Source organism: Vigna umbellata, chromosome 8, assembly GCF_029865625.1.
Source record: "Vigna umbellata cultivar VRB3 chromosome 8, Vumbellata_1.0, whole genome shotgun sequence".
Lineage (NCBI taxonomy): Eukaryota > Viridiplantae > Streptophyta > Magnoliopsida > Fabales > Fabaceae > Vigna > Vigna umbellata.
Window position 1 is genome coordinate 38,211,352 of NC_142172.1, and position 71,839 is coordinate 38,283,190.

At 31.4% G+C, this 71,839-nt stretch overlaps 6 protein-coding genes and 1 pseudogene across 8 annotated transcripts; 2 read left to right on the forward strand and 5 right to left on the reverse strand.

Moving 5' to 3' along the window:
• Nucleotides 1–5,709: 5,709 nt before the first annotated feature.
• Nucleotides 5,710–6,433, reverse strand: LOC124845421 (putative histone H2B.3 pseudogene; annotated as a pseudogene).
• Nucleotides 6,434–9,188: 2,755 nt separating this feature from the next.
• On the reverse strand, nt 9,189–17,229 carry SEX4 (dual specificity protein phosphatase (DsPTP1) family protein). 2 transcript variants are annotated; one of them, XM_088096686.1, is made up of 14 exons: nt 16,923–17,229; nt 16,783–16,846; nt 16,643–16,687; nt 15,586–15,688; nt 15,014–15,090; nt 14,846–14,922; nt 14,663–14,740; nt 13,122–13,254; nt 11,879–11,938; nt 11,185–11,241; nt 10,836–10,931; nt 10,299–10,358; nt 10,045–10,152; nt 9,189–9,604 (listed from the first exon to the last, which is right to left on the reverse strand). In XM_088096686.1, the coding sequence occupies exons 1-14, from the start codon at nt 16,946–16,948 to the stop codon at nt 9,473–9,475; spliced, it is 1,116 nt and encodes a 371-aa protein (XP_087952812.1). In that variant the 5' UTR covers nt 16,949–17,229; the 3' UTR covers nt 9,189–9,472. The 2 variants fall into 2 exon arrangements, with proteins under 2 accessions (XP_087952812.1, XP_087952813.1); XM_088096687.1 differs by lacking the exons at nt 16,643–16,687; nt 16,783–16,846; nt 16,923–17,229 and having other exon boundaries at nt 15,014–15,077; nt 15,586–15,671.
• Nucleotides 17,230–19,951: 2,722 nt separating this feature from the next.
• On the reverse strand, nt 19,952–26,200 carry PHF1 (phosphate transporter traffic facilitator1). 2 transcript variants are annotated; one of them, XM_088097625.1, is made up of 11 exons: nt 26,053–26,200; nt 25,629–25,903; nt 25,125–25,225; nt 24,261–24,393; nt 24,074–24,165; nt 23,677–23,776; nt 23,514–23,586; nt 23,278–23,398; nt 21,653–21,772; nt 20,505–20,575; nt 19,952–20,406 (listed from the first exon to the last, which is right to left on the reverse strand). In XM_088097625.1, exons 2-11 carry the CDS (start codon nt 25,803–25,805, stop codon nt 20,210–20,212), a joined length of 1,185 nt encoding a protein of 394 aa, XP_087953751.1. In that variant the 5' UTR covers nt 25,806–25,903; nt 26,053–26,200; the 3' UTR covers nt 19,952–20,209. The 2 variants fall into 2 exon arrangements, with proteins under 2 accessions (XP_087953751.1, XP_087953750.1); XM_088097624.1 differs by lacking the exon at nt 26,053–26,200 and having other exon boundaries at nt 25,629–26,024.
• Nucleotides 26,201–29,949: 3,749 nt separating this feature from the next.
• Nucleotides 29,950–37,050, forward strand: LOC124839003 (Transducin/WD40 repeat-like superfamily protein). The gene is made up of 8 exons (XM_088097906.1): nt 29,950–30,145; nt 30,476–30,541; nt 30,629–30,718; nt 31,143–31,275; nt 33,018–33,136; nt 33,540–33,607; nt 34,492–34,540; nt 35,790–37,050. Exons 1-8 carry the CDS (start codon nt 30,089–30,091, stop codon nt 36,813–36,815), a joined length of 1,608 nt encoding a protein of 535 aa, XP_087954032.1. The 5' UTR covers nt 29,950–30,088; the 3' UTR covers nt 36,816–37,050.
• A 10,005-nt stretch (nt 37,051–47,055) lies between these two features.
• VTE5 (phytol kinase 1 VTE5) lies at nt 47,056–49,236 on the forward strand. The gene is made up of 6 exons (XM_047314743.2): nt 47,056–47,428; nt 47,911–47,978; nt 48,088–48,219; nt 48,329–48,444; nt 48,536–48,650; nt 48,835–49,236. Exons 1-6 carry the CDS (start codon nt 47,135–47,137, stop codon nt 49,016–49,018), a joined length of 909 nt encoding a protein of 302 aa, XP_047170699.1. The 5' UTR covers nt 47,056–47,134; the 3' UTR covers nt 49,019–49,236.
• An 838-nt stretch (nt 49,237–50,074) lies between these two features.
• Nucleotides 50,075–60,354, reverse strand: PDK1 (3'-phosphoinositide-dependent protein kinase 1). Its single transcript, XM_047314741.2, has 11 exons — nt 59,889–60,354; nt 58,653–58,833; nt 58,435–58,487; nt 54,074–54,175; nt 53,891–53,999; nt 53,727–53,805; nt 53,252–53,417; nt 51,942–52,076; nt 51,647–51,810; nt 50,817–51,039; nt 50,075–50,495 (listed from the first exon to the last, which is right to left on the reverse strand). The coding sequence occupies exons 1-11, from the start codon at nt 60,066–60,068 to the stop codon at nt 50,412–50,414; spliced, it is 1,476 nt and encodes a 491-aa protein (XP_047170697.2). The 5' UTR covers nt 60,069–60,354; the 3' UTR covers nt 50,075–50,411.
• Nucleotides 60,355–65,661: 5,307 nt separating this feature from the next.
• LOC124839004 (glycosyltransferase family protein 47) lies at nt 65,662–71,161 on the reverse strand. The gene is made up of 4 exons (XM_047314739.2): nt 70,591–71,161; nt 70,207–70,329; nt 67,845–68,012; nt 65,662–67,701 (listed from the first exon to the last, which is right to left on the reverse strand). Exons 1-4 carry the CDS (start codon nt 70,927–70,929, stop codon nt 66,016–66,018), a joined length of 2,316 nt encoding a protein of 771 aa, XP_047170695.1. The 5' UTR covers nt 70,930–71,161; the 3' UTR covers nt 65,662–66,015.
• Nucleotides 71,162–71,839: the final 678 nt, after the last annotated feature.

Sequence of the window (71,839 nt, forward strand, 5' to 3'; positions counted from 1 at the left end):
ATGGAAAGTGACGAGCCCATTGATGTGTTTGAATGAAGCGGAGATGAATGGTCCAAAACAATACAGTTGATGAAATTTTATTGGTTAGGTTTACCATACACAGATTGATGACATGGCACTATTTGTTATTCGAATGAAAATGAAAGGAACGGCCTGATTAAGAACAGTTGGTGGAATTTAATTGGTGAAGTTTTCTGTACACGGATTGATGACATGAGATCATGGTACCACAAAAATTATTAAATGGTAGATATTTTAATAAGGTGTAATCTCTATTTTCATCAAGACTCTCGCTTCCTTCCTTTTTTTTGTTTTAATTGAGTTTTTATTTTTTTAAAATAAAAACAAATAGACTATTACTGTTAAATTAGACCTAAAGAGTTACTGTATGCTTGACATGGCACAGTGGACTATATTTTTAATTAACGTGGCTAAATGATGTGGATTTGAATTATTTTAAAATTAAAAAATTGATAACCTCAAAGTTACGATCGCCACCCACCGCAGAGCTTCTTCTTTCATAGGTTAAGCTTCTCTCCTAAAGTTCCACCGGAGACTTCTCCCTCTCTTCCGATTCTACCATTCAGATAAAGAACATTCCTTAAATTTAATAGTAGAAATATAGAATGAAAATGTTCTCCTTGACTAAAACAAGTACTTATGCACCTTTTATAATTTTTGACCTGGAGGCTAAATTTTCGCTCTATATTCCTTTTTCTTACCCAACTCTTTCTATTCTAATGGAGTTAACAAGAAGAGATTATGGGGTGTGGGTCTCAAAGGTTATGCTTCAACAAACAAGGGTTTAGAATGTTATTGCGTATTACAATAGTTGGATGCAAAAATGATGAAGGCTCTCTGCCAACATAGAAAAATGGATAAAAATAGAGAGTTATTAGCTACCCTCTGATTCTTCTTTCCCATTTCTTACTTTCCTCTCCACTTTGCCTTCACACTGATCATCTCATTCTGCACTTTAATTACTCGGTTGCCATCTTGCTCTCCACTTCGTGTTCATCGTGAGGCAAATTTGTGGTGATTGATTTTGGCGATTATGGGTTGTGCGAATCTGCAGGTTTTATCTTGGGTTTTTGGTTTCGAAGGTTTCCATGGAAATGCGAAGAAGATAAAGGTGCGAGAGGCATTGTTTACGGTGACTTACATGGAGGAGTTGTGGTGGTTCGACGACGTTGAGAAACTCGTGATTAAGGTCCGCCAATTTGGGGTTGAACATCTATGCGAGTTAGGGTTTCATGATTATGGATTTTCTGGTTTTTGATTTGAGAATTTTTGCAGGTTTTGATTTTGTCTCGCAATGGTGATACTGTTGGGCGAACTTGCGATTGGGTTCCTGCAATTTGCAATTCTGTCTACCGTGACTGTCATGGAAGCGTGATTTGGTTACCGAGAAGATGAAGGATGACAATTCTGTATACTTCATTTTTTAATATTCTCAATTTAACGAGTCTATTTAATTTAATTTTACAAAAATAATGACTCAAACGTCGCCAAAAAAGAAAGGGACCTATTTGAGATTTTGGACAAAAATATGGAAACATTAAACCATTTAATAATTTCTTTCAATGTTCTTCAAATCCAAAATAAGTGCTTCTTATGATATTATAAATATACCTATGTATTAATTTTAGAATAAATAACAATAATATTTATGAGGCCGTTTCGATTAAAAATATTTTTTCACTATTAAATTATATTTCTTATCAGGAGTACAAATTTAATATATTCAAATTTTAAAAATAAAGCACGTACCACGAAAATATAAATGAGAAGTTTATAAAAAAAAACATATAAACATACTAGAATTTAATTTGATTTGAGAATATTGATGTATTTTGCTCTTCTTTTTGTTAATTTTTCAAAATTTATTAGTAGGATTAATTCATTAGGAAAGCTGTTAACTTATATTTTTACTATTTTTTTCTATTGTTTACTATATATGTGATTATGAAATTATTATCTAATCCACATATATATTTTTTATATTTAAATTATTTTAGGTTTAAAAAAAGGGTTAAATATGTTTTTGATCCCTTAACTTTTAGTGAAAATTGGAATTAGTCCCTCTTCAAAACTTTGGACTAATTTAGTCCCCAAACTTTAGAAATGTGTGAATTTAGTCCTTTTAACCAAATTTTGTTAACTTTATTTGATGTTTCAAACGCATTTCTCAGTTAACATTGAAGCAAAAATATGTCAAATGGTATAAACAACTCAAATGTTATCATGAAAGGCACTTGAAACATCAAATAAACCTAACAAAATTTAGTTCAAAGGACTAAATTCACACATTTTTAAAGTTTGGGGACTAAATTAGGCCAAAGTTTTGAAGAGGGACTAATTCCAAATTTCACTAAAAGTTAAGGGATCAAAAACATATTTAACCCTTAAAAAAATTAAAACGGAAAAATATAACAAAATACTTTTTAAGATATACACAAAAGTAATACTTTTAACTATATGATTCCTAACCATGTACTATAATTTTGTGAAATAATAGGATAGTTAAAAATAGTTATATTTTATTTCATGTTTAATGTATTTTATCTAAAAAATACTTTCCATCGGAGGTTGTCTTACATTTCAACATGTTTTGAACAATTAAGATGATACTAAAACTTATATTATCTGACGCTTTTACAAAAAGTATGACAGCTTATAAATTTTGATATCATCTTTCATTCATCACGCATTAAAAAACATATCCTAACTCTTCTAAAATAACTACCAAAATTAACAAAAGAAAATATTTTCTTTTAAAAAAAGAAAGACAATTATCTCACAATAACTCCTACAATTCTCACTTTATACTGTTACATGCTCTTGTGATAAATTATGACTATTTGATGGAAAACCACAATCAACATAATGATAGATGACTATCTTTTTAATTTATAAAAGAATTTGAGGAGGAGTCTTTGCAATTCAAAAGACTTATGACGAGGTCAAGGAGCAAACCGTTGAAAGAACAAATCTCTTATAAGCTCATGATATCCTATAAAAATTAAAATTTAAGGACTTGATGATCACAACTTGAAACATAATTATACAGTAATTTAGATAGTTTAAACTATTTGTAATTTTCTTTTAATTACAATTTTTTTTTTGTTTTCTTTATTTTTGAGTCCAATGTCTTTGAGTTTTCTTCTAAGATTTCTTAGGTGCCTTAAACATTTGTACCTATATATAAGGATATCAAATACATGTGTAGAAATTTTTGAGTTATAACATATGTATCTGCATATTTTTAAAGAGGATTCTCTTGGTTTTTTATTAGAATTTTGTTCTTATCAAAGATCGACATTTTTGTGATGAATATTCGTTTAACTTATCAATCTATCAGATTATTGTATCCCCATCTTTATCTTATTCCGCATTATTCTTTGATTTGTTTTTGTTATGTTTATTGAGGATTCAAACTCGAAAAAGATCGTATTTTTTCTTATACAAGATCGTATCACATAACTTTTGGTGTAAAAAATTATATCACATATTATCAATATTATATCACCACATCGCCACAAACAGGGTGGCAAATGGGTGAGGACATGTGGGTTAGCCCACCAGCCAGCCAAAAAAAGACACGTTCAGTTGATATTTTTGGTTCGTCAAACCATTATAGTTTAATCTTCTTAGTTTTCTAAACAGGGGAAAAGACGAAATATAACGGATATGGTTTTTTTAATTAAAAAATAAAATAAAAAGTAATTTAAAAAATTAATATTTTAATATGTAAACATGGAATAACTTTGTACCTTAAATTATTAACATTTACATATTAAATTTTAATTACTCGATATAAAAGTAATTTAAAATATAAATGTAATAGTTGTTTTAATTTTATACAATTAAAACATTAATTAATTAGTTAAAAGTTCATAAAATATTATATGATTAAAAAATAAGAAAATATAAAAAAAAGGACAAATCAACTTGTCAAGCTATTACTGGAATGATGCCTATATTTCTCCAATTTTTTTTAAATTCTAAATTTACCTTTTTTACTTTTTATTTTTTAAAACCCTAATGTCAATCATCTCTCACTTTCCCTTTCCCTTTCACTATGCAAGTTCCCACCCCTACTGTCACTTTCTCTCTTTCTCTTAATTTCCACTTTCGTTAACACAAAATTTGACAAAAAAAGCAAATTCTGTATGGTAGAGAAAATTTGATAGATATTTTTTCTTTTATTCACTTTTTATTTTGTACTCAACAAACATACTTCTATTTTCATTGCACCATTGTAAGCACGAATGTAATTTTAAGCATAAATTTTCAAGTTTGGTTATTTAAGACAAGGTAGTGGGAAAGAAATTTTTAACAGATTATATTATGTAATCATAATACTTCAAAACTCATCAAAGTTATAAATATTTTAAATTTATACCATGCAAAATTTGTTTTTTCTGTTAAATTGTGTTAGCGGAAGTGAAAATTAAAAGAAAGAAAGAAAGTGATAGTGTGGGGGTGTAGGCTTGCTGTTGAGAGTAAAAGGAAAAGTGAAAGTGCGAAAATTTTGGAATTAGAATTTTAAATATAAAAAATAAAATTGGTAAAAGTAAAAAGTAAAAAAGATAAATTAGAATTTAAAAAAAATTGAAAAGGTATAGAAAGAAGATGAGATGGTGGAGAGAATATCACTCACATTATTGAGAGATTAGCTCAGCCGAACCCAATTTTAATGGTCAAACCCATTTCAACTTGTTTTTGTTGGATCAGTGAGAGGTGATGTCACTCACACATTGATCATTGGTCATTTATTTACATAGAGCTAAAACTCATGCAAACAAATATTTACAAAATTTGATGAGTTCTTACATACATAGTCAAAATCCACTCATGTCTATACAACAACTAAAAGGATTCAGAATATACTTGTGTCTATTTAAGATTTTACGTACATATTAATTATATAACTATACTACATATATATACAAAATATCAATTTTCCAATAATTATTAACAAATTTACCATATTTACATCCATGACAAAACAAATAAGAAAATAAACCAATAAAAGAACAAACAAAATGAAATGTTAGCCCCTCTTATTTAAATGTTTAGACTAATAATTTTTCCTTTACTTTAAACTCCTCCCACAAGATATTTCCCAAAACTTCAAAAAATCACTCACATTCTTCGTTAAGAAAACTCTTCATACCTCACTCTCTGAATGGCTTTAATTTTCAAATGCTCACCAGCCTAACACATAAATTAATTACTCCCGCTAAGATTCAAACTCGATACCTCCAACCTACCAAACAAGCATTCTAACAATTTGGACTATAACTTCATTACTTCCTTAATCACAATATTTTTTCTAGGATCTCCCAATGTATCTCATTTCTAACCGAAGTTCTCATTCCTTTAAATTTCATTACAAGGACTAAAAAATTTGGTATAAGACATATTTCACTTTGGTTACTACTTAATGATTCCCCAAGGTTCATGTTCATAGGCCTTTATTCTTGGTGAAGGATGTCCCCGACAATGGCGAATGGTGTTTGGACTTTAAATTCAAAGGTTTACATCTTTCCCTGTAAGAGGATGTCATTATCCACAAATCCAATTTTTTATTAATTTACTCCAATCAACTAAAATTTATGCTTCAGTGATTAATCAACCAGTAGTAATAACTTAAATAATAAACTCAAATAGCTAATTAGATACAATCCGACAATTAGACCAAACTGGAACGAAATCCTCAATACAATGCTATAATCCCTTTAACTAATCCACAAAATACTCAGATTTTAGAATCTATTTTACCAGGATGGCACATAGCTAAGAAGTGAGAAAACATTATAATTATCAATTTGTGGCCATTTGTAACTGTAAGAAAAAAAGGACCAGGTGTAAAGTCAGTAAAAACCTAATTGTATTTCCTTGAATATTCTTGTCACACAGATACTATTCAAACCCTAATAATTGGCTACACAATCAAGAGCTGGTGAATTTTGTAACAGCCTTGGTGCCTTCGGAGACGGCGTGCTTGGCAAGCTCACCGGGAAGGACAAGACGAACAGCGGTCTGGATCTCACGGGAAGTGATGGTGGGCTTCTTGTTGTAACGGGCCAGTCTGGATGATTCTTGAGCAAGCTTCTCAAAGATATCATTGATGAAGCTGTTCATGATTCCCATTGCCTTGCTGGAGACCCCAATGTCAGGGTGAACCTGCTTGAGGACCTTGAAGATATAGATCTTGTAGGTTTCCACGCTCTTGGCCTTCCTCTTCTTCTTCTTGTCTCCGGAGGTAGCATCTTTTGGAATCTTCTTCTCAGCCTTCGTTTTCTCTGCTGGAGCCTTCTCTGCAGGCTTTTTCTCTGCGGGTTTCTTCTCGCCCTTGGCCATGGATTTCTTAGAGAAGGGTTGATGAAATTCAGTTCAATAGGACACAAGACAGAGAATGTGAAATATGAATGATATGGCTTGTAGAAAGGAGCGGTTTATATAGGAATAGTGGATGGAAGCTGATTGGTTGGATTTACATTGCACGGATCCATGACGTGGCAGAATGAGTTTTCGTTTTGGAGGGAGATTTTTGAATCCCGGGTTTTGTGTTTTCCGTATGTGGGTGGCCTGCGTGTTTGAGAAGGTAATTTCAATTTGGGCCAAAGTGGATGAGTTTTTAACTTTGGGCCGAAGTGGATGAGTTTTTAACTTTGGGCCGAAGTGAATGACTGATCCGATCTAGTTTTCCGAATTTATTTTTATTTAGATTTAGATACTAATGAAAAAATAATATTATGTCTATTGTAGTGTACGAGTTTTGGTAATTTTATCCAATTCTAATTTGTTATTTAGGCATGGTATGTTTGCTTACATCAACCAATTTAAAGACTAAATGTAAAGAAAAGTTATTATTAAAAAGATTGAATTCTGAAATTTTTTTCACTTTCCTTTAGGAGATAAATTTTTTTTTTCTTGAATGAATCAGAAAATAAAAGAAATTTATTTTTCATTTTATATTCTTTCTTGGTTTTTCTCTTCCTTAATTTATCAAATTAAACGTGTAAACAAAAAGATTAGATTAATGTGATAAGCGTGTACTATGAAATTCTGTAATTTTTTGAAGTTCATCACATGAATTGTTTTTTTGAAAATTAAATTGTTATCCAAGAAAATTAATATTTAGCTTATCAACTCCAATACTTAACTAATGAATATTTTTACTAACTTGTTCGAGAAGACCCCAAATTCAGTTTATATGTTCAAAGTTTAATGCATTCAATTTATACATCTTTTATAAAGTTAATTCTGTTGTATCTTCAATGTTAAAGGCTATAACTTTTAAGTGTGATGTGTCAAAGTTGTGTTAGAATTCCATAGCAAATATTTGCTTGTGATAAAAATCAAAAGGAAATAAATTGATTTACTTATTTTAAAAATCTTCATTTCTATGAATTAATTTTATAATAAAAAATGATCTTTTATAAATAACAACAATAGAGATAAAAAAGATAAAAAAATAAAAAATGACACAAATAATTTTATACTGGTTCATATTAAAACATCTAGTTGTTAATCTTTTTAAATATGAATTAACTAATCATTATAAAATAACCAAAATTTACACTCACGTGTGACATATTTAAGGTTAAAAAACACTCAAAATGTCAAGACACAATATATGAATAACACCTCCTTTAACACACAAATCATTAACAATTTTCCTAACAACAATAACAGTATTCAATCACATAAAACACACTTACTAAAAGTTCACATTAAGTGTTTAAAAGTGTTTCATAAACAGCAAGTTTTTGTATTACTCTAAATTTACGAGTGAAAAGTTATTTTGAAAACTAGATTTAGCTAAGATATATAGACTTTCTTTTGAAAATTAGGCAAAAAAAATTAAAAAATTAATTTGCATAAAACCTTTTTTAAAAAATATTTTTCTCAATGAATTAATTACCAATAGTAATAATCAATTTTCAGAAACACTTTTCTAAAAAAAATTATTTTTAATTCGATAATTAGTTATTCCATAAAAGAATTTATGAAGAATAATTTTTTTTTTAAATGTTCTATTACTTAAGTTCTCTCTTTAGACTTTTATCCTAATAATTTAAATAATATACACAAATTACACATTTTTCAGCATGTTCTTTTGAATTCAAACATTTCTTTTAAGTCTTCAACCATTTTTCGTAAGAGTGTTTCATCCTACACTTTCAAGATATCATTCTGCATCTCCAAAAATTACTTTTTTAACTTTTTAACATCTTATCCTACACCTCCAACTTTTTCAAAATTTTCATTTTCAACTTTAATAAATATTTTTTTTATTTTTTTTCTTTCTTATTCACCACCTTAATAATAATTTAATTTAATTTAAAATTTAAATATTATTTAATATAATTTTATATTTTAATAATTATTAAAGCATGATTTATATTTTAATAATAATTGTATTAAAAACTTATAAGTAAAATAATAAAAATAAAATTAATAATAATAAAAATACAAATTTATAATCATATATTTAAATATATTAAATTATGTTAAAATATTAAATTAAATTCAATAATTATTAAAGTTAAAAAAAACAAAATTTTGAAAAGATCTGTTAATCGGATATAGATATCCGATAAGTAATGTTACGGATATCGATCAACAATGTTTTTAGAAATTTATTTTTTATTTAAATTTTAATAATTATTTAATTTAATTTAATATTTTAATATAATTTAAATGTATTTAAATATTTTATTTAATATAATTTTATTTGATTTTAAATAAATAATTATTTTTAAAATTTTGTCTTTTATTTAAATTTTAATAATTATTTAATTTATTTTAGTATTTTAATATAATTTAATATATTTAAATATATTAAATATTTTATTTAATATAATTTTTTATTTATTGTTATTATTTTTATTTTATTTTTATACTTTTAATATAACTAATATTATAATATAAATCATATTTTAATATTTATTAAAATATAAATTTATATTAAATAATATTTAAATTTTAAATTTAATTATTGTTAAGGTGGTGTAAAGTGTTTTTAATAAGAAAAGTAGAAAATGAAAAGATATTTTTTAAAGTTAAAAATGAAATTTTTGAAAAAATTGAAGATGTAGGAATAAAAATGAAATGTTAGAAGGTTAAAAATGAAATTTTTGGAGGTACAGGATGGGAGGATGAGATGTTGGAAGTGTAGGATAAAACACTCTTTTCATAAATTATACATTATCAAAGTCACATTCTATTTCATGGTACATTGAAAATCACGGTGCTAATATAGCAGAGTATCTATCATTTACATAATACTATAGACTTATGATTACTATGGAACTCAATAAACTCGGCAAGCCAACTTTATTACTACAACAGAGATACAACAGAGATCTTATCGAAGGTTTATATTCAACCTTTTATTATACAACATGTATACGTTCATATACTACTTTACATATAAACAGAGACGTGCATTGATGGGTTACAGATCCTCGTCAGGACAAGCTTCAAGAAACTCCTTTATTCTCAGTCGTTCCTCCGGTGTAAGATCAGGATCATCAGAACTGAATCTCTCCCGAAGGGAAACACGACCACTGCTGCTATTATCAAGGACCTATTAGGAGAGGATAGAATATGAGAAATCAGTCCAATAGAATGTGCACAGACTAATAATTCAGAGTAAGATGGTGAAATATAATGTGATGAGCTAAAATGTGGAGAGACAAATAAAAAAAAGGGTTAAACCCTCCAAATTTTTTCACTGTTTTTCATAGCTAACATTTAACAAATTTATTAGTAAGATTGAAATGTTTTTTGAAGGTAACAATTTGAATAACAGTCAATTTTTGGAGTTACAAAAAAACATTTAACCCTAAAACAATAACATGGTTGTGAGCCATAAATGTTCTGGTACATTGCATTTTATTTTTTTATTTGAGCAGATTACGATGTACTAATTCTAGCTTTGAGCTTCTAGCAATTTCCTAGGAGTCAAAGAAGTTACCAATCGCAAAATTTATTTTCTGAGCTATTTAGTTGAAGTTTATAACTTACTTGAATGAAATTGTTGACATGACCATCTTTGTTGGGAGCAGTTACAAGCTCATCTTTATTGCATGTCCATTCCCCATCAACAATGTACTTGTACTCATAGCGTCCTTCCTGGTAAATATGACAATAAACTTGTTTCTCATCAATCTATTGTTTTAATCACAGCGGCTGAGCCGACAAGTTATTAAACGTTCAATATTAAGACCAAGCTTTGAACAGGCAAGTAATACCAGACCAGTTTTAGCAATTTCACTTACAGGCAATTCCCTCTCGAGATACCACAAACCCGATTTGTCATCAAAATTTAGGGGTACTCTCTGAAAAGAGATCAAGATTAAGTAAAGATTTTGCATGAATTCGTACAAAAAAAGCATATGTTGAAAACATAAGTCAAACTGTGATTCAGATAACTTTAAAGGTAAAAAGTCTTCGAATCTGAAATCAGACTTCGTATCGTACGTTGAGGACATCAGTTTGGCAAGAAGACATAAGTTATTTTAAAGATAACTTTGAACTTCCAGGACCAAACTACCAAACTAACAGGAACTACAAGGTACAGTACACACAGTATTAGCAAGATGATGAATTACGAATATACAACATAAAAATCCCGACAGGAAACCAGAGATCATGCATGTGAATATGTTTCACAACAAAATGATAGATGGCTGTAACCGAAGCAGTTAAGGATGATGGTGCATATAACATCTCCATGTAATTTAATGACCGTTACACGTACTATAACAGAGGAACAAATATTCTTAAATCTAAATAAAATGAGACTCAATCATCACCTGCCCCCATCCAATATCAAGTCCTGAAATTTCCACCCTAGAGCAACTGCTGTCTTCCCATGACAAAGTGACAGGTTTCTTACTAAGGCCTGTAAGCTGAGTACCACAAATAAATAATGTTCAAAGGTGATATATATATATATATTTTTTAAATAAGAGGGAAACCAATAAAAAGATATAAAAATGAGGAACAGTTTCAATTAAATTCTCATCTTGAAACATCTAATTTAATTATGTTAGCTTTTAATGAGAAAAGACTTATCAGGAAGATCACACCTATATTAATATAAAAAAAAATTCACATTCAAGATTTAAATCACAATAAATATAGAAAATTAAATTGACTCACGATGTCTGCTGTTGCACTTTTAATGGCATCTAGTTTGGGAAAACACTCCCTTTTGCTCTGCAAGAAAAAAAGAGTAAAAAAAAGGACACAAGAAAACTTGACCAAATTTCAATCTCATTTCTCTCTTTACACCAAATGTATCCAAAAACTGATTCAGAAGAATTATAAACCTCAAATATGAAACCGCTAGAATGAAAATTCTATGACATGCAGAAAACGAAAATGACATTAAATTAATTTCTTTAGGCATACACAACTAGAGAATAGGACATATATTTTGAGTAAAAGAACTCCTAGGAAAATAAAATAAATAAGAATGCTTGTAAACTAGCTGTAAGAAAATAATTCTGTTGGCAAGTAAACTGCCCAGTTCCATAATTCACAGATACCAAAATTTAGAAACTAGTGATTTAACTGTTGACGAATTGGTAATTGCTACACAATCATATCACTGTGTACAGAAATAAAAAAATGCCATGAACTAAAGAGTTACTTGTCAGTCAAGGAAATTAGTGGAACAAAATTCACTAATAAGTTTACCAAGCCTAAAATAGATTTTTGTTAAAAATCATTGAGAAGAAAATCAAAATGGAAAAATCCATTTTGTTTAATCAAAGCAATATGATGAGTACTGAAAAACATTCAGCGTATTATTTTACAAGAACCCCGCATGACTTTATTAAGCATAAGTCACCTGAAGTAGTGTATGAGCCTCTTTGAATGTATATCCCAGAGCCCAAAACATGTAGGCCGTCTGAGCAAAAAACAAATTGTTAGTAAATAATCTTACACACACAGAGAACTATAAAACAGATAAATGATACATGAAATGCCAAAATATTTGAGAAAAACAAAATCATACACGTCCACCTTTTTCATCTCCATCTTCGAGATAGACTTAAATGATTTCATGGACATATCTACCAACAAAATAAAAGAATATTGATTTTATGATTTCATTTCACTTTTTTCATAAAAACAATGGCATCTTCAATACCAATCTGCCGATGAAATTAGGAATGAATGTAACCAGATGGCATAGATCCAGGCTATATAAAGTCAATCGATTCTAATAGCCCAAAGCACAAACAATGGACAATAAAAAGGGTCGCCCGATGCTTAAGGCTCCCACTATTGTGAAATCTTGGAGTGGGGAAGGTCAGATGCACATAGCCTTAATCATGAAAAGAGTTTGTTTCTGTAACTATGACCTGTGACTGCCTAATCACAAGTCAAAATTCTTATTATTGTTTGTTTAGACAAATTTCTTTATAAACATTTTTGAAAAAAATAAGAAGGAAAAAATGAAATAAGTTTCTCTATAAGGTGAATTAGCTTATTCACAGTTAAATATAAGAAGTTAGAAAAGCACGAGAGAGTTTCTACAAATTAACTAATGGAAAAACTCATTTGATTCTGTCTTATTTCTTACTTGTAAAGAAGTTCATTTCATTTTATTTCTTAGAAATGCTATTTGAAAAACTTATCCAAATAAACCTTTATAGATTTGTTTGAAATTCCACCAAACCAACTTACACAATGAGGATTGTTCAATTTTTCTAAGCACTACTTGGACTCCAACCCACTGTATGCCAACAGTGACAACTTCACTCACCAATTTGTCAGTCCTTTGCAGGTACGCAAACACATACAACCAATTGATGGACTGCAACAAAGCGTGCTAGGCTCAACATGGGAGATTTCAACAACTTTCATCATTGAATGGTTTATAGGTGTTTCGTTGTATCAATATATTTAAGTCAAAACCTTTTGAAACCATTCTGTGAGAGATTACTGAATACATTCACCGCCCTTTGTGTATTTAACTTCTTAAACAGGAAATTAATTCTTTTAGCACAGAACTAAACAAAACACCGTTTCAGGTCAAATATTCTATCAGTAATAAACAAGTAACACAATGAAATCAAGGGACATACTGCAACGGCAGGAGCTCTTCCAAGTCCAGCAGTGCAATGAATATATGTTACACCTCCGTTGGAATTTATTGCCTTATACAATTTGCTAACTACAGCTGGAAGCCGCATCCGTAGATCAAATGCATCAAAGTCTCTGTCACATCCATGTTAGATCATCACACAAGGTGAAGAAGAACATGAGAAACAAAGGACTGTAAAATAAAGAGAAACCCTAGTACAACACAATGCACAACACATACATAAAGAAGAAATGACTACAAGTACCCATTTATACTAGATTAGAAATTATCATATGAAGGTAACATTACCAACTAGTCTTACACAAAAACACACAGAACTGAACTAACTGCTTGAGTTTTTGGCTCGCTGACAACCTAATGCCTAAATCTCTGTTAGAATATTTACCTTATTTATCATGATTATATTATGTCCAGGGTTACCTATTTATCATGATTATATTGTGTCTAGGGTTACCCTATTTATCATGATTATATTGTGTCTAGGTTACCCTATTTATCATGATTATATTGTGTCTAGGTTACCCTATTTATCATGATTATATTGTGTCTAGGTTACCCTATTTATCATGATTATATTGTGTCTAGGTTACCCTATTTATCATGATTATATTGTGTCTAGGTTACCCTATTTATCATGATTATATTGTGTCTAGGTTACCCTATTTATCATGATTATATTGTGTCTAGGTTATCTTATTTATCATGATTATATTGTGTCTAGGTTACCCTATTTATCATGATTATATTGTGTCTAGGTTACCCTATTTATCATGATTATGTTGTGTCTAAGTTACCTTAATTATCATGTACTCTTATCAATTTATTTTTATAAATAGAAGATTATGAGAGGGATCAATTAAGTTCTCTAGAATTATTTCTTTTCAATCTCAAGTATCTCCAACATCCACTTTTGGTAACAATTTAAAAGACATTTCTTAGATTTTTTTTCTAGAAGATTTTGGGGATGGGGGAAGTTATGAAAACATAAAACTAGTATATGTTTGAGCAAGGGAAAAAAGGAAATGTAGAATTTAGATTACATGTGATAGTATAATAAGTATTACTACTAACTAACTGACTGAAGACCCAGATAGAAAACCAGGATCTTATCTTATTCCCAACCAAGCTCCACAATGTCACTAGGACAGCGCATCAAAAAACTTGGCATACCATTACCATATTTGAGGTTTTCTTTCAAAGTAGATGCCTTTTACCACCATAAAAGCAAGTACAATGCGTCTTAAACCATAACTACTAAAGATATAGAACAGTACATAATTTTGAGAAAGTTACTATGTGTCACATACACATAGGGATACCTTGTGACGAAGTCATTTTTAAATGAAAACGAGAAAAGAAAATCCAGATCATACAATAATATATCTATATTTTAAAGTTTAAGCCACAATCTTCTAATTTAATATCATAGTATTCAAAGCATCCTTTTGTTTTATTCCTGTCAGTTTAAACATAATTATTTCTTTGACAGTTATGATAGAAATATTTCATCACATAACTTACCTTATCTCAGCTCGCAAGTGTTGAACATCATGTGCCTTGGCATATTCTTGTATGGCCTTAATATCAACTCCAAAATATCCAAGCAATTGTAAGGAAACACAATGTTTCATTTACTAGACTAAATATTTGGTCTTTGTCTAAAACGATGAAAGTGAATCTAATTAAACAAATTGATTAGGATACTCAAGGTCTGGATTTTGTTGTAAACAAAATATTGTTTTCACTCCAATTCTATGCAACTTCTCAACATCGTCAGGAGTCTGGCAATTTGAGTAAAAGAAAATAAAAGTCAGATGAACAGACAAGAATGGACATAATTCCATTAGGTATCCATGATTAAAACAAAAATACCTGTGGGCATGATCCCACAATTAAGTCTGGACGGATGAAGTTATAGTTCATTCCTAACTCGTGCCTATAAGTCAAAACTGAGTAGCACTTTGTTAGAAAGGGTAACCAGATGAATTATTCAAAGAACAAAATAATAGGATAGGCAATTGAGGGCTCCTATAGTTAATCCAAACTATTGTTTGAATATGACTATTACAAAACCTAAGAATGTTAGAAATAATTGCATCCCAATATGAAATATTTTGTCACAGCTTACACCAAAAAAGAAATTACAAACGACGAGGGAGCTTCAAGCAAGATACTCTAGGTTTACCCCAAATTGTATTCCATATCTTTTACTAATCTAGAACCACAAAGTAGAAAAAGACCAAAAAATGTGAGAAATGTAGATCAAATGGAATATATTCTGATTCAAAGGCGCTGAAGAAAACTTAGGAGACACCATTAAAACAAGACCTTGCTCTATATTGAAATTTAGGTTTCTGCAGGGGCCTAAATGTGCAGTCAAGTCTATATAACAAGATAAGACTACATCATTGTTGAACTAGAAGAACCAAAAAAATTAAACATACCAACACCCATGGCTTCGGTCATGTTATGAGAATATGTCTCAGACTTTTCCTCTTCCTTGCTGACATTACTTTTGTCTGCACTTGGTACAGAACCTGAAGCAGCCTGCAAAAGAAAATGTCAATCAAGTTCTCTAGAAAGTATGAAGCAGAAACGACATGAATAGCAGATACCAATAAGTTCATTTACACAGTCAAGCCTGAGGATGAATATTTCACAGGGCAGGCATATAAATAACAAACATTGTTCATCTTTTTAGAATTTAATAGTCACTGCTACAGCAATATCTCCTTGTTTTCTTTACATTTAAATTTGTTCGTTGGCTCACACCAAAAATGACAAATCTTACAACTTTCAAATGACAACACCGTCATGAATTCTGGTAGATTCCAGAATATGCCGTGAGCAATCCACAATTTCCACGCATTCACATGTTCTAATTATTCTATCCATAACCTCGTGTAATCCTCACAAAAGCTGAATCAGGTTCAAGGCAATGAATATATTGAGCAATAAAAATCCAGTAATACTATCTTATTAGATGGATCTTGACAAAATGCTTTATTATTCCAAATCTTAGCATTTGGGTGGGAACAAATTCAATACTACATAACCGACTTATAATGAGTATAACTTCCACCGTACATAGTTCAATCAGGTCATATCACTAGTCGTACAACAGAGACTCAGGATTTGTTTAGACAAACTTCTTCAAAAGACTTCCGGAAGATTAAAATTAACTAGTGCATAGGCTAAAAAGCAAGATTGGGAAAGTTATTACTTCTACAAATTATATATAAACTAATTCAAATTTTTAGAGAAAATCATGTCACCCTTTCTTGTAAAAGTTGTTTGAAATAAGTTTGTCAAAACATGATAAGATAGTTACAACTTCCCACTTATATACTTCAATAAGGTCACTTCACAAGTTGACGCAGAATTGCCAACACTAAGAGCTTTTAATAGATTGAACTTGAAAAGACTACAAAGAAAATAGTATACTAACAAAACAGTATTAAAAAGGAACTAAAGAAACGGAAAAGCAAAGAGTGTAGCTACCTTGAGCGCCATACTTCGATTACGATGAAAATTATTGACGATTCTCTGTATCCAGCGTTGAAAAGAGAGAGTGTGAGAGAGAAAGATAAGTATAATTGTAGATAGGTATCAACGAAATAAAAAGGGAAAATGGAATGTACCAGCGAAAGGGGAAGATTGTTGCGGTGGCGCGTGGCAACAGTTTCGAAGGGCAAAATAGAGAATCTGAAAAGTAAAGAATCTGATTCTTTGAATTTGGATAACAATAGAATGAATTGATAAGGAAGAAGGATAAACGAACCGAGAAAGATTGTGAAGACAGTTCATGATATTTGTCTGAGTTGAGAGGCACGCTGCTACACTGCACTGGGTTTTGTTTGGATTTGATATTGATATTCTTGTTTTTCTTCTTCTCACTCTCTTCTTTGTTGTGAGGGAAAATAGTCAAATCAAAATGAAGCAAGAAATGCCAAAATCCCTTTCCACTTTTCCTCTCCTCTCATAACTATCTTGTTGAATCACGAGCAAGAATCTTTAAAATCACGCACAAAATATCCTTCTTCCTAAAACTTCATCTTCATCAAAATTCCTAAATTTTCGTAAATTTAACCGGTGTAAGAAAAAGTGCACAGAGAAGTTATTCTTTTAACGAACACAAAATTCTTACTTTAAATAACTGTTGAGTTTCTTTAGCTGATTGGCCTTAAAATATACTACTTTTAGTATATTGAATTTTTTTTAACATATTTTAAAACGTTAAAATTTGTGTACGTATTTTAAAATACAACAGAAGAAGGCACAGTAATATTTAGTCGAAAATTCAAATGCTAAATAAATGGTTTTCTTTCTTCTCTTTGCACGTCTGTTTTTACTTTATTTTTCTTGAGATATTTTCTTAGAAACTATGTTTGTTCTAGCATGGTATAGTTATTATGTGACTGAATACAACATTAATCAATGCTTTAAAAAGAAAATGTATAAAAAACATATATACATACCCGAGTGATTTTTTTTCTTTAATGACACATATTACGCTTTTAATTTGACATATAGCATACTGTTTTTTATATTTATTTATATAACACACTTTTTAATAATTTCATAATTCGAATTTTGAAAAATCGAATTTTAAAATATTTTTACAAAAATTAAAATTTGAAACTCGTTTGTCAAAAAATGAATTCTAATTTGGAGATTTAACTTTGAAAAATTTACTTTTACTTTTTACTTTTAAACTTTTCTCACTCTTTTTCTTCTTTCTTTTCTCTTTGACCTAGTATTAGTCTCTCTTCCTTTTTTTCTTCTTCCTCTGTTAGTTCTTCTTTCCCTTTGATCTTGTGGCACTCCACCACCATAATATATAGGTACTATTACAATTTTGATTAGATTTTACATAGTTATATATATTGGTTTGGTTTTGGCCTGTGAAAAAATAGTGATGCATTGATCTGGAAAGCATGGGAGGGAAAAACAATGAGGCTTATTGAAAATCATTGAGTCATTCAATGGGTTTGGAAAACTGATGAATGTTTCAATGGTTTTCAAAACCCAGTGAACAACTTCTTTTTTTAAATTATTGAAAATCATTAAATTGTTGAATATGTTTAGAAAATCCTAGAAGGTTTCAATGGTTTTGGAAATTCGGTGAACAAATTTATTTATTTTTTAATCCGATCAATAATTGGTTTCCAAAACCATTCAAACCTAAGGGTTCTCCAAAAACCGATTTGTAACCTACGTTTATATAAGAGAAAATTGTGCTACTTATGTAAATATAAAGCACAATATGCTATCTCATAATTTTTAAATATAATGTGTTGTCAGAAAAAATATCTACTCAGAGTTCACTCTACCAGGAGGGTGCAACTTGACATGAATTCGAATAAATTCAACTTGGTCTGACTTAATTTTGAGTTTAAGTAAATTCAACTTGATCTGACTTGACTTTATCTTGATTAGTATGTCAAATTTACTCTTAATCAAATTAGGACTGACATGGATAACAAAACATGGTTAAACACAAGTCAAATTTAATATATATTACGATAGACCTATTATTACTTGATCGGATGTAGAATGCACAAACTCGACATGAACTTGTATCAACCTAAACCAGAATTAACTTAATTCGACTTTGGATTAGGTTGATTCAACTCAATTGAGATATACTAAGTAAGTTCAACCTATGTTCAAACTAATTTACTTTAGTCTAGACTCATACCAACTTAGCTAAACATGAACCAAAGTCAACTTAAACTTAGTTTAATTCAACTTAACTTAAATTGACTTAACTTAAACTTGACCAGGTGTTATTTTAATATGACATAACTCAGTTTATCATCTCTTAATTTAAAGACAAACTTGTGTAACATAAACAAAAAAAAAAGTTTTACAAATATAGAATAAAATTATCTTGAAAAAATTTAACGAAAAATAACATCAATCAAGATCAATTATAAAAAATTATTAATATTAATATATATCTTTTATTTTTAACAAATATTTAATATTTAAAAAAGTTTTTGAATTTGATGATAATCAAAATACTTTAACCAAATAAAAATTTTCATTAAATTTAAATTACTATAAAATATTTAAAAAGTGAAACAATATGAAATAAAATCAATTCCGATTCAATATATTTCAATGCCTTAAAAATGATAAAATCGTTCATCCAAACTTTGTAATATCTATATAATAACTTGAAGTCTAAACTTTCAAATTAGAATAAAAAAGAGTTCGTGGAGTAATACTGGAAAAAAAGTGCTACATTATTTATAGTTGACTTTTTTGGTCAAATCCTTTTATGTAATTGATTATGCATCCTGTAGCTGTCTGTATGGGTGTGAAAATGAAAGCACTCATTTTTAAAATAATTATTAAATACTTAGCCTACTTAACACAAATTTAATATATCTAACTATAGAATCAGGGGATATACCATCTTCATGCTCAGGTAAATGGAATGTTCATAAATATACAATTTTATAACATTCATACATACATATATATATATATATATATATATATATATATATATATATATATATATATATATATATATATATAAAGTTATACAATACATTAAAGTTAAATTAATTGATGAAATATTTAATAGTTTTAATTGTATGAAAATATGTAGACTTAATCTATTTGATAAAAAAAACAAGTAACAATCGAGTTAATGAAATTTAATTTTAAACAGAGCAAAAAAAATAAATCAAAATTTCATCCTATGCTATAAATTGAATCCCTATCTGCCCTGTGCTTTTTAAATGAAATGCCAAAAAATAAAAGTAACAGGTTATCAATTCGATCAAGAAACGAAAATAAGGACAATGGAAAAATATCCAAAGATGTGCCTCTTCAATGGATCCATCACATAGCAGCTAATACAAAACATCCTAAGTGGAAATTTCAAATTTAAGAAAGCCATTTGATTATTCCTAAAGCTTCTAATAAAATTACATATCAATAAATAGAAGTAAATGCTTGTAATATCAGTCAACTGGCCAAATATACAAGGGCTTAGATAAATGTTGATACAACAGCACAGCAATGAAGACTAATTCAAGAGTTTGAGTGTTGTCACATATCAACTGGTCCCCAAACATTTTGGTCGTCATAGGACTGGGGATCTCTTAAGACAGGTTTAAACCTAGGTCTTGCTGGTTGGTCTTTGCCCATGGGAAATTTCCAAAATGAATCAGAGTTCTCAAAGAATATGTAAAATGCAACAATTGATGCTAAAAATAGTCCCAAAAGCACCAAATAGATCTGCCACTCTGCAGGTTTGAAAGGATATTTAAAACGTCAAATTGAATAAAGTTATGGTATGCCTTTAGAAGGAAGAAGGGATGTATGCATGTGTGTAAGAGAAAACCTTTCCAATCTTTAGGTACAGTCAGCTTAGTGACCAGGGCTCCCCATTCTACCGAGGTTGTCAGCACAACCCTGAACAAGAAAAGCCCGGATGAGTATACAAGACAAAAAAGGTAGATTCATTAGGTTAATTCATTGAGTAACTTGCTATTTGCAAAGATCATGCAATCAGACTTCAAGTCTGATTGGTTCTCTAAAACCAAGGTTCAATTTCAAAAAAGTTCACATTTACTCTGGCTAATAATCTGATGGGGGGGAAATCCATTGCTGATATTAATCATAATCATAAGGGAATTGTAACCTATCCTAGATCCATTTCGGCAATAACCTGTCAGTTACACTGTGCTTTGCTAATCAGGACAGTCCAGGGAACAGCCTCATTGTTCAATATTATCTACAGTCACGATTTTTTCACCAAATCATTTGCCTTCAAATTTGGATACAGGACTAACTCAACCTTAAAAGCTAACTCATAGGGTGACGGTTGTCTGTGAAACTTAGTTTTTTCTAGTATTTTGCACACCTTTCTTCGCATGCCCGATCTTGTAATTCTACGCTTCTGTCTGATTTTCCTTGATTTCTCAAACAAACAAGAGCCAATACATTACCTAATATTTTAGAAACCACTTATCATGCATACTTGTTACACCGATCCAATGTTTCCTACTAATAAATATATAGCTTCTAAATATTGGATCCTTAGATTATAAAATCCAAAAATCTGAGAAGGAAGGAACCCAGAGGATTAAGCATATTCATACTATCGCAAATCATCTTCTTTATGTAACCATCTATCTTTTTGGCAGTTAACACATTCTCCTTAGCCTCTAGCTTTTTGTTTTGTAAGTATCACAAAGGCTATAACTTTCCTTTCTAGCATTTACACAGTTCTTAAAATACCATTTACACTAACCACTATGCTTCCATTTTTTGTTTTAAAATTTGGGAAAAGAAGATTTTAACAATTTACTCAAAGTCTACATAAATCCGTACCCAATGAATGTTCCAATATTTAAATTAAAAGCTTAATCCCAACTTTGTGACCAATATTGAAAAAGAAGGAGGATTAACCAATTTACTAAAAGCTTGGATTGGTATTTATTCATTTATGAAAGGTGCCAAATTAAACCAATAGAGGATAGAGACTACCTTTCCCCAGGACAGAACTCAAGTGATGAAATATTTGTTCCCAGGTGCAGTCTTCTGCTATAATGGTATATCTTCATTTTCTTTACTTCAACTACACATATGTCTCCATCTTTGCTGCCCCTGGACTCACAGAACTTTGATGAGTTGAAATGCATGAGGCATATACCATAAAATGTAATGTGATATACAAGTTAAGTGCAAATCATATGTCAAGTTTGCAGGCCTTCAAATTTTTTAATAAAAAATTATAGTAGTTTTTCTGGTGAATATATAATAGTAATTTTATAGGTGGTGTACCCCAGACTTTGGTTTACAAGTGCACTATATTTAAACATTTTTTATAGTCATGAAACAAGCAATCGCTCGCTCTTCTTTTAAGAGCTACCCGAAAAAAAAAAACAAAAAGAAAATGACAAAGGCAAGCCACGATTGAAAAAATAGAATGACATACATCATCTTAGGTCATATTGTTTCCTGGGAAAATGAGTTTTGAAAAAAGCTATTACGATTGTAAAAGGAAATAGGATCAATATGGCACAACATGAGTTTTAAACAAGTTAATTTATCTGTACTTTGCAAACAACTTTTCAACCACTTCTTATGCATTAAATTGGAGAAATGGTAAACACAAACTAAAAAGCTCAGCAGTTATAAGGAAATGATTGGGTAGTTCTATCACCCAGATGACTTATATGTGCAAAGGAAAAAAAATGATTCACAAGAAAATACATAGATATAATTAATGCAAACATAAATATAAGTATCAAGCTACAGTACATCAGAAAGAGGCAAAGTAATAAGATGGAAAAGCATGGTCAATTTCACAGTTTTGGCAACATGGACAAAATCACTATATGTTTAATAATTTAAATATACTAATATAGACTAGATGTTCTACAAAAATTAAGAACGTGACTGACTTTATTACATAAGGAAGACTCTACATGGGAATATCAACATCATAGTAAGTGTTAAAATAAAAGAGAAAGAGACATAGGATGAACCCCTAATGTGTATTGAGCACATAGAGTTATGCATTTATAAATAGGAAAATACAAAGAGATGGGCCTAAGCCCGTTACATTTAAAACTAAAACATAATATTGTAACTAATAATATCTAATAGTGTCTTAATCATATCTAACAGTAAGATTAATGTAAATTTAAAAAAGGAAAACTTATTTTTGTGATCATGTATTCATTGAAGAACTTCGTGGTCAACATTTTTAGATTGGGATATTGACTTCAACATCGTGACTGAAGTTTTTGCTTTGATTATTATGGAGTGGTTTGTTTAACCTAGGGTGAAGTCAGGTAATGAAGAACATTCCTGGTCAACAATTTTAGACTGGGATATTTACTTTTGAATCAGATAATGCACGGGGAAGAAAATACAAGCACTCCTTACGGTATGTAGAACTGCTTGGCATAACAGAAGGCAATTGAATAGAAGTTGTGTTGGATAAAACAAAAGAAATAAAAATTCTAAATCCTAAAGATAAGACTTGCGATAGTTACATATCTCAGACAAATTTTCAAAATAAAAAACTGCCAAAAGATTAGGGAAGAATGTTGACCAATGACCACGCATAAGCCCAAAATTCAGAAGGTAACTGTAGGTCTTACAGAGAAAGGTATTTCCCATCTTGGCTAATGGACATTACTGAGGCAGACTTTCTAATCAGCCTCTTGTGCCCAATTTTATTCCATGTGCTAATATCATAAACTGAAGTGACTGAAGTATCACCTGCACAAAGACAGAGATGTCCACAATAAAGGCCATGCTTTGCTGGTCAAATAGATTTGAAGAATATACAAATTAATACCATAGAATATACACTATAAACCAGATACTCTTATACCTTTTTGAACGGAGCAAAATAGAAATGGTTTGGTTCCATCCTTGGAAAATCGACACAGTTCAATCTTTTCATCCTAAAGAGACACAATGAAATATTTAGATCATGCAATATAAGTAACTGCTTACAGATCTTGCCACAGGTTCTTAAATCAAATATACCATACCGAACGGCGAGACAAAGTAGTCAATGGAATGCCATCTTCAATCTTCCAGATTCTTGCTGACCCATCAGTAGAAGTTGAAGCCAGAAATTCTGAGTCTAGACTGAAGTATGAGAAAAATGAAGGCCGTAGAGTAAGTATCAATGTCTTCAAAGTTTCTGGCTTAAGATATTTACAATGTCACATACTTTTATTATCTAAATAAACAAAAGATCACATATACACAGTCAAGTTATTGCAGGAACGAAAATAGAAAGCAAAAATTATCTTCTTTTGTTGTAAGAAGTCCAAATAAGATTACTATAGTTACCAACTCTATCAATTACTTTTAAAATTTACCAGATGTATCGATTAATGCATCTTTTAGCAGGATTCAACTAGATTTGTTTATTATACTTACCTAAAATCCATATCCCGGACTGATTTGTGTGCTTTCGGTTCATCCAAAATCACACCCATACTAGGCCACTCCATAATTCTGAGATGTCCATCCTACACTTGTCAAAGACAGAAAGTCAATCACAGGATCAAACTTCGTACTGCACAGAAAATAAAATCAGTTGGTTGGATTCTAGAGCTATGCTTACCAATCCACCAGCAGCAAATTTAGACCCATCAACACTAAAACTAATGCATTTCTGGGGACCAATACCCTGCAGAGGAGTGGGTTCCTTAGCCAACAACTTCATGTTTGTTTCACGGCCATACAGCTCAAACAATCTACAGGCCATAGAAAAATAATTCAATCCATATATCTATGTGAATTAAGAACCATGAGAAGATCTCCTACCCAATATTACACATCTAGAGGCTAGAGCATGAAGTTTGTAGGCTGGACCAGACATGTGCGGGTGGGCAAACATCAAGACTGAATATGCTTTCATATCACATTAGAATTTAAATAAAATGGGTCCAAGAAAACCTCAAAAAGTTAACTCAAGTGGGGGGATTTATAAAGTGTACTTTGGCCATATAACCAACTGATGTAGTTTCTTCACACAGTATCAAAAGAAGACAACCATCATATGATAAAAATAACTAGAGGCAAAAATCCAGTTTTCTATACTTAAGAGACAACAATAACTACTATGTCAGACATTCACCTAGTTCCCGGGTAAAAGAAGAACAAGAAACTGTGCAAAAGAAATCTGGTAGACTTGAGCCTACAGTATTATTTTCCCAATTGAGTAATTAAAGGAAGATAATATTATGGACGTCTGAATCTGAGATTATTGAAAGTGGAAGGGATTGCTAACTTTAGAAATGTAAGTTGAGACCCAGCTTTAAAATATTTCATCGGATATATATATATATATATATATATATATATATATATATATATATATATATATATATATATATATATATATAGAGAGAGAGAGAGAGAGAGAGAGAGAGAGAGAGAGAGAGAAGAACAAAGTTTCAATCCCAAAAGCTCTAAAGGAACTTACTTGCAGTTACCGCTGCTGAAAGCACACACAAAATCATCCCCACTAGGGTGAACTGCAATAGCATCAGGATCACCTTCCTCTGCTTCCAACACATAGGTGGTCTGAAATATCAAACAAATAAAAACATCATTAAAACAAAAAGCAAAAAGTCCATTCGTGCTTTGCTTCCATTCAGCAACCCAGAAACTCGACACCAAAAATATTTTCAACAACAGAATTCGTTCATAATATCTACTTCCACCAACTATCTGCTTCTGGGAGGAAAACATAAACAGTTTCAGCGAAAAACTAAAAGGATAAGCGCACAAATTCGAATGTTTCACTCCACATAATCTACATGCTCAGACACCCGCAAACACAATACATTAAGAAAACAACTTTAACTAACATTAAATTAGTGTTTCAAACGGCCACACTACATAATATAGGATAAATTACAGGCGCATGTATGCATAGACACACATGCTTGGTATGCATATTATACTTAGGGTCTTAGGGATATACCAGAGGAGAGGTAGACAAAGAAATGGTCTTAGGGTCGAAGGAGAAAATCTCGAGGAGAGCAGGACAAGAATTGCCACGTCTGGACCTTCCCAACACCACCAAATTCAAATTCTCGGGCCTCCGAATCCACAACCCGCAAGTAACTGGACCCTGCGGTGACCCTGCATCATTCCCCATAGAAAGTGTTCGAAAATTTAATACCCAGATTCCAAGTTCGCTTCTTTTTCCAATTCAGGTGCAACAAATGGAACTCTCCGGAGATCACTGAATTAATTCTTCAGGAAATTCAAAATAGAAATTTCAGAAAGAAGAAGAGAACCCCAGTTAAAAGAAAAGTCAAAAAACATAGAAAGAGGCTTTTGCCTGTTTTAGTTAAACACTTCTTAGCAATAAGTTAAACACATTCAAAACAGACATATCTCACCTTTTAACGTGAGTAGTAGGTATGCACAAATGTAGGGTTTTATTATGATTTTACTTGCACAAATTGTGAAAATAAAACTAATAGAAAATATTAGGGTTGGAAAATTTGAAGCGATTTGTTTAATGAAAGATGGGTCCAGAACAACCAGATGGTGGAAGAAACATTGTCAACTATGGAAATATTCGCATAAGATTCCGCGGCATTAATACCACGTTGTTACTGTGTGCCGTAAGGAGACAATAGAAGACAGTGGCTAATTTTTATCTAACAAATAAATTGTTTATGCAGAGGATTACACTGATTTAAATGATTAATTTTCATTTAAGATGCCTGATTTTACTCCGTTGGAACCAATGTTAATTTAATCACCATAACAAGTCATGTTAAGAATAGTATACAGTGGTGAAATCGCAGATCAGTAACTAACCTCGCCGCAAAGAAGATGCGCAAAAGTGATGACACTGCAACTGCAGTAAATTTGAACGATGAGATTTTATACAGGATTTATTTGTTTGTGTTGGAATTTGCTTTCATTATAATTTATAATGTGGAGCAAATAATCTACTCTACATATAAAGATATATAATTTGGTGTGATATTTTATCTTTTAATAAATAAAAAAGATATGTCAACATTTAATTAATAAAAAAGTTAATTAAATATCTTGATTTATTTTAAAATAACGATATAATTTTTCTTTTCAAATTGTATACTTTTTTAATACAATTTTTTTTAAATTATATACAAATTATTACTCTTTTACATTTGAGTATTACTACCTATATTAAATTCTACGAAATAAGCTCTCTTCTTCATTAAATTCGACGTAATTTGACTCATTATTCCGTTTGGGACGTTCTCATTGAAAATACTTCAAATTGTGATACTTAAAATACTAAATTGTGGCCTTCGAAAAAATTGTCACCCTTGTGATGATAACATCTACATTTAAAATCCACAATAGATACTAAATTAATATTTTTAATAAATATATGTGAATAACGAATACATATACTTATTGATTATATATATTTTAAGAAATATTAATATTTTAATATATTTATTTACATATAAGTATTTTAGTAACTCACTCGACAAGACGGATATCATAATTTGAAATCCACGCATGCACGTTGTTGATTATATTTATTGAATTTTATTTGATTCATTTTAAGAAAATAAAGTGATGAAAATAAAATTATCAAGTGAGATAATATTTTTAAAATTTGATTTTTTATATTTACATACTGATCTCACCCACAGGATGATCATTGCAATGACAAGGACGAACGAACGTGAATACATGACATAACAGGAAATAGGGTAAGTTTATGTAATTTAATCCAAACATCAACATATATTTCACACAAGTCTAATAAAAACCATCATGTACAAAAATCATACTTTTCCCAACCATAATCATATAACAATGCATGCAAAGACTGTTCTTTTTACTCTGACTGTCCGGACTGTATGAATTATGTGTAGCTACTACGTTCGTGCACTCGTGGAAAGGTAATCTGGAAAACCATCAGAATTACCATAGCTGGAAACCCAAGCCGCCACACGAGGTTAACCCTTCATCCGTCACTGTAGCTGGAAACCCAAGTCTACACATGAGTTTAGTCCGATAGCTGGAACCCCAAGCTATACGCAACCAGAAGCCGCCACACGAGGTTAGCCCTTCATCCCTCACTGTAGCTGGAAACCTAAGTCTACACATGAGTTTAGTCCGATAGTCTGACCACATTCATACTTTACCATTCCAATATCAAATCATGAGATATTCCTCCCCGGAACACTCTTTCATAACCAAAGTCATTTCATTCGTATCATATTCCATCATCTTTCATTATTAAAACCTCAACTAAACCAATTTGAATAAAGATCCCGTAGGATACCAAATACCGAACGTTAGTTTTTAATCCAGAACAAGACCGAACACTTGAAGTGAAACCGAGATATCTCCAACTTAAAACAGATCAAATCGAGAGAGTTACTCACTTATTGTGAAAGGGACCGAATACAATAATAATTCTCAAAAGCTAATAGAATCGAATGTTATTTACCAAGTAAGCCAATTTAATGAACTGACTCTTGATAGTTTAAACCGAACACCGTAAAGCCTAGGCCGAGTACTAACACTCTAGGCCGAACACCATTAGAAACTGATATTGTAGGACATCAAATAATAATAACGGACGTAATTATATGAAGAAACCGAATGATATAAATACTTAGCTCTATTAATGAGTTTAACATCAAGGAGAACGAGTGTTATTCGAAGACCGAGCATTGTAGAGACCGAACGCTATTGAGTTTGGCCGAATGCTCTTATTTTAAAAATCATATTACTGAATCAAGGTCGAACGCTTGGTTTAAGACCGAGCACCACTTAGTACGAGTACTTGGTGTAAGACCGAGCACTACTTAGTACGAGTGATTGGTGTAAGACCGATCACTACTCAACTTATAGAATAAAGGCTTGATAGATATCAGATATCATTTAACTAATGTTCAAGAACGAACGAAATATACAAATACATATAGATATACTGAAGTTTATAATCAAATACCAAGGAACGAATATCCTTGGTTGAATGCTTAAGTACAAATATTACAAACCGAAACGAAGACGCTAGTCTTCAACTAGAATTCTCTCCAAATGAAATAATCCAATAACAACCGAGTCCACAAGAAAACCGAACACTATATTGAACGAGCGTTGGTCTAATACCAAACACTTATTAAGAACGAACGCTACTGAGAACGAACGCCTGTATAATTGAATGGTCAATATTGACTCTCGACAACATGGTCTAATACCAAACACTTATTAAGAACGAACGCTACTGAGAATGAACGCTTGTATAATTGAATGGTCAATACTGACTCTCGACAACATCCCTACCCATTTCACGGCTTTCATTAATCATCAATACTTTTAAACAACATACCATATTTCATCATCAACCAAATCATCAACACAATGTCATTCCAGTTTCTCATCTCTCAGATTCATATACTCATACAACCAACAATGCAGTAATAACCATATTTCATATTCATTCAGCAATCAACGAACATACATCCATACAAAGCAAGAATCTAAATCAAATTATATAAGCTTCCATTACCTCTAAGCATAACCAAACGTTCACAAATGCAACATATGGTTCGTCTCTACCAGAGACCTTAATGTTCTACAGTCACGCTTTAAGAAACTAAATCAAACATAAGACCAGAAATACTCAGAATGAGAGGATCAACTCATGCAACCAAAAAATCTGGGTTTGCATGCGACAGAAAACACACGGTTGAGGGAGAGATGAACTTAACAGCTCGGAATCAAAAACTGATCGGTTCAAACGAACGCCCTCGACGCCGGGAATGCTCAGGTGTGGTCTATTTGATGATTGGAGGAAGAAAAGAGTAAGATTTCGTAAAAAGAAGATGAAGAAATATTAGAGAGAATGAGGAGAAAATGAAGTTCATAACTTCGGGGAAGAAGGGTACATGCAGAAGTGGCGTGAACTTTTGAAAACCCATAATTTTACTCCTACCGTCATTAGCGAACGACCAACCTCGTGCTGTCACCTGTTTTCCACTCTCTGATTTCCAGCTCTCTTCCTTGACATTTGACTTCCACTCAAATGGGGTTTTTAATGGGTTTTAACAACTATTTGCATAGAGAAAATTAAAATTTAAGATTAAATAATTTAAGTAAAAGGATGAAATAAAAAATATTTAGCGAAAAATATATTTGAAATTGTTAAATATTTTTTACAATGTCAAATAACCTATTTTACTCTCTTGCCATAAATGCCAGCAAACTAAACTAAAATTACCAACCAAAAAATTATTCCATAAAATATAGCCGTAAATAATAGAAATTAGGTGGTAGACGAGGCCAATTTCTTTCAAAACCCCAACACAAAACCCTCTAACCCTGCGACGCCGTTTCCCCATCTCTCTCTGTTCTTCACTCCTCCGCCGTCTGCTCCATCGTCCAAAGAGACCGAAGCCGTGCCTCGAGATGGGGAAGACTGAAGAGAACGATGCTCTTACAAAGAACAAACCTCCCACTGAAAAGGTACTTCCGAACAGAGTTTAATGGAACCTAACTTAGTCTATGAATATTTCATATTGTCATTGTCGTTTCCCTATTATATTGCATTTTGTTCGTAAACGAATGCTGAAACGAAAGGAAGCCATCTTTGGATCTGATTTAATTTATTCATTACACTTTTGAGCTCACAATTCGGAAAGAGGAGTCGTCATAATGGTGTTTTAATATTTTAGTATAGTCTTATTTCTTTGTTAATCCAGGAGCATGCTAAATGTCTGGTATTTATGCTTTGTATTCAGAGTTTTTTTTTTATTATTATTTTTTTTATATTGATTTGATAATATTGCTTTGCAGGATATTTTGGCCGAGCTTGAGTTGAAAATGAAGAAGTATCTGAGAGGAGAAAGTGCTAATTTGGAGGTACAAGTCATTGAGATTGCTGGAATCGAGACACTGGTGCTTGATAATGGAATCTTTTAGACTTAATTTGTAAACTATATTTTGCAGGTTTTGAAGGATAAAAAGCTGAAGGGTCAACTAGCTGTTAAAGAGCAGTTATATGGAAAATCCGCACAAGCTGCTGCCAAGGCCGAGAAGGTATTACATTTAATTTATCTTTTATATATTTTGTTTTTACATATCATATGCAATTGGATTGTTCTCTCAAGGTTGTTCATGGGTGTGGACGAAAGCTCTGTGCAAAATATCGACTTGTCATGTTTGGTTTATCGTGAGATGACATGATTTAATGCATAATCATGTTTCAGTGTTTTGCTTCATGGTGGATCATTGTTGAGCCTAGCCAAGTTACTAGTTTCTGGCCTAGGTTTTACTTTACTAATGAATTAGTTGAAGCTTATGCTCTAAATTGGTATGAAGAGAAGTTAATTAAACCCGAATTGCATGGAAATTTGAAATATGACATTTATGCAATTAGTTAATTAGGCTGTTAGGTTACAGTCAACATTGATGTTTTTGTTGTTAAATATCCTTCCTATTAAGTAAAATTTCAACTATGTAGTGGCTTATGCCTAGTGAAGGAGGTTATCTAGAGGCTGAAGGCTTGGAAAAGACATGGAGGATCAAACAGGAGACAATAGCTCATGAAGTAGATATCTCAAGCTCACGGAAGCAGTATGATATTATTTTACCAGGTACTATTAATGATTTTTTTCATTTTAACCTTTTCAATATGTCAGTATTAATTTCTTCTCTGGTGACCTACTTGTATCATTATATACTGTAAATAAAAAAATGCTCGATGTACTTGTTAGAAAAAATGTAGTAGTGAGGATAATGGTAAAATTTAATTAGTCTGTTTCCTTATTTTTTATCGTCATTACCAATTGGATATGTGGTTTTTTCTTGATCTGTTATTGAGCCAATGATATCTTCACTATTTTCTCGTCAAGAAAGTGAGATCATATAATTTGATTATGTCATAAAGTTTGTGTGTGGAAGTAGCAGCACACTGGGTTTGAATTGGTCCCTGGGGCATAGTTGTAAAACTCGGACTGGAATTGTATCAGTCTGGTCTGTGATGACTTCATTGACTCAGTGTTAAAATGGTAACCTGCTTCCGGTTTAGATGTTAACCCATTAATTCATCAAACTGTGCAGCAGCACATTACCCAACGTTGTCCATCAAGTCCAGGCGTATGTGAATTGAACCTGCTAAGAGGAAAATTCAAATTCAATTTAATAATTGCACTAGCCTAGATTTGATCTCAAGTGCACAAGTTTGGAGCTAATTCCCTGATCACAAAACCAAAGCATTTATTTGGACATGTGATAATGTGACTTATATATATATATATATATATATATATATATATATATATATATATATATATATATATTATACAACTTTTATTTATAGACCAGTTCATATGGTTCAATTATTGATTCATTGGTTCAGTCAGTAACTCATCGACCTAGTACCTTGACCGTTTCAATGACCAACTGGTTTTTAAAACATTGCTATGGGTTGTTTGATTGTTCCTGCCTGTGAGAGGCTAGACTTATGGACTATGATTTATTTCATTGTTCTCTCAGAATCTTCTCCATTCATTAGCCATAAAGCCTATATTTACCTTGTGCAAGGAATATGTGTATACCACTACTGATTATTGCATGTAAATTATTTAATGGTGTATTTACATATATTTCATTAATATTAAGAATACATTGAGCATGACATGTGATGCTTGTATGTATGTAGTTCATTTTCTTTTCCTGTTGTATAATGGAAAACCCGATTTCTTTGGCTACCAAGCCAAACGGTTGTTGTGCTATAGGTCAGATTGACCTTTTACACTCAATTCAAGTACATACAAACTTGAACGCAAATCTGTTTAGTTCAGTAACTTAATGAATAGTTGGGACTTGATGTGAGATGCAGGATGCATGAACCTTATTTTCTCTCCTGTTCTAACTCAACGAAAATCCTTGTTTTTGGTTTGCAAGGCCAAATCATTGTTCTGTGGGCGAGATAAACCCTCTACAATCAGTCCAAGTGTATAAAAATGGGAAACTGATGTAACTTGCACATAATTGCTTGTATATTGTTATAGGTAGCAGATGGTCTTGTTTGTAAGCCTTTTGCTCTTAAGTCCCGACTCTTATTACTGATAAACCCTTTAAGAGATTTTTGCTCCCTAACTGTCTTTCATATTAAATATTATAATTTAATGCAATGAGTTCAATTTCAGTAAAAATTATTGTAGCTGTGTGCTTCATAATTAAGTGACTAGTGAGAAAGTTGATGTTTATTTGATGTAGTTTTTTAGTTTAGTTATACCGTAAAAATAATATTCCTTTCTTTTTTACTTGCTCTTGACTCTGTTATCTTCTTGATTGGCCATTTATTGTATTTGTTTACAATCCATATTTGCAGAACTTGGTCCATACACACTGGATTTTACTTCAAGTGGCCGGTACATGGCTGTGGGTGGTCGAAAGGGCCATCTAGGAATAGTGGACATGATAAATTTGAGCCTAATTAGAGAGCTTCAGGTATGCCCAATCCTAGTTGAGCTTGCTATGCAGGGTTTTACTATTACTAACTAATAAATTTCATAATATGTTTTATGTTCAAGAACATTGTTTGAGTTCTTCTTTTCTAGTGGTATTGTTCATTGTGACATATATAGATGACATCATTTAGTGCTGATATTGACCACTGAAAATAACCAAAACAATGTTTGTTGAGGTTTTTGTAAATAGTTGATTGTTAATTGCCATAGCATTTTAAAACATATTTTTGGTGAAAAAGATTTTTTTTTTCTTTTCAAAAAACGATCCTAGGTTCATGCTAGCTGAAAACTGGTTACAAATACAATTGACCATATAAGGATTTTTTTAATCAGCTGACCATATATTATTGAGTTTTTCAGAAAACTGTTTTTTATTGTTTCAGGTAAGGGAAACAGTGCGTGATGTGGTATTCTTGCACAATGAGCTCTTTTTCGCTGCTGCACAGAAAAAGTAATTTATCTTCCTTTATTTGGTATTCCATTGTTTAATCTAAGTAACAACTTGGTTCTAACAGTAATTTGATTACTATTGAATTAATGACGTTGACATGTAATCATCCTAGTTACATGTTTATAAGTATTTTGGCATGTGACACTTTCATAGTTCGGACGTCAACACCATTAATTCAGAAGTAACAGAATAACTGAGTGCACCAGGTTAACATATTTATTAAATGTTGAATATCAAAAACATTAAAATGTTTTTTGGAGGTATCAATTTTAATGTTGGAGGCACTAAAAATTTATTCAACCCTTTAATTTATGTTGTTACAACAAATGCATCTCTTAAATCTTATTGGTGAAATAAGTGTGGTTGGGGGAGGGGTATGATTGGAAGTTCCCAAAATAAAAGAGTGACATGAATAAACTTTAATTAAAAAATTTGGGGCAGGGAACTTCAATTTATATGACGCACCCCAATGTGACTTATTAACTAATTATATGTGACTTTGAAGAAAATAGCATTCAACAATGCATAATTTTTAGAGGTTTTTCTTGCAATAAATTATAGCCAACGATGTGTTCTTTTAGGATTAATTTTATTTTTCCCCTTGGGAGGTGAAACGAATTTAAAAACTATGGTTACCTAATTCTTGTTTTTATGTTTCTTAATTCCATATGCTTCCTGCTTAGTACTTAAACATGAATATCAGACTTCAGTTCTTTATATAATCTTTTAGATTTTTACTTTTATCTCTGGTTTTGTGGTAGCGTGATGAGCTAATCAATCCATGTAAATCTTGTGATATTCGTGTTGTTTTTCTGTAATGTGGAACCCAAAATAAGATATCCATGAATTCATGTATATGATGACTTGAATATTGAATTTGACAGGTATCCATACATCTATAATCGAGAAGGCACTGAACTTCACTGCCTTAAGGTTGGTATACTTCTTTTGCAATTACTTTTTTTATAAATTTTAGCTATTAGTTCCATTCTTTGGAGTGTTTCTGCATACGCTCATACGTGATGAACAAGTGTTTGTCTTTTGTATTTAAACCTTTCATTTTGGTATACTTGACATTTAAATATCACATTTAGTTGATATTTTTCTTCCAATGTTATTCATCTGAAGATTCAATAAACTCTTTTACTACCCAGAAACCTGGTTATGTTATGACATGCAGATCCAATACCGTACTGCTTCACATTGCTATTAATCCTAATTTGGACACTGTTAGGGGTTAGGAGAAAGGGGAGGGAAAATTAGTTAGGACCTATCATTCTGTAAATTGAGCACTTGCTCTTTGTAAAAGGAAGTATTTATTTTGAAGAGGAAACTGTTTGGGGAGAGACCTCTTTCCTTTTTGTTTTCTTTTGCAATCAATCAAGGAATACAATCTTTCTATGCTTCTCTGTTTCCTAATTCGAGTTAGCAGGTACCCGTTCATTTATTTGGTTAGGCTGGTTAAATTATGTTGAAATTAGGATTGAGATACCATTAGTGGAACTTAATGATGACATTTCTATCGAGAATGTAACAAGTAAGCACTCGTTATTTTGAGAAATCAGAACTATAAATCTGTGCAATCAGTCATATTTGAATAGAAGATTAATGGACATTTCTTTTTAAGTGATCATGTGACAAATAATTAACTTTTCATTTTGATAATCCAAGTATGATTGTATGACTTTATAGTTTTCATTCGTTACAATAAGAGTTCTCAATTGATGCACCCCCTTTATATACTAGGAGGGATTATAACTTACGCCACACTAGATCATCAACTTATACACTCTTATATATGTATGTATGCATAGGATTTTATTTTTTATTGATCCAATCCTTGAATTATAATTCTCTGTTACTTTGATTGTGTGCATTGATACTTGTCAAATATAAGAATATAAGACCATGGTACTTGTTATCATATTTTTTGAATTGTAGATTATGTCAATGTCAATTTTGATGTACACATTAGTGAGATATGTACATTGCGTGCATTGATATTTGTCAAATATAAGAATATAAGATCATGGTTCTTGTTATCATATTTTTTTGAATTGTAGATTATGTCAATGTCGATTTTGATGTACATTAGTGAGATATGGAATACTTTTGGTGTAATGTAAGATTTTGGACACATGGGATGCTTCCTTATAGGACAAACGGTTTCCTTTTAATCCAGGAACATGGTCCGGTGTTGAGGCTTCAGTTTCTGAAAAACCATTTTCTCTTGGCTACACTCAATAAGTTTGGGCAGCTTCGCTATCAGGATGTTACAATGGGTTCAATGGTTGGTAATTTTCGAACTGGCTTAGGACGTACAGATGTGATGCAAGTAAACCCCTTCAATGGAGTTGTTTCTTTAGGTCACTCAGGTGGTACTGTCACCATGTGGAAGCCGACCAGTTCTGCTCCTCTTATCAAGATGCTATGTCATCAGGGGCCTGTTTCAGCGCTGGCATTTCACTCAAATGGCCACTTGATGGCCACTGCAGGAAAAGATAAAAAAGTCAAGCTTTGGGACTTAAGGAAATTTGAAGTTCTTCAAACCTTACCTGGTCATGCAAATACTCTGGATTTTAGTCAGAAGGGTTTACTTGCTTGCGGTAATGGCTCATTGATCCAGGTTCTGCGAGATGTTTCTGGTACACAAAATTATTCCAGGTACATGACTCATTCCATGGTGAAAGGTTACCAGGTAGGAAAATTAATATTTCGACCATATGAAGACGTTTTAGGTATAGGGCATTCCACGGGTTGGTCTAGTATTCTTATTCCAGGAGCTGGAGAACCCAACTTTGACTCATGGGTTGCAAACCCGTTCGAAACTTCCAAACAGAGAAGAGAAAAGGAAATACGGGCTCTACTTGATAAGCTTCCCCCCGAGACTATCATGTTGAATCCCAGCAAGATTGGAACGGTGAAACCAAAAAGAGAGAAGCCAACAAAACAAGAGAGGGAGGCTGAGGTGGAAGCTGCTGTTGAAGCTGCTAAGGGCATGAAACTGAAGAAGAAGACAAAAGGAAGAAACAAACCTGGTAAAAGGGTACAGAAAAAGCAAGAGGCACTTAGTAGAGTGAAGAGGCCCTACTTGGAGCAGAAAATTCAAGAAGAGGAAAACATGTCAAGAAAGAAGCAGAAAACTAGTGAGGGTGTTGAACTACCAAAATCTTTACAACGGTTTGCTCGTAAAAAAGCATCATCGTGATCTAACTTTCCAGTAGCCTTGTATTCTATATTACTGTTCTCCCTTTGATTATAAGCTTGTATTTGTTTGTTGCCCTTCATATTTGTAGCCCTTTGTAGTATCGAAGTTGGTGTTTTTGTGCCCTTAATTAAAGGGCATATCCAAATTTTGCCTCAGAGACCTCTTGATTAGAATTTTTTTGATACTAAAAAATCTTTACCTACACAAAAAAGTGCTCGGAAAACTTTCTTAACTATTATGCTGTGTTCGTATGCATATGCATTTGTGAAGACGAGATTATGAGATATACTGTTTATTTTCATTGATTTGGAAGAACTGCACAGCGATGATTTGGGGAATTATTGAAAATTCCAATATCCTCATTTTGTGCAGTTTGAGACGATTTGTAATTAAATCTTTACTTTACCCTTATACAATTATTATTTTTAATTGAAGTAATCAATTGTAGAGAGAAGAGAACTAAATAATTTGTCTTCCATGCATAGAAGTCTGTTCGCTTTTAAAATATGAAATCTAATCAAATTGTTATAGATAAAAAATTGCTTTTTTGAAATCTTAATTTAGTTAACCATTTAAATATTTATCTTTGTGTAATTTTTTTCTTTAAAAATGTCCGAGTTTAATTTTTTTTTCTCAGGTAATTCTTGTCGTATTATTTTAAATGTTTTTGAATTTGAAATTTTATTAGACAATGTAATAAATTTTATAAAATTAAGAGATTAAATAATACAAATGTTTATATTATATAATGGTGATTTATGTAGGTAAAGTTTATTTGTAATTATATTGTGTGGGTGAAGTTTAAAAAAACATAATTTCACTTTACTTAATTTGTTATTGTTTTTTTTTTGTTTTTTAATATTTAAAATTCATTTTATCAATAAATATAATTTTACATTATTTTTAGTATTAAGAATACGTTGATAATATTTAATTTCTACTATATTAAATTTTATACTAATTTTTATATATTTTATTTTTAAATCTACTCTGGTTCACTTTCAAATGTACTAAAAATAATCATCAATTTATCTTTAAGTCCCTTTAAATTCGTTTACTTATTTTTTTTTCTAAATCAATTATCTAAAATGAATACTATGATTTGATTGAATAAAAGTGGTCTGGACTGGATCTGTGTAATAGAGCAGGTGTCACTCGAGTGTGATAGTACAATAGCAGAACAGTAATGATTCTTTTTTCGTTTTCATTTACCTCTTATTATTTAACAAAAAGCATAGTGTATTTTTTGTTACTCAACATGTTGCTGAATTCTACACCCAGAGGAACCTTGTGCCATCGTCTTACTCATGGTGGATTTTATTGTGTAGGTAATATATGCATTTTTATTCCATTGAATCAGTAGATGAATGTTTATCACATGGATTAACCACACTTAATAACGTTGTTTATGGTTCTAAAACAATAAATAAAATGTATAACTAAATTTAAATATAATATAATAAAAGTAAATTGACATTATTATTACTATTATTAATAATAATGCTTTCATTGAATCATTATTATTACTTTCCCAAGTCAATTATGATTGTTAATATTATTATTATATATTCTTTCATAGTCACTACCTCTATTTATATCTCTAAATAACCACTCCCTTGTCCATCTTTTCGACTGCTGTAGTTTTCGATAGTTTTATTTTTTTATTAAATTGTTATATTTAAAATTTAAGATAATATTAATTATTTTTTATTTATTTACCCACTAATTCTTCACTTGATATTTAATTAATTTGCATATATCAATTAATTGCAATATAGAAATAAAAAGAATAAATTAAAAAATCGTACAAATATTTTGATAAAATAAAATAAATTTTTATATTTGTTAATTTTTCCAAAATTCTTGAACAAAACTTGAAAAAAAAAACAACAGAAAACTTCACCTACTATTATTATAACTATTATTTTCATTCTTTAATATAGTCTCCTCTTATCATTATAATTGTTGTGATTCTTCCTCTTATATTCTCCACTATTTCGTGAATATGTATTAGAGCAAAGACTATTTATTACTATCTTGCTATGTCATTCATATATCATTATATATATATTCTAATATAATATGTACGCACAACTACCTTCCACCAACTATCCAATATATAGGTACATCCATAAAAGAGAATTAATACTTATAAGATATAAATTTATTGGATGACATTTATATAAAAGAGTAATGGTTATAAGGTTTTCTCTATATAACTTGAATTCTTAATATAGTTTTAAAATCATATAAAACTTATTTTAACAATGTTGAATTTATTGTTATTATTTGTTATCGGATAACAATTATTATTTAGATTTTCGTTTGAAATATATATATATTTTAACCTGAGAATGTGTTAAAAATTTTACATATGAATATAAATAATGCAATCAAACTAGAAAGGTAAATATTTAATAGATTCAAGAATTAAAAAAAGTCCTATAATGGAAACAGAATTCAAAAAAGGGAAGTGAATTTACACTTTCAATATTTATATATTTTTAATTTAATAAAAAATATAATTAAATAAAAATATGAATAAAATAAAAACATCATTCATTATTATTAAATCAGCATTTATCTATTTTTTTATTTGATTTCTAAAACTAGAATACAATTTAATACAAAATTCACTTCATATTGTATATTAATTTGTGAATTGTACTTCAAGAATAAATTCTTTATAAATAAAATATGAAGAGAAAAAAAGAAGAAAAAAAGATAAAGAGGCACTTGAAAATACAATTAAACTATAAGTTGTGATCACCTATATATATAGATAGATAGATTTGCTATTAATTATTAATGTAATAGAATTGGATGAGAGCAACTCTAAACTTAAAAATCTTTAAATAAAAACAAAATTAACTAAAAAAAAACTGAAACACCATCCTTATTTACTCATTGAAAACTTGTTTGGATGTATAGAGACAAGTAGACCCAAAATATTTAAAGTTTGTAAGCTTTGTTGGATAATTGTTGGCAGAATGAAATAAATTTGTGAAGGAAACTTTCATATTAGGCTTTGGTACAACCGAAATTTATTAACTCAATAAAAAAACTCAATGAAAAACGTAGAAAACAAATTGAATGGTAAAAGAAAGAAAACTCACTTATGAATAATGAAAAAAAGGAAGGAAAGGAGAGTCAGAAGAGAGAAAAACAACTTCTACAAGGATAAATGTTTAACAGAGTATAAAATTTTAGAAAAAAATAACCCTAAATTCATTTAGACTTCGTTTAAAATTAAATAAGAAAATATCAATATCATTTTTTAAATTAATAAAAAATTTAGACACTAATTCTCGAAGAATCGAAACTGAAACTGAAATGTGTATGTGTTTCGATTTTTATTAAAATTAAAATCTAAACAAGTTAAATGAATTTTTACACTAATATATTATTTTTAATCATTCTAATAAAATTTCAATTAGAATTGACATAAAGAAAATATGATACATAATTTCTTGTTTTACCATTTTTCTTATAGCATTGCAGCTCAAACATTTTCCGATTTTTTTTTTCTATTTACATGGCTTTGTATAAAACGTAGACAGTCCTCTTCCCTCCGTCTACGTTTAATATATTTTATTATTTTTATAATTATTATTAAATTAATAAAAATAATAAAACTAAAAGTAATAATAATAAATTAATAATAATAATATGAAATGTTATTTAATATATTATAAAATATTAAATCATATTAAAATAATGAAATAAATTAATTTTAATTTTAAAAAAATTTAAAAAATGTTAGACGGTTTTTGAAGTTTAACATATTTTTTTATTTAAATTTTAATTAATAATTAACTTATTTTAATATATTAATATAAAATTTTTCAATTTAACAAATTTCTTAAATTAATTTTAGTATAAAATTTAGAAAATATTTAATTTATTTTAATATAATTTAATATATGTTACTATTTTAATAATTATTTTGAAAATTATAATAGTAATAATAAAACTAAAAATAAAAATAAATATAATAATAATAATAATGTAAAATTTGATTTAATATAATATTACATATTAAATAATATTAAAATAAATTAATTATTTATTAATTTTAAATTAAAAGCAAAATTTAAAAAATATGTTAAAAGTGTAAGACCTATAGAAAAATAAAAGTAATTTTATGTATGTTGTGGTTTTGAATAATTAATTATGGTGTGTATTAGTACGTAGAAAGTATGAAAAAAAAATAATAATAAATAAATAAATTTTTGGTTAGTGTAATTAGTTTGAAACATATTCTGCATATGTAAGATAAAAATTATTGTTTGTATTTTTTTAAAAGGAGGGACATAATTATAAATTTATAATAAAAAGAAATTAATACTAATATAGAAAATAAGAAGATAATATTGAAGCATGGAGGTTGATGTTTTGTCTCCCGTGAAACATGGGTGCATGTTTTGGTTAAGGGGACACATCCCTTTCATTTGTTTGTTTTTTTCTTTCCATTCTATTACTGCAAGCATCTTCCAAGAGGCTTCATTCTCTTGATATAAGCTTATTAAGGCCAAAAGAGAGGAGGAGAAGAGAAGAGGGATTTAAGTTAGAATTTTCTTTGAATTTGAGAGTGAAAACAAGCAAAGATGGTGGTCTAGGAGTATCAAGAGTGAAGAATTGCTTGCAAGGAGAAGAGGTAGGGGAGCTAATCCTTTCTTGTTATGATCATGAATATGAGTATGAATATGTTAAAATTTTGGTAATGGTAGTTATCTATTGACTTGTGTAAAATTTGGTTTTCATGATCATAATTTCTTATTTTCGAGTTACTGTGGTGAAAATTTTCTATTAATTGTTTTCACCGTTGGATTTAGCTAAAATTTTAATATGTGAAACCTAAGACCTATTACTACACTTTGACCGTTCGGATTTGAAAATAGAAGTCTGTACTTGGAGAAATAAATCCTGCATGTTTGAGTAAATTCGTTACCCCTGTAGTTCTGTTACTAAGTTGTCTCGGTAAAATATAGATTCTGACCTGTGTGGAATTTTATTTTCAGATGTAATAAAATACATATATAATTTTTTTTTATTTTTTTTCAACACCAACAAAATATTACGTTATTTATTACAACACAAGTCTTCTGAAAATAAAATTCCACACAGTTCATAAACTTCTGAAATTTAAAATTTCACACAGTTCGAAAATTCAAACGTAGATTTATTTTAGAAATTCCCCATGTCTCCTTTTTCCCACAAATCTCTCATCTTCTAAGCAAGTCCGGAACCATATGCTAATTCATCTGAAATAGTTTATGCTCCCGTATAATATCACACATTATACGTTCATTGCATTCACATACACAAACACAAACAGTAGGGTGAGCTAACCAAATCAAGAAATATACATTATCCACAGTCCTACTAATATCACAAGTGTGGTAATCAGTCCAATACATGCATCTCGAACATACTCAAGAAAAGACTATTACATTGATACTATATAATATTTCTCAAGTCAGAACTATCAGTACATTTACTAGAGTCAATGCAACATATTATTAACCTGCCTACTTACCAAAGCAAAACAGTCAACAATCCTTATGTCTACTTACCAAAGCAGTATAACCATGTGATACTGACTACTTACCAAAGTAATCTAACGAGGTGATCTACTTACCAAAGTAGTACAACAAGGTGATATTGTCTACTTACCAAAGTAGCACAATAAGGTGATATCGTCTACTTACCAAAGTAGTACAATAAGATGATATTGTCTACTTACCAAAGTAGCACAATAAGGTAATATTCCGCCTACTTACCAAAGTAGTACGGTTTATGCCAAATTAATCTCTCATTATCTCACATACTTACCAAAGTAGCGTCCGACTTCAAACATCTTCCCTCCCGACTTACCAAAGTCGTAGGGAAATAAATAAATTTCGAATTTACAATTATGACAATAATTCTTATACTACCCATCAAATTTTACCATAAACTTATTTACAATTCATGATTTAACTCAAATAATTATTACCAACTCAGTAATATTCAATATAATTTTATATTCTAATATAGAATATATTATATTACTTATCTTCAAATTTTCAAAATACAACTATACATCCAATTTAAGAATATAATTATTCAAGAATTTATCCAATACAAGTAAATTCACTATTTCGTGGAAAGATTACTCTTCACTCATATCAATAATTAAAATCTGAACAAATCAGACTAACAAACAATATGTTTAAATCATATGGTAAAATTTTCAGTCCAATCTAACGGTTAATGAGGCGGAAATCATAATTTATGTATAAATGATCCAAAAACATAAATTAAGCAGTATTGAGATCCCTGAGAAGATACGAAACTAATATCTATAACTCTGTATCTCCGATTTAAAATCTGAACGGTCAAAGTATGACACTATCTTTTAGAAACAACATATTAAAATTTCAAGGTAATCTAACGGCTAACTAATTAGATATGGACGTTTTACCGAGGTAACTCAGAGACAGAAGTTTAAGTGGTTCTCGGTTAAACTCAAAATGCGGAATGAATTCCTCTAAGCACAGACATCTAATTCCAAATCTGAACGGTCAAGATCACCTAATATGTCTTATGAACTACATACTAAAGTTTGGGCTCAATCTAACGGTAAATGGAATATATATAAAATTTTTACCATTATAACTTAAGAACATAACTACAGTGTTCCTCAAATATTTCAAACTTTCGAAATTTATTTCTCTAAACATAGACCTTCAATTACAAATCTGATCGGTCAAATTGTATTAATATGTCTTAGGGATCATATATCAAATTTTGAGGTTGATCTAACGGTCAAATAAGTCAGAATCTATATTTTACCGAGACAACTTAGTAACAGAACTACATGGGTAACTAATTTACTCAAATATGCAGGATTTATTTCTCCAAGTACAGACTTCTATTTTCAAATCCGAACGGTCAAAGTGTAGTAATAGGTCACATATTAAAATTTTAGTTAAATCCAACAGTGAAAACAATTAATAGAAAATTTTCACCACAGTAACTCGAAAATAAGAAATTATAATCATGAAAACCAAATTTTACACAAGTCAATAGATAACTACCATTATCAAAATTTTAACATATTCATACTCATATTCAAGATCATAACAAGAAAGGATTAACTCCCCTACCTCTTCTCCTTGCAAGCAATTCTTCACTCTTGATACCTTTGCTTGTTTTCACTCTCAAATTCAAAGAAAATTCTAACTTAAATCCCTCTTCTCTTCTCCTCCTCTCTTTTGGCCTTAATAAGCTTATATCAAGAGAATGAAGCCTCTTGAAAGATGCTTGTAGTAATACAATGGAAAGAAAAAAACAAACAAATGAAAGGGATGAGTCCCCTTAACCAAAACATGCATCCATGTTTCACGGGAGACAAAACATCAACCTCCATGCTTCAATATTATCTTCTAAGCAAGTACGGAACCATCTGCTAATTTATCTGAAATAGTTTCTGTTCTCGTATAATATCACACATTATACGTTCATTGCATTCACATACACAAACACAAACAGTAGGGTACACTGACCAAATCAATAAATATACATTTAAGTAGATTTCGAAAACCTTTTAATCTCTCACCAATTTTTGAAAATGAAGTACTAAATGGTTTTCGAAAATCATTCCACGAAAATTCATTAAAAAAGAAAATCAGAATTCGATCTCGGAGAAACCAAATTTTAACATATTCTTTTAGTAAAAATTTTGAAATAAGAAGAACCGAATTCTAAACTTTTACAAAACCGTGCTATCTATATAAATATTATGTAAATATAAGCTCTAATATGCTATCAGGTAAATTAAAAATAAAACTGTTATAAAAGAAAAAAAATCACATTTTCATGTTGCATGTTTTATATATGTCCACTTTAATATATATTTTTCAATATAAACACATTGAAATCATACCTTTTTTTTTCCTAAAACATGATTGAAAAAAATTCACATATTTATTTAGAATTCATCCAATTTTCAGTAAATTTACCCATTTTTATAGATAAGAATTATTGGGGCATATAACATAACTCATGTGGAATCTGAAAAATAATTGATGGGACCCTATGAGTAAACAGTGGTGCAGGTTTTGCACAAGGTTTATTCATACAACCACACACCTGCTCAACCAGACATTTATCATAAAAATTAATACTTTCAGGAGACTTTATTTTGTAAGATTGAATCATGAATAAAATTTATATACAATTCTTTAAATTACTGTTATTAAACTTTTTTTATTTTTATTCAATTTTAAATTCTTAATTACTATAATATTTATAAAATTATTAAAATTAAATATAAGACTAATTCATAACCATTTATAATATATAAATAAATATAAATTTAACTGTATAAATTAATTTTATAAAGTTAAGTTAATCTTAAATTTTATTCATTATCTTATAATTAATTTTATAAAATTAAATTAAACTTAAAGTTTACATATTCAATATTTATATTTTAATTTTATTTTATAATTAATTTTATAAAATTAAGTTAGAGTTATGCATGTTTAATATTTTTAATCTTAAAAGAGTACGCAATAAACTCTGCAGAAGAAACTGCAACTACAGGCGATTATTTATGCAGGTTCTGGTTTTATCTGACGTTGTTGTCGTGATTGTGGGCCATGAAAGAGGTGAAAAAAATAATAGGGCAACCTGCGAACCAAACCCAATGTGTCTGCTTTCAATTGAGATGGGACTTCGTAAAAGATTCTTCCACTTTTCACTCTCACTACTTTACATACACATACTTTATAAAAAATTAAACTTATTAATTTACTTATTTGAAAGGGCCAATAGATATTTTTGTCTAACATTTCAAGTAGTTTGAATAAATCCCTTTCTTAATGATTAGCATACTCTTTTTAGTAGAAGATTAGTTAACTATCATACAACTTTAATATGGATTAAAACTCTAAGATATCTTCCAATTACAAAAAAATATTATCATTATAAACTTTTATTTTTCTTAAATTATCTTTATAATTCTGAACCTATTTTCCTATTTATTTATTTTTATAAGAAGTTGCACTCAATAGTAGAGATTAGGATAATATGAAGTGATGATTGCATTTTTTTAGTAAGTTTTTCTTTCTTTCATATGTATATATAGTTTTCTCTTTATCCATTGGCGCGCGCGCACACACATATATATATATATGTATGGATTTTATTGCAGACGTGAGATGTAATCCGAATACTTTAATTTCTACTAATTTAGTATGTTTTGTATGTGAACCAGTATTTTTGGGAGCCAGTTGTCACCAAAAATAAAAAATAAAAAAATATTAGAATATATTTTTTACTGAAAAGAGTATGTTCTAATTACAAAAAAATATTATCATTATAAATTTTTATTTTTCTTAAATTATCTTTATACCTAAACCTATTTTCCTATTTATTTATTTTTATAAGAAGTTGCACTCGACAGTAGAGATTAGGATAATATGAAGTGTTGATTGCATTTTTTTAGTAAGTTTTTCTTTCTTTCAGATGTATACCTAGTTTTCTCTTTATCCGTTGGCATATATATATATATATATATATATATATATATATATATATATATATATATATATATGGGTTTCATTGCAGACGTGTAATCCGAATACTTTAATTTCTACTAATTTAATATGTTTTGTGTGTGAACCAGTATCTTTGGGAGCTAGTTGTCACCAAAAATAAAAAATAAAAAAAGAGGAGAATTAATAATTTTGAGTTAATTAAGTTATTTTTGGATTTTTAAAGATTAAAAGATGATTTGAGATTAAGAATTTGAAAAAGGAAAGTTAGCATAATTTGGATAAATTTTGTGTTTGAAGTAATTATAATTGGATATTGTATGAGTGTTTATAATAAATACTTTGAGTTAAAGTGATATATAAGTTTTATAGTATTAATATGGTGTGATTTTTGTTTAAATATGTAAAGGATGATCCAATACATATGTTATTAATAAATATTAAAGTTGGAGTTTGTTCTCTCAAACGTTTTTATCAAAACTAGAGCTTGGGTTGAGTGATAAAGTGAGTAACACTTCCTTAACATGTGTTACGTAAATGATGATCATGTCCCACGTGGAGTAAACTGATTGGACCGTGTTACTATTTGTTTTGAACTTTTCTTTTTATGTAAATTTCTGTTATAATATAATTCTCATTAAATTATTATGCATTGAAAACTATAAAATGTAAATTTTGTGATCAATGGTTGCTTAAACACAAATAAACAAATAAGAAGGTTATCCCTCCAATTTTTTATTTTTTTGCTGTCTGCTAGTGTTTGTGTTTTGAACCATGACGCTCTTATCCTCTCACCTCCTACTATTCTCGGCCGTGCACCGACGAACACCGCCGCCGTGCACCACCGTCTTTCGTTGGAACAAGCCAACAATAGACGGCACTGTCCGGTTTCTGCGTTCTCCTGTCATGCCAGCTGTCGTTTTGGATCAAAGGGTGGCGCGGTTTGTTGTCCCCGCCGCAGCAGAAGATCTGCTCTACAATGCCGGGGCCACCGTTGGTGTTCTCGGCGGCGCTTACGCCCTCGTACGTGCCTTTGATGAACTCACGCGGAGGAACATCCTCCATCAGGTACAACTTCAATCTTTGTTCAGTCACTGCTTGCATGCAGATACACAATTTCCAAAACATTTGACGAATTATTGATAAATATTCGTAGAAAAATATTAGAAAATAAAATGAATTAAATTCGTTTTACAGTTAAAAGAGAGTTTATATAAAAGCTATGCTTTACGAGAAATTTTAATTTTTGAGAAAATCTTAATTCATTTCACTTTTCCTTGTGTTCTTTCATCCATAAGAAGAAATTTTAAGTTGCAAATTGTTATGATGCTGATTCCAATGCAAATTTAAGCTACAAGTAACAAATAGTGCATCTTTTAGGAAACCTACGCTGAAGGCTTGAAAAGGGTACCACAAAAATAGGTTTATTTGTTGCCTTCAATTTGGGTTCTGGGTCTCGTTTTCTGATTTGTGTGTTTGGTTTGGTGGAAGTTTGGGTGCTTACTTGACTATGATGTGAACCTTTGGTTCTGTGGAAATTGGTTGGACAGGGTCTGAGCAGAAAGCTGGTCCACATATTGTCTGGCTTGCTTTTTCTGGTTTCTTGGCCTATTTTCAGGTATCTCGTTTCTGTGCTTGATCGTGGTTTTTTATCTTTCATACGAGGAAGATGTGAGCTGTATGTAATGCTGCTTTGTTTGAATGTTTTGATTTTAATGCTAGGATAGCAACTCCCCTAAGGCTCGCTACTTTGCCGCTTTTGTACCTCTAGTCAATTGCTTGAGGCTTTTGGTGAATGGTCTGTCATTGGCTTCTGATGAGGGACTCATCAAATCATTGACCAGAGAAGGAGATCCACAGTAAATTTCTTTTTTTTTTATCACTGGTTTTTTTTTATATGCTAATGGGGTTGTTGAGAAACTGCAAATTTGGTCTAGGCAAGGCATTAATGTTCATTTTTGCCTGCAGAGAATTGCTAAGGGGGCCTCTTTATTATGTTCTGATATTGATCTTTTGTGCTCTTGTGTTCTGGCGTGAGTCTCCAATTGGTGTGGTCTCGTTGGGAATGATGTGTGGAGGGGATGGTAATATAGTAAATAGACTTTCTTCTACATTCTTATCTAAGTGGTGGTTTTCTGCTTTGTTTTCTCAGCATTGAACTTGATGATTTTGCAGGTGTAGCTGATATCATCGGTAGAAAATATGGGTCCATAAAGATTCCTTACAATCAAAACAAGAGTTGGATCGGTAGCATATCTATGCTTGTGTTTGGATTCTTGGTTTCAATTGGGTGTGTAACAATCTTATCCAACTTTTCCTTTCACTCTTTAGGAAATCGACTTAAAGATCAACTTCAGTCGTGTTTCTACTTTAGGGCTGGAAATATTAATCAAAAATACTTTTAAAAATGGGAAAAAGACATTTTTCATGGTAGATATTGTCACTGATGCTTTTGATATTATTATTGCATGTAGGATACTCTGCTACTATTCAGTTTTAGGACACGTGCAGTTGGATTGGGCAAGTACTGTACCCAGAGTTGCTTTTATTTCTTTAGTGGCAACAATTGTGGAGTCCCTTCCCATTACTCAGATAGTAGATGACAACATCTCTGTTCCACTAGTTACGATGGCAGTGGCATTTTTCACTTTTCACTAACTCCTGAAGCCTACGGCTTAGATCCCCAGAAAAGTCATACGTATATTCTCTATTCAAATTTTTCCTGCTATACGTATCCTCTAGTTTCTTTCTTGTAGAGGAATTGTTTTAAAAAATTACTAAAAATCATTGTTGAGAATAGCTATAACTATTCTGTTGTGTTGATGTAAAAAGATAAGCGATTAATCACAATGGACACCAAGTCTCTTTGAAAATTACACCCAAATCTATGGATGGTAATAAGCGGGTTAATCAAGTGGTGTAGCATAATATACGATAGCAGGTTTTTAATGTCAGAGTAATGACTATGCAGTGGCAATTTTGCATGTCTCGTCCCAATTGGAGTCCAATTTCCCTCTAAAGATGAGTCACGGAACACACCCCAAAGCGTAGCTTAGATCCTTAGAATAAATTAGGTGAACTTTGCATAGTTTATTTTCATTTCACTTCAGCAATGAAGCTAATACACCAACACTGGTTGGATGTTGAATTTGTCCTTTAATGAAAACGTCACATCTTTACCTAACTAACTACCATTCTGAACCCAGCAATTAGTCAAAAATATGCATGTCTGGCCAAAGGAAAAGGGTCCTTATTAAGTGTTTTTGGTATCACGTGTAATTAAGCACAAACAACTTTTAGTTTGTTTGGCAGAATTGAATGGTCAAGTCCACTTGGTGTGCAATACAATTGCACAATTATTATTGATGGTAAATGGAATGATTGATGAATACAGCCTTGGTTCATCTGCAATCTGAACCACACGTCAGGAAATAATTGATAATTGATGAGTTACAAGTGCAACAGCGTCTTCATGGCATGTGGTCTCACTATCTAGATTCTAGACTTCAGCACAACAAACAAATAGTGATTGAATTTATGCAGATGTACTTTTACAGCAGAGCTTACCAAATGCACTCTAATTTGCTTGTATTCAGTACCTAAAACTACATAGAATTGCCAGATTACACCTATATTATTTACAGATTGCCAAGGGCCATATATTCCACGGGCTGAAGAAACAATAAATTGAGCAATTCAATGATTCACACAGTATGACAACCAAAATGATATAATCTTTCAACTCATAATATTAATATAAAATTTAAAAAAAGAAAAACGAATCTTTTCTTACAAAGTATTGGCTCCAACCTTTGACATAGCTACAATTAGAACTTCCACATTTTATCATCCCTTCGAAGCATGAAAGAGGATGGAAGAACTCATCACAAAATTAAGTTGTGTTGAGGAATTATAGCTAGAACCAGCTTCCAAAATCTTCAATTTTGTTTTCTCTTAATGAATAATTGATTGTTGGGCAGTCTACTGTTTTACCCCTTCTTGCTGAACAATCAGGATATCTAAAAGAATATGTCTCAAAACCAGAATAAATTCACCGGTTTTGAAGTCCTTCAATTGCCTTCTTCCACTGCCATGCTCTTTGCTTAGCATCTTCAAACGACATTACCTTTTTAGGCTGCATCAACATTATTTATAAAGAAAAGTGTGAAATTTGGAACACAAAATGTACTTGAATCAAGACTTGAAATTTATGTATGAAGGAGTTGGGGTGTGTGTGTGTATTGCAAGTTAGAGAAAATCACTTACAAAAATATGGCATGAAAAGAATTCAAATCAAAGCCCTTTCAGGTCTTGCTATTTGCTTGGGTGTTACATACTTAAAATATTTCAAGCATTAGCATGGCCACCTAGGAATCCAACTTTGGACTCTCACATGTACTACTTTCTATATTTATAAATCGCAGAAATTGTACAAGAACTAGTCAAGAAAGCTTACTGTGCAAATCTTGAAATTTGATGCAGTAGTCACTTGGATGCTTAGATCATTTGGATTATCAGACCATATTATATTTCCCTTCACAATTAGCTTTGATGGGTCCACATAGATCAACTTTGGTTTGTTGGTGAGGATGAGCTGCACCTTCTTGCTTGTTAGTTTTTGTAATTTCTTCACCATAGAGATCATAAGAACAGATTCCCCAGGATCCAAAAACTGTTGCCTGTAATATGAGCATAAATTGACAGTTTGAAAAGCCAGGTAATCTTGAAATTCAGGCACTGTACGCAAGAGCTTTTCTTTATTTTATTTTTCTAAACGTTAAGTTTCTGCTTGAAAGGGAATAGATTTGTATCTCTCTGAGAATGCAATTTTTTTAATTAAACACTACCAGCGAAAGGACATTGGAGAACATATAACCAAACATCTATGTAAATTAATATTAATAGATGAAATAGACCTCAACGTAGCTGTTATTTTTTGTCCCCAAGTTGTGATTCCAAAAAGATAAATAAATGTACAGTGTTCTTTGCGTGAAAAGCTGTAAAGTATGAAAATAAAATAAAACAAAATATAGCATTCACCATGTGGTAAAAATATTAAAACGTTGAGGATATAGCTTCAAAATATTCTTTTGGCCATATTTGAACGTTTTATTTAATTTGAAAATTATACTAACATTTGAGCCTCTTTTAAGGTGACATGATTTATAAATAGTTAAGAATCTTCATAAAACCATTAATATTAAAGTGAACACATCATATCAATTCCCCTTCACTAGACTATGATTAAAAGAAAAAACGCTTCAACAAGAAAAGGTTTCAACATACCATTTTGAATCAAAGGAATCAATTGAAGCTAGCCTAGTTATGTGACTAGACCCATCAGAAGATGTAGCACCATCAGGTTGTCTAACTGAAGCCGAGGGACAATCCCCAATGTGAGAAGGACTCCATGACGAATCATGAACATCATCAGCTGCAGGTGACTGAGTCTGCAAGTTAAAGTTATGTCAGTGTCAGAAACTTCATGTTCATCAACAGGTAGAGGAGGACAAGAAATGAAGGTTCCTTTTCTTATTCTCGATAAATAACATTTCAGAGAGCAAAGCAATGGTAATCACACCCCAGGTTCCGGAGCAAGTTTTGGAGGAATTTGTGCCCTCAAGTTCTTCCAGTCAACCCCCTTGAAAAATGGGTGTGCTTTCAAAATAGCATAACCATCAGGTCCAGCACCTGGTCTTCTGCTGGGTTCCAAATCCTGCATCATAATAACATTGATTTCAAATTAAAACTCCATAATTAAAACCCAATGGCATGCAACTTAAAGCATGCTAAAAAAGTTGTCATATTATCATACACATATATATATATATATATATACATATATATATATATATATACCATTACATGATAATCTTTAGTATTACAATTAACGTACTGTTTTTTCATGTTTTACGCACTTATAAAATAACATGACGTCTTTTCAATATTCATTCATGTATAATATTCTTCTGGAAAAAATAATCGTGGGTCTGTGTAATATATTTACGTAATAGCCCTCATAAAAACCTAAAAGGTGCTTGACTTGCTAAAACCTGAGTGACTAAACAGCATTACAATACTGCTTTCATGTGGCCTTTAAAATAAGTTGGACTTGTTGGACGGAACAAAACAAAATGACATAACGTAATGGTGACAATTTTTTGTCCTTCAATAATGATCCAAAAATAGAAAATACCCATCAATTTGGCCAAAATCCCACAACTGTCAACTGAGAACAGCCAGGAAGCCCAATTGGGCTTTTAACCGAGCACAAATTTCCACTCCATCCTTTGAAATTGTTTAGCATAAACCACGTCCATAAAATAGACAAAACAAAAAGTAGTGTTGAGGCTCAGTTTCTTAACTTCTGCTTGTGTTGTCCACTTATCCTTCAAATATCCATCAAAAGCACCCATTATGTGTTATCTTATAGTCTACAACTACACCTTCTTGCTTCTGGTTATTATTATACTATTTATTAAAAAGGGCACACCATGCACCAATTTGACTCATCATCCCACCCCCTCAGAGGCAGCATAGCCTTTCTTAAAGGCTATATATTTGCAAGGTATCAGAAGTACCTTGGAATAAATGAATGTGAATAAAACTATTAAAATGTTCTAAACCTGACAACCAATAAAAACCAATGGGTACTGGTTAGAAGAATGAAATTGACCATTGCAACTACCGAATTAACAAAAAATACATGCAAAATTCACCCCATCTCAAAACATTGTCCTTCAAGAAGGCCAGAAATGAAACATCTTAATATGTATATATTGAGTTGGTATCTAATTGACAAAAATAGAAAAGAGAATTTTTTTAAGCAATTAGAAACGTATAAAAATTATGTGATGCTAAGATTTCTATGTGCACAGTTAAAAGACTAACCAACAGACGGTCAATGAGCTCTCTTGCTTCATCAGAAAAGTAATCTGGAAATCTAAGTTCCCTTGCTACAATTCTTTGAAAAATAAGCCATTCACTTGCGTCTTTAAAAGGGGAAGTTCCAGAAAGCATTTGGTATAATGTGCAGCCAAGTGCCCATAGGTCATTGCTGTTGTGATATATTGAGGGAAGAAAAACAAAAAATAAAAGTTATTATATGGGAACCTGGTATGAAACATAAAGCAAAATAAAGAAACTCAGTGCATGAACAAACGTAAAATGTGAGTTGTAAAAAATTAATTCTTGATTTTCAGAAAAAAAGACAAAAAAAAAGTAAAAAATTGAAGTGAAAAATGTACATGCATGAAAAACTGGCACAACCAATAATATTTTCTAGGATAAAAGTAAATGACTATATTCAAAAGTAACTCCTATCAACATAGAATTCATCTGCATTACTTGACAATTTAATGCCTACCCAAAAGTTGCTGGAGAGGAATTAAGAACCTCTGGAGGAACATAAGCAGCTGTTCCCACAAAAGTGCAGGCTTTGTCATCTAGAAATTTAAAAAATATAAATAAATATAAATACAATATAAGAGAAACTTATAAAAAGCAGCATCCACATTGCGCCTATTTTACCAGACGCTGCATTTGGAAGGACAGTGATTTGACTATCCTGCATAGGCTTCACACTCCCAAAATCTGCTATTTTAATGTGTCCGTCAGCTGTGAGTAACAAGTTCTCTGGCTGCAGTTGAAGAAATTCAATATTCAAATAGCCAAATACAGCAATGATGCAGTATAATCATGATACAGAACTACCTTAATATCACGATGTATGACTCCCAAACTATGTATGTATTGAAGAGCATCAACAACTTCAGCTGCATAGAACCGTGCCTCATCCTCAGTTAGACGACCTTTCTGCACAAAGAAATAAGAAAGGTTGCTAGTAGATATCATGTAGTAACAAGCATGCACAAAAATACTAGCAGACAAATTAACAACGTCCATATCCAAAATAGTACCGAGTACAAATACTTTAGTAAGCCACTGACACAGCTGATGAACAATGATAAAGAAAATATGGGCGTACATGGGTAATTTTGTTTGGAGGTAAGAGGGGGCATTGGGTAATACTAGTAGAGCATGGACAAATGCTATTTTAGTACTGCCATCGTTTTGGGAATCATTGTTCTAGTAAGTAGTGTGGATCCGTACTTTGAAACCAGATGTTCTAATGTGATTTATTGATAATACAATCTATCCCATTTAAACCTCTTAGTGATATAAGTGCTTGTATGAATAGCCTATTTTGGAATAAGAAAATCTTATAATAAAAAATGCAGCAACTAAAGCTCTTGGCTGAAAAGCATTTTTTTCATGTTAAGATATTGTGCTAGAGATAATATCTAAAGAAAATATAAGTCCTTCTCTTCTTTATTTCCTTAGTTTCATTAGTTTCCTTGCTTTACTAATTACAACTTCTAAACTTTGGGAATTGATTCAACCCTTATGTTTACAAGTGTATCAATCATTTACTAATATACACGACGGACTTATTTTTACCATCTCAAATTGGTAGCAAAGCTCTTTGGTAAGCCATTCCTCAGTTTCCAGTTAGGGATTTGGTCACTTGGTGTGCAATGCCTCAAAGCCTTATATTCCTTTTCAGTTTCCTTTTTTTGTGTGTTGTCACAAAAACTTCAAGCCATCCATGTTTAACTCGTGGTCTTTATTTGCTATCTAGGTGTTGTGATTGGCATTACATTTTTGGTTTCCCTTTTTGTGTTCATAGTTTCTCACTTGCTCATCTTGGTAGAGAGTCTTACAACTTTGACCAAGTGAAGAGGTTGTAGTTGTAGGGGTAGTGGCTATGGCAGAAGACATTCTAAAGGAATTTATCATTTTTCTCCCAGAGAACATAAGTGTCTTCAAATCAAGGTATCCCAACTGGATTCCTCTTTAGCAACTATTACTCACGCAGTAATCCTACTATATACCTATCTCACCTTGCATTTGTAGAGATAATGAATTTTTATTTTGGTACTTCTAATCATGTTAGTAATCTCTCTTATTTCTAACCTCTCACCTGAATCAACTCACCACATCACCCTCATTGATTGTTTTGGAGGAAAGATAGCTGGTATTGGTTAAGCTTTGTCTTTTCAAAAGTTATCTCTAATTCCTTCTTAGTTGTACTAAGTTACCCCTTCAATTTGATTTCAATCAATCAACTAACTGTTCTCTCGATTGTTCTGTAACATTAAAACTAGACGTTTTCTTCATACAAGATTGGAACATGAGACAGATGGTTGGAGAAATATCTAAAGTATGGAGTCTCTATAACCTCCTTCATCCACTGTGTTTTGTAGATAATATAGGTCATCCAAGTTTGAATAAGTTAAAGTAAGTGGTCCATCTTTCACATTCAAAGTCCTTGGAGCGAGTCATGTCAGCTTGGTAAAAATATTAGGACAATCTTTTAAACTAGTGTCAAGAATCTGATGGTTAGGTCCTAGTCACGTGCCTTCTAATTTTGGATACAAATGTCACATTCATTGATAACCTCAAAAGATGCACATTCTTACTTTTAACGAAAGATCCAACAACAACAAAGCCTTATCCCACAAATTGAGATCCGTTATATGAATTACAAGATGTCATTTCAAGATTTTTGTTCAAAGATAAGGAATCAATTTAGACAAACAATTGGTGTTGTAAATGGTGTGACTGAACATAAACATTGTACAAATCCATCCTACGGCATCACAGATCAATTTAGTAGCTCTCGATCACCATAACAAAAATTGTGTGTGAAGAACATAAGTATTGTCATATTATTGATGACTTAGACACCATTGATAAGTGCATTAACTTTGAGGGTGCTGTTCTCATCACCGGTAATTCAATAACTTGTATGCCATCATCAATCTTAGTGATGAGAATTATTACTCTCTTTTGCTTCCCAAGAACCCCTTTATGTTGTTCCCCATCCAAGTGTTTGGTTTCACTTGTTTTGTTTATGATCCCACTCCTACTTGCTTGCCATGGCAATAAAATAAACATTGATTGGCATTTCAAAGTACAAAATGGGTATCAAGGATTTTCTACATCTATGCATCATTTTATGGTCTTCGTACGGGGTCCTTTGATGCCTTTCTTTGCATCTGTAGCTGTAACAGATTCCTCAATTCCACTTTCACTTATTCCTAACTTTTAGTTGCCCATCTCTACTCAGTTCTCCACAAATCCCAAGATGACCCTTAGTTGCAAAGTTGAGGTCTCCATGCTCTTGAGATTTTTCCTATTGATTGTGATTCAACCCCCACTCTAGCATTTTTCTACCGCTTAGGTCCCACCTAAACCTAGCCCTTCTATTAACATGTCTATTGACATTTGGGTAAACCATCAATTGTTAGTTCTCATCCTATTTAGAAATTTTTTTCATCAATTGTCTCATTCTATTTGCTACATCTCAAAAGACTGTCTAGGAAGCATTGTCCCATTCTAGATGATGATGATAGGAAATGCTGGAAGTGATGGCTACTTTGGAGTTCAATCCCATCCACTCGAAAAATCTACAATTGGTTGTTGGTGGGTCTTTGCTAATAAAATGAACCCAAACAGAGGGGTGGGTCAATTGAAAGATTAAATGGTGACAAATGGATACACTCAAATGTATGGCTTGGCTACCTTGTCTCCAAATGTTAAATGGACGTCTATTCACTTATTCTTGTCTCTAGGTGCAACAAGTCGTTGGCCTTTGGGGACCTTGATGAATAGGTAAATCGATTGAAAACCCATATGGTGACAATAGGATGCACTCAACTTTATGGTTTAAACTACAATGATACCTTGTCACCAAATGCTAAAATGATGCCTATTCACTTATTATTGTCAACGGGTGAAATGAGTCATAGGCCTTTGTGTAGCTCAATATTAAAATTGCATTTTACACAGTAACTTAGAATAGATCTACAGAGAGCAACCACTTGGCTTAGTTGCTCAGGGCTGATGGGCATTTGTTTAGTAGGTTAAAAAAATAGGCGTACAGTCTAAAGCAATCACCTTAAGCTTGGTTAAGGAAGTTTAGCAAAATTATTCAAAAGTTTACATGGTTTGAAATGAGATTGGTCATTGTATATTCTCTAGATGTTCATCTTTGAATAAACTAATTTATTGTGGTATACGTAGATGATATTGTCATTACATGTGATGATCGAGATTAAGGACCTAAAGCAACACTTATTCAAGCACCTTTGAACCAATGATTGAGGCTATTACATTATTTTCTTGGAATTGAAGAGGGTCAATCATAGGCAAGTATTGTGATTTCTTCTAGAAAATATAACCTTAACACTTTAAAAGAGCCAAGGGTGCTTGATTGTAAGTCAAATAATACTCCTATGGATTCAGATGTGAAGCTTCTACCTAATTAAAGGGAAAGGGGGCCGTATCTTGACCCAGACTGCAGAATTCTCAAGTTCAATCAATGTTTAAGTATTCACATATTCACACTTTTTAAAGAAGATTGAAGATATTAAACTGAAAAAAGATTGACAACTCAAAGGAAAGATGAATGGTAAAATATTGAAATAAAATTAAAAGTACTCTCTGAATTAAATGACAAATGTACCCAGTGAAACAAAACTACAAAGAAAAAGGGGGATTGACCACGACACCACACTGCATGGTTATAGATCTCAATCTAAAGATAAGACATCTAATATTCCAAGCATTAAATATGGTTCATTTTTAATGTTCAAAGGAGTATTCTCTCGATTTAGAATGGGGATTGATGAATAAGGTAAAATGGAGTAAACAGAAGATTTAAGCAAAACTAAGATGAGTGTTATCGCAAGAAACTGAGAAGTGAAGTGTAAATTCCTACGTATCAAAATGTTCACTTATGTGTATACACGGAATTAATGAAAAAAGTTTATGCAAATCTTAGAAAACCCCATGTTAAAAGAAATTATGCTTAACTTACTCTCTTTAGACAATCATAAGAGCATAGCAAACGTCATTGTTTTAATGTTTAATACTAAGGCCTAATGTAGGACTAAACTTGGGTCCTGCAGGACTAGCACCTTCAGCACAAGTTATGTAAGATTTTTACGAACAAATTATTAATACCCCAGCACAGGGAACATGTGCCTTTAAGTTTCACGTTAGCTTACCCTGGTTATTTGATCAAAAAGTTCTCCACCTTCGCAGGATTCAAGTGCCATGTCTTCACCGATGTAAAAAGGAACAGAAGGGAAAAAAGATAACATCAAAATAATATAAACCAACTTGGCAAGCAAGGGTGTAAAAGGAAGACTTGAGAAGATAACATAGACGAGTAAGCCACGGTAAAAGCAAGTGTTTAAGATAAAATACACCCAGAAATACTTACATAGAGAAAATGAATCTTGAAATGTGAAATATAACCGCACAATGCCTGGATGATCCAATTGATCTAGCACAATGCGTTCCAATTTCACATAAGCTGTTTTGTTCTCCTTAGTTATAAACTTTTTATCCATGATCTTCAATGCATAGACAGTTCCTGTGTCCTTCTTCTTTGCCCTCACAACCTTTGATAAGAAATATATTAGTTGGTAATTTACAAGGGGAAATAAATTCAATCAAACAACAGCTCACCGTATAACAGAAGAAAAAAATTGTTGCAAAATTGTAGAAATTATAGATATTTCCATCAATTGGTATAATTTTTTGTGCACAGCTAATCCAAACAGTTGAATAAAGAAGAAACCAAATCGTAAATCACGTAAGAGACGGAGCGTGCAGTTAAGGGAGCTGGAAAGGCAGAAGCATCGGCAATCTATGATATCGCAAGCAAATAGAGAAAAGGAAACATATGTTTTCTTGTAAGATGTCACATACTCCTATTTGATATCAACGTAGTTTAATAAGTACACACTACTACTGGCATAAGGCAACAAAATAATACACTCAAAGGGGGAATAATATAATGCTGTTTTCTGCACTACTGGATTCATGTGTAAACCCCACAAAACCAAGCCAATCAGTTCTTCAGTTCGCTTCACTTTCTACAGCCTATAATTTCTTTTACTTCCAGCTCAGTAATTCAATATATTCTCCATAATTAATTCAGAGATAATCGACAGGAATAATTTGTTTAAACAAAAAACCAGCTTGATTTCCAAATCTGAAGCTTTGAATTTAGTTCACAATACAGCTTAGAAAAAACGTTGAGTATTTTCCTATTCTGTAAAATGAAGAGAGCGGCTTCAGAGAGAATAGGAACGTGTGGGGGTACAAGCAGCCTTCATAAAATTTTTAGCAAACATTAATGTCATAGCATAAAAAGAATCCCCCAGCCAACCAAAATTCCCAAATGAAGATAATACACCAAATGGTGCTGCATAATAATACATAGCAACAACGATGACAATATTGCCCAATGATCTCTGCATCTTAATAAGCATCAATGATTATCCAAGGCAACCAACACGTATTATCTAACAGAACTACAAAGGCAACATCATTTACAGGATTCATGTATTACTATTATCCATCAAAACATTGCACACATACAAAAGAAAAAAAAAAGTAAACCAACATCGTCAACCCACTAAAAAAACCATTAGAAGTCCAGGTATGAGACCTTAGAATAAGAACCAACACCATAGATCTTGCCCAATTCAAAGTCCTGGATAGTGTAATTCTCCTGAGGAGCCCTAAAAGCAAAGCTCTTGGATCTCTGGACATTGCCTCCACCATTGGAAGATGAGGTATTCCCCTGAATCTTCAGCTTCGAATCAAAATCCTTCTCCATTTCCAACATTGCTCGGTCACCGCCAACAGCAGGGAGAAGAAAAAAAAAACAAGAGAAGCTCCACTCTACGTTGGCATGGAGACTGTCTCTCTCTAGAAAAGCAGTTATGTTTGTCTTTCTAGAGGCCTGGGGAGGCGAGCCCGGAACGGTCAAAGAGAGGCGAAGCCCCGGAGACCCTTTTGTGAGAAAAGGAAAAGGGCGAAGGGAATTGTGCGAATGGATGGGAAAGGTGTGAGCTTTGAGGTTTGGGGTTGGTTGATTGAAACCGAAATTGAAAACCCTAGAGAGAGGGGTGGCACATCACATGGGGAAGGAATGATGATGGAGATCGTTCATTTTCTCATGCCTTCTTTCTCTCTCTCTTTGTGGCTATTATGCCTAATTCAGGAACAATGCAAACACCTGTCATGGAATGGGATGGGAAGAGAAGGTAAAGAAAAGGAGGGTGTGGTGTTTTGGAGTGTTTGCATAAATAATGCATATCATTACAAGCTTTTGTGCAATTTCATGCTTTTCTGTCACTGTCCTGTTTCCAAATTCATTAGTCCAATGGACACACACATCCTCTCTTACTTCCAACATTGCTTTGGATTAGATTACATTTTTTTTATTCCTTTCTTTGACCCTTTTGACTGCACATCTTACGTATTTATTCAAATCTTCTCAATAAAAAATACAATTACAAACAGAGCCTTTATTATAAATAATCTACCATTATATTTCGATAGCGTTGCAAAAATTATGAATATTTCATAAAATAAGTGGGAAAAATAAACTGTTTTATCTGGCTTGATCGAAGAGAGATAGGAAAAGAGACGTGTCATCTTATTTAATTTTTAATAATAAATAAAAAAAGGTATTATTAAATATGTAAATAATTTTAATGAGACTACGGATATAGTCATGTTTCGCTGCTCTTATGTTGCACTTTTAAATGATCCTTTAAGACCATAGCAGACATCCTGTCAGTTTTATGAGAAGCAATTCCGAGTAACGTTTTAAAAAACAATTCCTTATTTTTTATATTATTAATAGAATTTCGGTGTTAGATTAAACCTGTCTTAATTCATGAAGTAAATGAATTAATTTAACTTTATCAGTCTTTGAATAAGTATTAAAAATGTACTTAACACGGATCGACATATTTTCATGTTTTTTTATTTAATTATCTATTTAAATTTAAAAAATATATTATGATGTATATTTTAATTTAACCACGTTACATTATATATATATATATATATATATATATATATATAATAATTTTTTTTATTTGTCTAATTTTATTATTATTTTATCTCATGGTCTTGTCATTTCACAAGTATAAAAGTTTATTCATAAACTCATTTAATGTTAAGTGTATATAAAAAAAAAGAGGTTTACTAATGATATAAAACATTAATGAGACGTAGTCTAATCACATAAAGAGTTTATATCACTCTCAAGTTAAATGTGATATTTAGATTCTAACTTAGATTTCCAATATTTAATAATACACCTTTAAAGGTGTACTCATTCAATGAGTCATGACTTATTTCAATGACTAGTTTCTTCTAAATTTATTGAATTTTCATTAATTTATTTTCAAACATTGAAAGAACTGAGTTGTCATGTGACCGGATAATAGAAATAAAAATCACACAAATTTGTCCATCGAGATTAAATTTTCCTATCAACCTAACCATTGTGAGCTATTTGAAATCTCACTAAAATATTTTTGCTCAAAAAGTATTTTACTCGTCCAATTACCCAAATTCCTGAAACTCTTTTTCACAATACCCACTTACTCAGAATTGACTCAAACAAATATAATGACCTGAGAAAATTTATTTTTGCTTGATTGGGTTGCCTAAAAGAGTTTACATACTTTTAGAAATTAAATAAATATATCATATCATCAATTTGTTTATTTGAAGAGTTTTACTTCTTTCTCGTGTTACAAATACAACCATATAGTTAAAAAGAACATCTTTAAACATAACAAATTGATAAAAGTAGTATATTATCATCGTTCAAAACTCACTTAACCCAAAATTATTTGATACATCCCTTTTTCATTCAGCATTCAAAATTTTAATCCACCCATCACTCCAAAACAATTCAACATTTTAAATCAAACTTATCCCTGATCAACTCACAAAGACAACGAATTATAATTTTTTTTTCAAAATTAATTCATTCAATAAAATATACAAACTAGTTTACCGTATCTAGACTAGGTTTTTCAACTATGTTCCAAAGGTTCTAACTCTCCTAATATACTTTACTTATAAAAAAAAACTCAAATCGATTATATAAAAATGATTACTACAAAAAAATATTCATCTAAAACTTTTTTTAGTTACATGCTACCACAAATACAACACAAAACCTTAAAATAACTAAAAAAAAAGATAAATTTACTCTAACAAAAATTCTATACCGGACATAATTGTTGTGCTTTAAATTTTAAGTTAAGACTTTTGTGGTATAGTCTTTAATTTTTAAATAAAAAGTTTAGAAAAAATATAGATAAAAAAAGAGGAATAGTTTTATAAAAAAAAATGGTACTTTTTATAAAATGAAACTTAATTAATTTAATTGATTTTTCTATTTATAACTTGATGTTCCGATAATAAAATAATTATTTTCTGTATTCTTATATACACAAATATATCAATATAAAAGTGATATAAATATTTATACTTTTTATAATAAAATAATCATTTTCTATGTCCTTGAACACACACGTATATCACATAAAAAGTGGTATGAATATTTAAATTGGATAATAAAAGTGATACTGCTGATTACTTTTTAATATACTCGTTACAATACGTTTGAATTTATTAAAATAAAACTCTTCATTCCTCTTGGATTCTTCAGGGATGAAAAAAAAATTTACACACGTATATCACATAAAAATTTATTAAAAAAAACTCTTCATTAGAATTTAATAGGTAGCAGGTATTTTAATATTCGCTTCTAAACGGGTCAGATGCGGATATTATATTATCTAATCCGCGGATATCCGGTACCCGAAAAAAAATTGATAAAAATTTAATTAATATTTTTTTAAATTATTTTTTTTATTACTCTTAAAAGAGAGAAATTTTAATAACAATGACTTAGAATTCCTTTCAATTATCTTTTTTTTAAAAGAAAAAATGGGTTACATTAACCTAAAACCCTAATAGAGATATTAGACATGTACATAGAATTCTATTAGATCATTCTCTTTTAAACTCTTTTCTTCTTCCTTTTTGTTTAGCTCGCGTAGGGAGTAGCTTCATTCCATCTTCCTCTCTCTCTTGATTCTAATTGGAGTTTTGTTTCAATTTAGGATTTGAAATTAGGCTTTTATTTGTTATCTGATTTTTGGGTTTTTTTTTGTAAGTTTTGATTTGCGTTTTGGGAGTTCGTTTCTTGATTTCTTCCTTGTTGATTGGTGACACGATTTTGGGGTTATGATTCGAATGAGTATTTTGAGTTTTTTTGGATTTTAGTTCATTGAAGCAAATTGGATTTTTTAAGACCTGGGTGATTATCGCATTTGGAGATTTTTATGATTGCGTGTTTGCGTTCTCTTGGAAATTCTTGATCTCTCTGTTTGATACATTCATATGTATTTGTGGATTAATCTTGTGACTAAATTGAGACTTCACCTTGGGGTTTCTTCCTCATATCTGTTTTTCGAAAGTTGTTCAATATTTGTTTTTTTAACTTTAAAAATTACATTATGTCTTTTTTCTTCCTCATATCCTTTTTTTCGAAAGTTGTTCAGTATTTATTTTTTTTAACTTTAAAAATTACATTATGTCTTTTTAATATGTAGCAAATATATTAAATTGTTCTCTTTAACTTGTAATTTAATTTAAATTTTATTTAAAAATTCACAAAATATATTTTTTAAATATTTGTATATTGAAAACGGGTATCCAATGAGTATCCGTAGGTTGAAAAAAATTCACAGATTTTTTATACGAATATCCAACGGATCGGGTTGCGAATATGATTTTTTACATACGGATCGGATTGCGGGTACGCACTATCCGTGTCCGACCCAACCCGTTGTCATCCCTAATCATGATAAGCTTTTTATGTTTTAAGGGAAAAAAAGCTCTTTCTGGAATTGGAATATAATTCTTTCTCTAGTTGTCATCATCTTTAATTTGTTTATTAAGTATAGTATCTTTAAGGATTTTTTTATCCTTAGCAAAATCACATCACAGTAGTTAGTTTTCTTTATCACAATATCACGTGTTTTTTAATCTTTAATGAAAATGATAAAATGGAAAATTATACAGCTATTTTATTAAAATTAAGAGACACTATTACTTACTAGTTTCTACAAAGGAACTTTAAAAAGAAGATAAAAATAAAATGTTAAAAAAAAAAAATTTAAAGCATCGGCAGGGCAGCAACTTTACTCCTCTGATTGTTTTTCAAAAACGGTATTTTGACACACTTTTAATTCATTTAACAAAGGATACAAAGTAAAATGATATAAAAATATAATTTTTTTTATCTTTTTTAGAAAAAAGAGAGTAAAAAGTAAATAAGGGATAATGTTAAATAAACCTAAAATATTTAGGTGTGTCAAATAATTTTTTTTTTCTTTTTTCTTCATAGTTCTTTTTGCATAGAATAAATTTTATTTATCAAAATAAGATAGTTATATAATATTTTACTTTACTTCTTTAGAAATAAAATCATTAATAATTAACGAAATTGTTAGTTGTAGTGTGCATTTATGGAAGTAACCACTTGTTCCCCATTTCAAATGAATTTTTTATATTGGTAAATGGATGATCTGATTATTAGCCCTAATCTATGAATTTTATTATTGTGTAAATTTCACCTATGCTGAGCTTTTCATGAATTTTAGGAATCGTGAATCTAGAAATTATAATTCCTATGATTAAAATTTGTTAGTTAGTAAAATATATTATTTATTAAAAAGTAACTTATATACTTTTTTTTGACAAAGAGAATAATGTAGTTTATCAATAATTTAATTATTTATCACATTAGGTGGTCCAATAAAAGTAAAGTTGGAAACGTTTATTTTCGACCTCTCTGTGAGTTAAAAACATGTTTTCGCTTTTCTTTTTTTTAAATATTATCAAACCCTAAAACTAAAGAATTCACTTGTTTTTTAAAGTTTGACAAGAAAAGTAACTATTGGTACTGCTTGACTCCCAAATGGCTACATAGTTCAAGAATAACACTTTTAACTATTGGTACTGCTAACAATTTAATAAAAAATAATTAATAAGCATTCTCTTTAAGTGTCAGAAATTGTACAAAATACTAAAACCCAATAAACATATATAAAAAATTGAAATTTTACAACAGTATACAAAATGCAATGACTACATTGGACCAAACATGCATCACATAAATGTGAGTTTCTGCGTACAGTTTTTTTTTTTTTTGATATTTTGAGAAAAATTGGTGAAAATTACAGAAACATGTCATTGTTCCTGAGAGATGAAACTGTGGTCTATTTTGTCTGTGAGTGATGCCCATGCGTCATAGTTCATATTCACCTCCTTCAATCAGAAACCAAAGTCCAATCTAAGAAAAGAAAGGCACCCTTCAAAATTGAAAGGCTTAGAAATAGTCAAAAAGCAATGCAAATTAGAATCAATAGCAGGATTAGAATCACAGTTCCTGAGAAAGAAATGTCTTTGTCCTATTTTGCTTTGGTCTAATCCTTCTTGAGTCATTCTCTCTCCCTGTTTTTCCTTCCATCACAAACCATCCCCCAGGGGTTGGAGGCACAAAATAGAAAAAAATTAACAAGAGAAGGCCATTATGGAACCAATTTACATGTTGCAGACATTCATTCTATTGGAAAACCCCCTAAAATAAGATTCACAGTGGGGTACAAGTATGGACAAGAAGACTTTATACCCGCAAAGATGAAAATTACAAAAGTTGGCAAGAACCTACCTATAACAAAAACTCCCTACTATACATCCCAACCATCTTTCCTACTGTCAAATCCACATTTACGACCACCTAAACTTCCATACATCTCTGAAAATTTCACCAGGCACTGGCTTCTTAGCTCGTAATGAACTTGTGTGTTTCGGCTAATAGCTGCACCAGAAAACTTTGAAGTGTCAATTGCCCAAGCTGGTTTCACATAATCAACAGTCCTTGGTGATGAGCTTGCATTGGCATACAAGTAATTTAATAGCACATCTTCACAGTTAAAATACTGGTCCACCAGTTCCCTCCCTTGCTTTGCTTCCTTGCTCCAGTACCTCTTGAAAGCTACTTGAGAATCAATAAAAGCTGCACCAGTGAGAATCATGTTGTACCCTTTATGCAACCTAGCATACTTTTCTCCCCTATATTTTAAAGGGCTCCCTGCAATGAGCCTAGGGTAGAATCCAACAATCCGATCCGGGTGCTGACGCCAAACGTTAAAACCTCGCTCGATATCATCACATGGCATCATAATGTCATCATCAAGCTCCAGGACAGAGCGTGTCTTTATCAATGGATCGACCCTGAACCGATTATTCAGAGAGTTCTTTTCCTCTACCCTGATCCTTACTGGTACAGCAGAGTCTAGATCACTCAGTTTCGGAGGAACTCCCTTGTTCCACACCACCACAATCTCCCGCACAGAAGAGCATCTTGAGTAGTGTTTCACATACATTTTCAAGTTCCAGAGTCGAGCATCATAGGTCATTGTTAGCAATGTAAACTGAGAATACTTCCCTTTCAGCGGGTAAGGTTCTTCTGAACCGTTACCACCATAAATATTTTTCACTCCAATGCACATCAATCCAACCCCCACAGCAAATATCATGGAAAGAATAAATCTCCTAGCACAAGCATTATGCTTAATCTTACCTCGCAGAAACGTCGGGGCCCTGTTCAGACGGCTGCAAAACCGCCTTACCCTTGAAGAGAACATATTTGACCTTTCCCAAGATAAGATAGTCAAATTCCTTTTTCCAGAGTTGTGAATGAACCAATTTAGAGGGACAATACAATTCACAAATCCAAGCAAGACACCCAGTAGCACAATGAGTATAGCAGCAACTGCAACAGAAGCACAGCCAACTGTGAATCGCCTGACTGAATCTCCGGAAGGAACACGATCCCCATCCATGACCCCAACCCAGCCACCAGATGGCAGGTGTTGCACATCTAAGTGATGGTGTCGAGCACCATTCCAAGCATTTCGACCTTTGTTCGGTTCAACAAAGCCTGAGGGTACTTCAACTTCTTTGTATTCATCAGTAGTGAGAGTTTCTATCTTAAAAACGCGTACCTGTCTCCCATATGTATCACCACAGTCCTGACCCACACGATAAAGATTTCCTTCATATTTAAATGGCCTGCCTCCATTGCGAGCTCCAAAGCTCTTGTCAATGTTATAAATGGGATTCTTCTTGTGAGGTTTCCAAGGACCAAGAGGTGAATTGCTGTACCAAATCTCCAACTGCCCATTTTTCTTGGAGCCAAAACCACTATGATCTGAGCCAAAAAGCCAATACCTCCCACCGTAATTGATGATAAAAGAATCAACAAGGGGCTTTTTTATAATGACCTTTGCCAACCTCCACTGCAGAGGAAAGTTAACTGCACGGTAGAGACGAAGGTCTCCCTTCCTGCTTCCCTCAGGCATCATATATATCTGAAATTATAAACAAGCAAAAAATGAATCCCATAAATATAATTAACTACAATAACTAGTTTGAGAAGTAGAAGACCATTCCACAAATGATATGCATCAAGTTAATAACTAAACATGAACATTATTTTTTTCAAGAGCAATACCTGGCCATCATGCTCAAAGACATATGGATAAGAAAGATGCCAATCCTCATTCAATGCAATTCCCAGCTGTTGCCATGTTGCTCCCTTATCAATACTTTTTGAAACACCAATATTTCCTTGATTAGTGATTGAATCTTTTGTCTCATAGAACAAGTAAAAAGTATTTCCCTGAATTGAAATGCCAACATGAGTGAATAGGTTCTTAATGACTATCCATACATATAGAAAACAACAAACTTCAAAAGGACAGACAACTTAAAATGAGATATTAACCTATTCTCCTTTAATACTCCAACCATTTATGTACCATCTGCATAATCATTCATATTCTTCTTTGTGCATGAGTAAAAAATTACAATATTTTTTTAATAATTATAACTTTTTCACTTGGAGATTAGGATATCAGACTGAAACAAAAAGTAGATACTATGGTGAATGGACTAAAATCTGTATGGGAGCATGACAGATAAATACAAAATGTATGACACATAAAAAATTATTGCAGTCTCAATGATGTTAGAATCACTGACAAACTGATAGTTTAATAGACAAATTTTAACAAGCGATAGAAAATGAGGGGGAAAAATATTAGAAAATAGTTCTAGGTTTTTGAAATTATATTGTTCAAAGAGTGAACTTGCTTATATACTTTGAAAGGCATGACTCATTTCGTTAGAATAATTCCATAGAAATATAACCCTTTCTCCAATGTTAAACCCAACTCACCATCTCACCCACTATATTTTCCCTGACAACAACACTTAAGACATTTTCCCTACAATGGTGAGATCTTTATGCACTGGGCTGCTTTTTGTTGAGACACTTAAAAGAACTAAACACTTCAAAAAACACCATGCATGGTAATCGTCCTCCTCCAAGAAAAGCACTTCGAATTCAAGTTACATTCTAATGGTCCAAAGGAAGTGTGGCTCATTTCCTTTTCAAAAACAAACATGGTCCAAAGGAAGAAAAACCATATTGGCAATACATCATGTACAAGACCCATTAGTTTAATCAAAATGTAAATTTAAGGGGCGAATTATAGATAAACTAGATATTGGAACTGTTCTAGGCACTCCATATCATTGGATCCATTCTAATTAGCCTGTTTTCAATTATAAAACATAAAACAAACAACCATACGAGCAACTGATGCATTTTTTAAACAAAGAAAACCCCCCCCTATTATTAAAGCTATTGACTCAGTGATGACACTAAAACTCAGAAGATTTAATAAATATCTTCTTACAATAAAAAAAGAAGGATAACACCTTGTGCTACAACACACGTATAGATATACATTCAGCGAGTAGGAAGCCTACTTTTCATGTTATATAGAATACTAGTAATACTAGTACTTAAAAGTACAAACAACTGATTGTAACTACAGATAAGCATGACACGTATAGAACCCTACTTTTCATGTTTAAATAGAATACTGATATTAGGTACTCAACAGTATAAACAACTGGTTGTTTAGCTACGATCCTCTTTTAGGTATGACACACAGTATTAGTAAGGACCTCGCTATCTTGCAGATAAGGACCTTGAGGATAAGAACAAAATACAGGAAGTCACACGAGTCCTACCTAATCATAAATTTCTATCTCATTACACACTTCAATTGTTACAATCAGACATATCCTGAACTCCCCGTCAACTTTTCAGCGGCTAACGGAATCAACTCAAGCAGCTAAGAAAATATCACTTGCATTATATGTAGGTCCAGGCTACCTGCCTTCAGCGAGAAAAGCTATATACGTATATATGCTTGGTTTTCCGTTGGATTATCCAAAACAAAAACAAGTTGATGTAACGTGATTTTTGGTAAATTTTCATATGTTAGATTCTATGTTAAAGAATTGATTTTAAATGAAAACAACTTTAGGTAACTTCTGTGTCAGACAAAAAAATTCTAATGAATTTTACAACTCACTTCTAAAAGAAAAACATCCGACAAACATAAACCACATGAATTCAAAATCAATTTTGCAGACCCTCACCCAGAAACACGCTATCGCTCCATGTCAGACTTTAAGATCCTAGCAAATTCCACCAGATATATGCAAGTTAACCCGGATAAATATAGTAACAATAACATGACGTATTATCTTTCACCATTTCCCTAAACGTTCCAACACCAAGCCTCTATCCCGAAAGATTCATAACTGAATCTAGAAACTGAGTTGGCAAACAAAACATTAAGTAAAAAAAGTAGGATTTTGCCGGTCCAAAATGCAGACACAGAAGGAATAAAAAGATGAAATAAAAACATCTACTTCACAGAATCAGAAACATCAAATAGATACATGACGAGGGAAGGAATGAACAAGGGTGACAACAAGAACCTATTATTATTTACCTGAATAAATAGAAAAGGGTCGGCAACAAAATTACTAGGGAAACCAGCATCAGAGACTGAAGCACACGTCACCACAGGATTGGCGACAGGCCAAGCAGCACTCTCATCGTTGGATACATTCGCCTGCACACAATCAACAACACCATCACTCTCCAAACCAAAAAAAAAAAACACCCCACATCACAAAAAACCCAATTAAAATAATTCACAACCATCACTCCACCAAAACAAAACCAACACTCCCCAACAACCTTAAAACAAGTACCCCCAAACAAAAAGAAAAAATATTTTGCCTCTAATTTTTATCTTAAAAAAAAACTTCAAAGGAGAAATTAACACATACATGCATATGAAAGAGTGGGGGCAAAAGGAGAAGAAACTTACAGCTTCTATGGGTTTAAGAGAGAAAGGGGAGTCACCGTAGAAAATCCCAATAGACCAAGAACCCTCATTGTCATCACGACAACCGTAAGAGGAGAGAGAGGTGCGCACAGCAGGGGAAAAAGCGACCCAACCGTAGAGGGTGGCAATGGATCCGAACAAAACGAAACAGCCGAAGAAGAAAACGAAACCCGAAGAAAATAACCGCTTATAGTACTGTTGGTTCTCCAATCTCCACCTACACGAACACTTCACACTCATGTCACAACAACTCCCGCTGCCGCTGTTAGAAGAACCACCGTTTCCTCCGCCGCCGCCGCCGCCAATCTGCCCCGAACCCATCCCACCGGAGAAATGCTCGGTGCCGCCGGGAGATCTCACACCACCCTGGCACGTTGCAACTCCGTCACCAGCATCCCAGAATTCACACAACACAACCGAACCCAACCCAACCCGTTTTTTTTTTCCTTCGGGTCTCTTTCTCTCTCTATTCTCTCCCTTTCCCTCTATGCGTGTTTTTCCTTTCACGAGGGCAAGGTCGTAATTTAAGAAATTATTGTGCGACTGGACCTTCCTTACCTCGGTGATCTACTATATATGCCGTTTCGCACTTAATGTTAAACGCTCTTTAAATTATTTTTTTTAAATATTGGGTTTATAAATTAATTGGGTAATTATCAATTAATTCATAATTTGGTCCAACGTTAATTGCGCGCGTACGGGATGAATAGTACTCGCTGCCAGTGGCGAACACCTCAACTCTCACGCGCAAGACAAAACATGGAGAAACTCTTTCTTCCCACCAAATGACGTCATCCACCGGTAAGAAAACATGATGCAAATAACACTCCTTTCAATTTAAATTCCAACACTATGACTTCAAGGTTTTATTACAATTATATTTTATATTTTGTATAATTTTAAAATAAATACCTACAAACACACTAACCTAATTAAAGAATAAATACGATAATAAATATATAATAATTACTAAATCATGTAATGAGATTGTCACCTATCATAATAAGATATTTTTATTTTACGACTCTGTAAAACGATCCTATTTTTAATTAGGTTTTAAAATTATTAATATAATGATTTTATCACGTCTTTAAGCGTTACTTATTTTATTACAGGTTTAATTTGTCTAAATAAATTTGTTTAAATATTTAACTTCAAAATATTAATGGTAATTTTTTTGGTAGAACAATATATACTCTAATTGTACAATTTTTTTTTCTTACAATACATT

Excerpts from the sequence above, each read along its gene's own strand:
- LOC124839003 (XM_088097906.1), top strand. The coding sequence starts at position 30,089 with ATGGGGAAGACTGAAGAGAACGATGCTCTTACAAAGAACAAACCTCCC. Across the intron at positions 30,542-30,628 it reads GAGAAAGTGCTAATTTGGAG|GTTTTGAAGGATAAAAAGCT; the intron begins GTACAAGTCATT and ends TATATTTTGCAG. Across the intron at positions 30,719-31,142 it reads CTGCTGCCAAGGCCGAGAAG|TGGCTTATGCCTAGTGAAGG; the intron begins GTATTACATTTA and ends TCAACTATGTAG.
- VTE5 (XM_047314743.2), top strand. The coding sequence starts at position 47,135 with ATGACGCTCTTATCCTCTCACCTCCTACTATTCTCGGCCGTGCACCGA. Across the intron at positions 48,220-48,328 it reads ACCAGAGAAGGAGATCCACA|AGAATTGCTAAGGGGGCCTC; the intron begins GTAAATTTCTTT and ends TTTTGCCTGCAG. Across the intron at positions 48,445-48,535 it reads AATGATGTGTGGAGGGGATG|GTGTAGCTGATATCATCGGT; the intron begins GTAATATAGTAA and ends ATGATTTTGCAG.
- SEX4 (XM_088096686.1), bottom strand. The coding sequence starts at position 16,948 with ATGAACTGTCTTCACAATCTTTCTCG. Across the intron at positions 15,091-15,585 it reads GACCGAAGCCATGGGTGTTG|TTTTGACTTATAGGCACGAG; the intron begins GTATGTTTAATT and ends AGTGCTACTCAG. Across the intron at positions 9,605-10,044 it reads ATGTCAACAATTTCATTCAA|GTCCTTGATAATAGCAGCAG; the intron begins GTAAGTTATAAA and ends CTCTCCTAATAG.
- PHF1 (XM_088097625.1), bottom strand. The coding sequence starts at position 25,805 with ATGGGGAATGATGCAGGGTCACCGCAGGGTCCAGTTACTTGCGGGTTG. Across the intron at positions 23,777-24,073 it reads GTCCGGGATATGGATTTTAG|TCTAGACTCAGAATTTCTGG; the intron begins GTAAGTATAATA and ends CTCATACTTCAG. Across the intron at positions 23,399-23,513 it reads ATTTTGCTCCGTTCAAAAAG|GTGATACTTCAGTCACTTCA; the intron begins GTATAAGAGTAT and ends GTCTTTGTGCAG.
- LOC124839004 (XM_047314739.2), bottom strand. The coding sequence starts at position 70,929 with ATGGGTTCGGGGCAGATTGGCGGCGGCGGCGGCGGAGGAAACGGTGGT. Across the intron at positions 70,330-70,590 it reads CTCTTAAACCCATAGAAGCT|GCGAATGTATCCAACGATGA; the intron begins GTAAGTTTCTTC and ends GATTGTGTGCAG. Across the intron at positions 68,013-70,206 it reads ACCCTTTTCTATTTATTCAG|GGAAATACTTTTTACTTGTT; the intron begins GTAAATAATAAT and ends ATTTCAATTCAG.
- PDK1 (XM_047314741.2), bottom strand. The coding sequence starts at position 60,068 with ATGTTGGAAATGGAGAAGGATTTTGATTCGAAGCTGAAGATTCAGGGG. Across the intron at positions 53,806-53,890 it reads CCTTCCAAATGCAGCGTCTG|ATGACAAAGCCTGCACTTTT; the intron begins GTAAAATAGGCG and ends TTAAATTTCTAG. Across the intron at positions 52,077-53,251 it reads AGCTCATTGACCGTCTGTTG|GATTTGGAACCCAGCAGAAG; the intron begins GTTAGTCTTTTA and ends ATTATGATGCAG.